General features: G+C 37.8%; 3 protein-coding genes and 1 long non-coding RNA gene across 18 annotated transcripts in view; 2 read left to right on the forward strand and 2 right to left on the reverse strand.

Moving 5' to 3' along the window:
- The window catches only part of LOC135767353 (NLR family CARD domain-containing protein 3-like), a 205,292-nt gene extending 190,631 nt beyond the window's left edge, over positions 1-14,661 (forward strand). For all 15 annotated transcript variants that reach the window (XM_065276999.1, XM_065277003.1, XM_065277000.1 and 12 more), the window contains one exon: positions 14,398-14,661. In XM_065276999.1, coding sequence (XP_065133071.1) covers positions 14,398-14,410 — 13 coding nt within the window. In that variant the 3' untranslated portion in view covers positions 14,411-14,661. The remainder of the gene's footprint in view (positions 1-14,397) is intronic.
- LOC135767512 (uncharacterized) lies at positions 3,612-5,369 on the reverse strand. The gene is made up of 2 exons (XR_010542054.2): positions 5,123-5,369; positions 3,612-4,660 (listed from the first exon to the last, which is right to left on the reverse strand). It is a non-coding gene; the product is annotated as an uncharacterized lncRNA (long non-coding RNA).
- Positions 14,662-33,125: 18,464 nt separating the features above from the next.
- map1sb (microtubule-associated protein 1Sb) lies at positions 33,126-42,416 on the reverse strand. The gene is made up of 7 exons (XM_065276994.2): positions 42,160-42,416; positions 40,803-40,904; positions 39,717-39,799; positions 38,384-38,524; positions 34,498-37,570; positions 34,172-34,371; positions 33,126-33,964 (listed from the first exon to the last, which is right to left on the reverse strand). Exons 1-7 carry the CDS (start codon positions 42,305-42,307, stop codon positions 33,806-33,808), a joined length of 3,906 nt encoding a protein of 1,301 aa, XP_065133066.1. The 5' UTR covers positions 42,308-42,416; the 3' UTR covers positions 33,126-33,805.
- Positions 42,417-54,016: 11,600 nt separating this feature from the next.
- On the forward strand, positions 54,017-55,523 carry gadd45bb (growth arrest and DNA-damage-inducible, beta b). Its single transcript, XM_065277203.1, has 4 exons — positions 54,017-54,228; positions 54,358-54,459; positions 54,552-54,777; positions 54,875-55,523. The coding sequence occupies exons 1-4, from the start codon at positions 54,185-54,187 to the stop codon at positions 54,977-54,979; spliced, it is 477 nt and encodes a 158-aa protein (XP_065133275.1). The 5' UTR covers positions 54,017-54,184; the 3' UTR covers positions 54,980-55,523.
- The last annotated feature ends 10,874 nt before the right edge of the window (positions 55,524-66,397 follow it).

Raw genomic sequence — 66,397 nt, forward strand, 5'->3', positions numbered from 1 at the left:
ACAATGGTAAAGTTTTTAATGCTAGGGTGTGCAGAATGTTCTGATAACAAAGCATAATAACGTTTGCAATGCTACCGTTTTAAGAATGTTACATTACATACAAAATGGTAATGTTTTCAATGTTACAGTTTTAAGAACGTTACATTACATACACAATGGTAACGTTTTTAATGCTAGGGTGTGCAGAATTTTCCACTAACAATACAATAAAATCTTTTCTAACGCTAACGTTTTAAGGACGTTTATTAATTGCAGATAACGTTAGGGAAACGTTCTACTAATGTTATTGCAAGAAAGTTTTTGGATAACTTTGGTAGAACCTTAACAGAACGTTTGCCAAAGTTATAAGAACGTTCCCTGTTAGCTGGGTATTAAGTATTCATTGTATTTTCATTTAACAGAGCAGCTATGGTTGCGCGTTTCACACACCTCTCCAAACCACGTTGTTAACACTATGCTTGTTCGATTTCATGCGGCGCCGCAAGAACCGACAGCCGGATGACGTCAGAGTACCGCGAGAATGATTCAAGACATCATATTTCGCCTCGCTCTCGCGATACTGTGACGTCTTCCGGCTGTCGATTCTCGGGGCGCCGCATGAAGTCGAACAAGCCTATTGACAGCAGCAAAAGCTACGCATGCGCTTTTAACTTGTAAACTCAAAGGTTTATGGGTAATGTAGTCTCTGCTCTCGGTGGGACGAATTAGGTAGCTTGCATTGTGAAGGGCGCTTTGAAAAGCGGCAGCGCAGCCAAATGATTAAATTAAGCCTCTGATTTAAACAGATGTGCAAATGAGCGTTCTGGTACGCTAGAAGTACGTTCTGGGCGCAGGGAGAGGTGGTGGTATGCAAGAGCTATATTTGGAAGTGGCGGTACTGAGTACTGGCGCCTACCGGCCCACATTAAAGCACTGGCGGTAGCAAAGGTAGACGGCCCTTTGAAAAGCAAAAGAAAGCTGATAAAAATGAGAAACCTACACTGAAATAAATTGGAGTATTAGGCTACTTAACAAAATCTAAACATTTTTCACTCAGAAAAGGCTAGTAAATATAAACAAAATTATCAGCAGCTTTAACTTTATTACTTTTTTAATTTTAATTCACTCTTTGTTTCAGCGATGTTTATAAATATACTATATTTTTGCATTTTGATTACAAACTGTTCTACACTGAAAAGAAACTAATGTAATCTTCATGATTTAATCACGTAAAACACAAGTCTAAACACAAGCACCACTTTTCTGAATGATGATAATCACATACATCCCAGAGTTTGTAAACCAATTGTTTGTAAACATATTTAATGCTAACTACTTAAAAATTCAGAAAATATTTTTTACAGTGTATAAATAAAAAGACATGAATGAAGTTAATTCCAAAATGTAATTAATTGTACATGGTTTAGCTGCTTGTTTTAGCAGCTACCAGTGACACAGAGTCAAGAAATTAAAAACCACCCACCCCTAGGTCTGCCAATTCTTTGCCAACCCCCAATGCTAATCGATCACCTCATCATCAGGGAATCAAAAGAAAACCGGTTTATCCAGTTTTCACCAGCGTGTTGGGTTTTAATTTCAACCCTTGCAGTTTCTTTGTTAAAATGCAATTTAAGCAAATAGGCCTAATACATACGCTGTATGTTATTTTAAATGAATGTTTATAACTTATAAAATTAAGTGGATATCAGGTAACTTAATTTGACATATGTTGATATAACCTAGGCTCTCAAGTCCCACGCATTCACCATGAGACAGACGCATTTCTGTCAGTTCACACGCTCACACACCAAACCTTGTAAGCTATTTATCACGCTGAGAAGTAAAATAGAACTTTTCCTGCTATACAATTAATAAAGGAGGTGCTGGTATACAGAGCATTTCTGTCGAGTTTAGCAGTACATTTTTTAGGTGTGGTCAACTTTACGCAGCGCCACAAGAACCGACAAGCAGATGACATCAGAGTACCACGAGAAATAAAGCGGAGGAGGTTGGTTTTAAATCGCCCTCGCGGTACTCTGATGTCATCCACTCATGTTTGAGTCTGTATCAGATGAAAATACAGATTTTGAGGAACAACTTATTGTTTGGAGATTGTCAATGGACGTTTCTGAGTGGTATGTTTGTTTTTTCAGTGTGGACCTGCAAAACGCCAAATGCATAAAAATTAATTAATATGGTAATGTCTTAGCATGATATGTTTTCTAAAATGTTTAAAAATGAACAAATCAGTTGTGCGAAACTACACAGAATTTTTTTTTTGTTATGAAACATGTTCAATGGTTACAGTGCCTCATGGTGGGGTTGAACCCCTGGTTCAGTTTACCCCATCTGGTTCACTTTGCCCCACAGCCACCGTTTTGGGAAACTGCCTAGCTAAGTAATTCAGGCTAATCTTTAGCTAAATCATTCACATGGTTTTATACATTAGCCTATCACCAATATTTATGGTATGAATATTTAGACCTGGATAAATCTACTTTAACATAACAGCCTTTATACCTGGTATGTATACATTTTACTTTGATAGGATAAAAACTGTTTTTTTTTTGTTGTTAAAAAAATCATACTTTAATCATAACTCTTTAATTTGTCCTTCTCTTTAACATAGCCAAATATAAATTATGGTTGCTACCTGTATTTGTGGTCACACGGCTACAAATCTGTATGGTTGCCTAGATAAAGGGGGTGGGTCAACTTACCCACTGGCTCACTTTGCCCCACTCTCCCCTACTTGGTATTGAGAAACGGGCATTGTTGATCGAAGCCGGAGCGCGAGCTACAAACTACAGAGCGAGTGCGCGGGTGCACAATGGTGAAAGAGCAACACACGATGTAAATAAATACCAGTGCTCGCAGTACAGACACTTTATATTTTAGCGTACTGCGTACCTTCACTTTCTTTTGCGTGCCACCACTTCTCATGTTGCTGGAACTTTGCCTTAAAGAGTCAAAGGGCGTTTGTGGCGCTGCGCAGACAGTTCGGCAACGAAGACATCACAGTACCGCGAGAGCAAGTCGAAATGTTACAAATGGTCCGACTTTACCTTTGCTCTCGCGGTATCTGATGTCATACGCCGACCAGTCAGCGCCGCACCATTTAAAGTCGAACACAAAGCGTCAAGGCAGGGCCGCTGGAAGTCATTTTGAACAGGGGGTGCTGTGAATTTTTTAACCAAAAAACCTATGAGCCTATTCACCTTATTCCGCCACGCCCCTTTTTAATTCTTCGCTCTTCCGCATTTTGTCAACCGACTTCCGCTGCTAATATGGCACAGTGCATTCGGTGGTTAGTTTGGTGGTTAGAAGATTGTTTGTAGTTCACTACAACTTTAGTGAAATGACAAATATCGCTACTGCTATAAATGTTTTAAATTAAGAGCACGGTTAAAACTTCATACGACGATTGGATAGTCTTATATTGTCCCATCAATCGTCTCGTGGTTAGACGATATGAAGCAGCCGCGGCAAGTAACCTATTGGACATATTTTATTAACTGTTACCTCGTCCTGTCAGGAGTTGATGGAGCAGCATTGAAAATTATTAAAAGTATGTCTACCAATATTTACACAGTGATTTCGTCTTTTTTATAGCAAATGTGCACCTTAGCCAGTCCAATAACTATTTCGTTTTTATGTGGTACCATGATAGAATTCATTTGCAAACTTGCCAACACTTATTCCTTCAAATCAGGAGACTTAAATCCTTTTAAGTGGAATCTACAAAGCTCACATATGGTTTAAGAAATTCCTTACAGATAATAACTGATCACACTGTAAAGGTTTATATAACTGCATGGCAGGTTACATCTGATCACATAGTAAATGTTTAATATAACTGCATGACAGGTAACAGCTGATCACATTGTAAAGATTTAATATAAATGCACAACATCTGATCACATTGTAAAGGTTTAATATAAATGCACAACATCTGATCACATTGTAAAGGTTTAATATAAATGCACAACATCTGATCACACTGTAAATGTTTAATATCACTGCATGACATCTGATCACATATGAAGGTTTAATGTAACTTTACAACAGGTAAAGCAAGACCACCCTGCAATAAATTAAGACACAGCTTTATCGGATTCATCAGGAGCTGATCCCAAGCGTATATCTGGAAGCTGTTGGTGTATGTACTGGTAAAGTGCTTGGCGACTGTGTAATGGATGCAATATCAACCCTGTGTAAAGCTGAACCAAAGATGGTTGTTTCTCAGTAGAGTTATGTACATTTGTGCCAGCTCAACACATTGAAGCAGTTTCTCGGACAGGGTTTACAGGACTAGGCCTTAATTATATTAGGACATTTTAGTTTTTACAAACAAATCCTACAAAAAAACAAGACTGGTGCGCATCTTGTGACAAAACAATGGCACTCATATATGTTGAGGTATGTCAGTAAAAGGTGTTTTTAAATTATTGTAGCTCAAATATGCATTTTAGCCTGGGACCAGGATAAGCCCTGTCCGGGAAACCGCACCATTGTTTTCCCATATCAGATGTATGTTGCTTCAGGTTGAGTTGTGATTTTAAAGTGTAGTTGTGTTCAGAGACGGATAGATGCTCCCATTGTGTTTCTGCATCACAGTTTAGGAACATGTTGATTGTATCATCCTCACAGTTGTCCACTGCATCCCTACACATCAATGCATCTGTGAAAATAATATAACCATAAACAGTTTTATGTTAGTATTTAAAATAAACTTGCATCATGAGAATTAATATATAAATGGCACCCATACTTAAACAGAACAGTGTGTAAGAGAGAGATGCATTAAAAAGAGACAGAAACATTATACACACAACCTTTAACTTCAGTGTTAAATAATACGTTGTTTAAAAGGTCATTATCAATATCTGAATGAGAAATGAACTGACATTCTAGCATCTGAAATCTCAGTAACTTGTAGGAATCACGTGGGCTACTGTAAGAATGCAATGACTATAATATACTGTTGTACTATCGTAAATATAAAAATATAGGTGGACAATTAAAACCATTCAAATAGTTGCATTTTATAAACTAACGTTACTGATCTTAAGTGTATTTGTAGAACGGACATCACAAATCTAATTTTAGGCGAACGAGCACAAAGTTAGCTAAGATAGCTTACCTGAAACTGGCCACCTTTCCAACACCAGGCGTGGTTTAAAGTTACCGGAACATCGTAGTCGAACCATTACTTGGGATAAGGGTGTTCCTCAGTTGGCTTAAAATTGGTAAGAAAGAAACATAAAGGCGCTCGAGTGGGCTTTTTAAGCTTAACACGTCGCCTTCAGTCACTGCCTCAGCTGCTCATCGTCTATGCGGCCGGAAGAACGTTGACAAAATGAGCGCAATGGCGCCGCCCTTGTTGTCGTGAAAAATAAGGTGAATAGGCCTATTTAAAATACAATAATAAAAATAAATACATTGAGATTTACTACTTTATTGTCATATACACTTCAGGGCACACAGCCAGGGTCTGAAACACACAGACATCATCAGTTCTCAGATGAATATGCGCTATTAATCAGAAGCAAAAATACTTATCCCAGGGGGAATTACTTTCGTTACAATTTACATACAACATATAATATTATAACAACATATAATATTAATTAAACTTCACAGTTTTCAATGTCCATGCGGACGAACATATTTTACTTTCGTTTTTAAGTTAAGATCACACGTCGATTAACAGATGTAAAATATTCTCACATTAACATACCTAGTATATTTTTATATAGATCTTTTTTTACTAAATAGTACTATTACTGTCTTTTTTAAACATATAAATAATTCATAATTTGAACAAAAATAATAATGGGTTTAGTTCTGATATTGTATACTTTTATAAAGAAAAACATGGTGTATAATTACATTTTTAGAATAGGCTTTATTTAAGGTTTGTACTGTAAAAATACTTTATTTGCTACAAACAAAAGATAAAGAATTTACAAACGTGTGGAGAGCCATTTCAGCACTTGGACAGCGAAATGTTTTTTTTAAAAGCATTACTTAAAATGTTTTCTCATCTCACCATATCTACAGGTGCAGAGTCATTATATACAATAAATCTGTTGGGTAGCATTTAAAAAAAAAAAACATTTAAAAGTAGATGCATTTGTTTAAAGCAAAGCATTTATTTACTTAGCTACAGATGAAGCAGCTCTTTGCGCCTTCTAACGTCTCATAATTGGTCATCATTTATGTCCAAGAGACTCAATAATAATCTGTTACATTTTAATCCTTTAATTTTTCATATTAAAAAGCGTTTTTGTGCTGCTGCGCATTCATGTAATAAACAAACCCGCGTTGTCATTCCGTTAATACGCATATTATCAACGCGCTCTTTACTCGAGCAGAAAAAACTCGCCTCGCGAATTGCGCCGGTTGTATAATAGAGATTCCAAAGTCTCTCATGAGCTAGAGGACGAATGTCCAGGGAGTTCAGTATTTCTGTGTGGGCATGCATCAGGGAAAGGTGTGTGAGTCTTTTCTGGGTCATGGTGCTGCATACCAATGTCTTCAAAAGATGCACGGCGGAGAAAGTGCGCTCGGATGAGGCCACGGATAGGCACAGTAATGAAATTAAAATCCAAAATACACGTAATAACCTACGTGTGTCAAAAATAATTTCATAAAATATTCATAAGTAATATATCAATTGTGCAAAATATTTTAACTTAAAAAAAATATATTTCTCGCCTTCTCGCGACCATGCGTCAAGGTCTGGAGGAAAATGATACCTGCCCGGATCCCACACAGCAAAATCCCCAGTGTTAAATTAACACTGCTTGGTGTTTATATAATCCACACCAAGATTGGTGTTAAAAAAACACTAAATCAGTGTTAAAGTTAATAAGATAATGAAGTGATTGAGTCATTAATAGTGAACACCTGCTGGTCATTCCGTGTCAAATCAACTCAATTTTGGAATTGTTCCAATCACCATAGTTAAATGAACACTATCATCATCTCTGTTTGAAAACTACAATTACAACTTGCTTGCAGAGATACATGGATGATAGGTTTAACTTCTAAAGAACTGCTGTAAATCTGGTTAATAAAGTAAGTCACCATTGCTCCGATTAGTGTTTCCTTTAGTTGGGTACTTGGGTCTTGAAGTTTAGTGTTAGTTTTCTTCTGCTCATTGTGATAGTATGTTTACAAAACACATCTGTTCAAGCAGAGGAAGATGAGAGAAATGAAGTCTATTACTGTTACTATGTTAACCCTTGTTCCAATTCACTACCCTTTCGTGTTGTTAGCGGCCAAAAAAGGCCACTAAATTAAACGGCTGTAAAAATGTATCAGATTAATATTTTTTTCAAATTTTTTTGCATAAATCTGTTAATCAACCTCAGAACTGATCAAAACTACCAAATGTTTCCAAAAATTTCATGATTTTAACTCTTTAATTGCCAAGCTCATAAGTGATGCCACTGATTTGAGAAAAAAAAAACACAAAATCACTGATTTTCAATATAAAAAGTGATTGTGGACTGAATTTTTTTTCACCCTTTTCACAGTCTTGGGCATGCCAAAAATTGGTAAAAACATTGGCTTTGATGCATTTTTAGTTTTTGTGCAGCATCAGATTAAATTTTTTTCTCCCTCATTTATTGTTTGTGGCCATTTTTTCCCCATTGACTTCCATTATAACAACATTTTTTGATTGCAGAGCCATGACACCTTATTGCCATGCATTTTTGATTCTTTGTGGTTTTAGTTTTTGCAAAGAGGTAAAATTTGTCATTTTTACTGTTGATCACCATGTGGCACAATTAACCCTTTAGTAGCCTGTGCAAAAAAAAGAGCTTGAATTCTGGATTGTACATTGAGTTATATGGACTATAACAGCATATTAGAGAGAGAGAGAGAGAGAGAGAGAGAGAGAGAGAGAGAGAGAGAGAGAGAGAGAGAGTGTGTGTGTGTGTGTGTGTGTGTGTGTGTGTGTGTGTGTGTGTGTGTGTGTGTGTGTGTGTGTGTGTGTGTGTGTGTGTGTGTGCGCGTGCGTGCGTGCGTGCGTGCGTGCTTGCATGTGTGTGCGTCTGTGTGGAAAAATCTGTAAAAAATCTTCTCTTCATCAGATTTATTAACAACATTTATTATGAACCAAAATGCAATAACAACTTCAAATAAACTGAACAATGAAGCAAGAGTAGAGGATGGATGGAGAACTAAACAATCAAACTAATTTTTTGGTGTGTATATGTGTACGTGTGTGTGTTCAGTCTTTTTAGCAGGACTTGCAGCATATTACTTGGTGCTCTCTGCAAGTGTGTCTACCACAACGGATACAAATGCTGACTGTTCTTTTTTTGGTTCTGTACACCACTTGCATGTTCCCCTCTTCACTCCTGAGCTGCTGGTGCCTGCTGGTGTCTGTGGAATTGTGTCTAGAGGGACAGCTACAGGAGACTAAATCCCTCTCACCAGTGCAGCACTAACTGGTGCGCGAGGGAGGTGCTCTCTCCTCAATACTAACACTAACCCTACACACACACACACACACACACACACACACACACACACACACACACACTCGTACACACACACACTCGTACACACACAATGGTTTTATAGTCCATATAACTCAATGTACAGACCAGAATTTATGCTCTGTTTTTTTGCACAGGCTACTAAAGGGTTAATGGTGCCACATGGTGATCAACAGTAAAAATGACAAATTTTACCTCTTTGCAAAAGGAAAAGGCACAAAGAATCAAGAATGCATGGTAATAAGGTGTCATGGCTCAGCAATCAAAAAATGTTGTTATAATGGAAGTCAATGGGGAAAAAATGGCCACAAACAATAAATGAGGGAGAAAAAAATTTAATCTGATGCTGCACAAAAACTAAAAATGCATCAAAGCCAATGTTTTTACCAATCTTTGGCATGCCCAAGACTGTAAAAAAGGTAAAAGAAAATCCAGTCCACAGTCACGTTTTATATTGAAAATCTGTCATTTTGTGTGTTTTTTTTCCCCAAATCAGTGACACTACTTATAAACTTGGCAATGAAAGAGTTAAAATCATGGAATTTTTGCAAACATTTGGTAGTTTTGATCAGTACTGAGGTTGATTAACAGATTTATGCAAAAAAAATGTGAAAAAAATTTCATCCGATAAATTTTTACAGCAGTTTAATTTAGTGGCCTTTTTTGGCCGCTAACAACACGTAAGGGTAGTAAATTTGCCCACGGTATATTGTTAAGTTTTTGAAAAATTTCAAAGCATTTTCTTAAAATATGTGTAAATATAAGATTTGTCACCAAAAATCATTCCATTTGCTGAAACACAGAGAAAGTTGTGGCCAAATTAAGACAAAAAAATTGCAAAAATGGCCAAAAATGGCCCCAACAACACATAAGGGTTAATTATTATGAAAGTATAAGTCTTGGGATTCAATGATATCATAAAAAATGTCATCACTGAATGTAAGTGTTTAACTAATGTTCCGCCAAACCCGTGTGGCTCCCATGAAATCCAACAGTGCTGTAAAGTCCACATACCCTGAAGAGTTAAAGGGGACATATTATGAGATTTTTTTAAAGATGAAAACTAAGTCTAAAATAGGTCTGAGCAAAAGTGTGCCGTTTTGGGTGTGTCATTTAAAATGCAAATGAGCGGATGAAGTGCAACCACTGATCACAATGATGGTGGTTTGTTGCAATTGAAACTCAATTGTGCTGTGAAATATTTTATCTCTCTCTTTCTCTCCATACTAAATGGTTGTGCTGTGGTTGGATAGTGCAGATAAAGAGGGCGGTATTACCTTATTCTGACATCACAATAAGGGCCAAATTACAATGACCTATTTTTCACATGCTTGCAGAAAATGGTTTACCAAAACTAAGTTATTGGGTTGATCTTTTTAACATTTTCTAGGTTGATAGAAGCACTGGGGACACAATTATAGCACTTAAACATGGAAAAAGTCAGATTTTCATAATATGTCCCCTTTAAATATTGTTTACCCAAATCTAATCTGTGGTGTTAGTCAGACACACTGAGACATCAACAATAAGCCTATAAAACACAATCATGGTGACAATCAACAACAAAGCTTCATGCTGCAATGCATGCTGGGTAACAGGATTGTAGAAAACTCATTCATAAATCCCATCATGCATTGCAACATGACAAAAATTTAGCAACTTTCTTACCATTAACTGTCACCGTTGTTGAGATTTGTATCAGAAATCATGAAGTCTCTCTTAAGCAAAAATAGCAACAACAAAACACTGAAGCATGACGGCAGTCTTCTTCAATACAATGTCATTTGCATAGAGCTTTTTTATATGCCTGTTTCTTCGTAATTAATTTGTGATCAAATGTTTCAATGACTTGTAGAGTAGAATATAATAAAAATAAACTGAGAATGTATAGAAGGTTTTTCCTCTACATAAAGCAATGAACAAGTGGTCTTACTAAAACATTGTTACTATTACTAAAAGAAGAGAGTTAGATAATTGAAGGTCAAGGGACAAATGCCTAACTAAAGGAAACACTAAACACAGTAATGGTGACTTCAAATGAACTCATAACAAACACAAACTAAAGATTTAATGTGCTACATTTTGTGATAAATGTCTATTTGACTTGTGAGACATCACATCAGAAAGAAGATTTGTCTACTAAATCACGCGTGTGGATACTGGAATAGTTGAGCACTTGTATTTTGTTCTGACAGCTGTTTAGAAGTTAAACTTATCCATTTAGAAAATAACTCTGCAAGTTATCATTTTATTTTTTTAAACAGAGATGCTGATAGAGAGGCAAACGTGAAAGATTGCAGCTTTTGGAGGCATACACCCAACAGTATTCATCTATTGCATTTAATAATTTGTCTTTCTTTATTATTTTAGTATTTTCTCCAGAAAACGAGTCATCAAAATAAAAATTTAGAGACAGGAAAATGTCCAAAATCTAATTGATTTGAATGACCAGCAGGTGTTCACCATTAATGTCTTAATCATCACTTCATTATCTCATTAACTTTAACACTGATTCAGAGTTATATTTTTAACACCAGTCTTTTTTAACACCGATCTTGGTGTGGATTATATAAACACCAAATAGTGTTGATTTAACACTGGTAGAGTTAATTTAACACTGGGGATTTTCCTGTGCACGCACGCATCTGCAGTTATATACATTTTACAAAACCAGTATTCATTAGATTTTAAGAACTTTTTTGCCACTTTTAAAACTGTAAAACTAAATAAAAAAGATATCATATGCCGAATAAGCATGTAAGCATATGTTTTCTTGTTCGCTCCACGCAACACGGGTTTAAACGCCGTTTTTTTTCTAAAGAATAATGTTTAAACTTTATTGGTGGTGGTTGAGAATAATTTATATTGCTTGCAGAATAATGTATATTGCATTTTAGCGCAATATAAATGTATCATATTGTTATTCTTAAATAAAAGAATACTAATATATTTTTTACAACATTTTTAACTTTAAAACATACATATAAAGATGCTTTGTACAATAGCTTTGCTTCTGACAACAATTTTCTGTAATAAATCAGTAAATGTATCACAAAATGTGTTGAAAGTGGCGAATAAAATGCTTGTCAATTCAAACAAAGGTGTATAAAACCGCTTTAATTAACAATAACTAAACTGTGCTCTTTTGCATACCTCTACTTTTCTCATGTCTTTCTTTATACCACCTTTATATTTTTAAAATCTTGCCACTTTTAGAAATAATTTGTTTGTATTTTTTGTATACTGCACACTTTATTTGCATCAACTATACCCATAATAACATTTTCTACGTTTTTCTTTCAATAAAAATAAACATATTTATTATTGTCTTAACTTAAAACTTTGTTTTTTAATTTATAAATTAGATTTTATATAAAAAAGTTTTAAAAGTGTTGACTGCGAACGTCTGAGATAAGATATCTGGAAGGACAATAATAACAAGGATAATATACGCCTATAATATATGTACATTTTTAATTAAAATGTCTGTTCTATTTCTAGCCATTTATTTTGTTTTGACCAACTAAAAAATACATAAGTGACATTAAGAGATTTTATAAAGTTACTTTAATCCATTATTTTAGTAATATATTTACAAAGCCACTGAAAAATATTTTTATTGTTATGAATAACGGCTGAAAGGATAAAAAAATCATAACACTGACTGCCTATATGCGCAAGAAAGGTATTATTAAAGTTTTAAATATGTAAAACTAAATAAAGATATCATATGCCCACTGTACAGTATGTAAGCATAGGTCCATGTTTTCTTGTTCGCTCTGCGTGGGTTTAAACGCTATTTTTCTAAAGAATATTTTTTTTAACTTTATTGGTGGTGGTTGAGAAGAATTCCTCTTTCCATATGTATAGCATTTTAGCGCAATATACATGTGTCATATTATTGTTCTTAATATATTAAGAACAATAATACTAATATATTTTTACAACATTTTTAACTTTAAAACATGTATTTTTATACCACATGAATCTCTTTAAAATATTAATACTTTTAGAAAAACGGACATAATTATTAATATTATGAACAAACAATGAAACGGTGTCAAAATTCGACAACACAAATAATTAAGATATTCATTGTAAATTGCAACACAGTCTCACACCCATGGCGTCAATATTTGACGACACTTGACCATGCGTCAATATGTTGACGCGGAGGGTATACCTTTCGCGTCACTTTTTGACGAACTGGGGACTTCAATACTATTAGGTACGCGAAATTAAACAGTTGTCAACTGACATTGGGGTTAGGGATAGGTTTGGGTAGGGATGTCATTATGTAAATCTAACCCTAAACCGACGCGAAAATGGTAGAAAATGGTAAGAAAATAGGAAAGAGAATTTCGCGTACCTGATAGTATTGAAGTCCCCAGTTCGTCAAAAAGTGACGCGAAAGGTATACCCTCCGCGTCAACATATTGACGCATGGTCAAGTGTCGTCAAATATTGACGCCATGGGGTGAGACTGGGTTGTAAATAGAGTTAAGTGTATTAGGCTCACACTAATTCTTTGTTGCACTTAGTATAAATGCCCATTGCACGTACAGTCATCTTAATATATGTATGCGCTGTTATGCTGGCAAGAAGGGGTTGACGTCACTTTGCTGTTTTAATAGAAATATTAAATATTCAGCAATGCCCTTATTAACTTCTGGAAACAACCGCAATGACAACGCATATAAAAATGTAGTTTTTTATGCGCCACCTGGTGGATTTTCTGTGAAGCGAAACACATTAAGGGAAAAGGGAAAGTAGCCCCCCCGAAAACACTTGCAGAATTCTGCGTGACTCCGCGAGACGATTTGGCGAATGCCGCGGGAGAAAACGCGCGTTTTTAAAGGCCACATCTGTATAAAAAAAAATTATATAGTACTGATAAGACCAAAGTCTAATGTGCTCGTATCGTGTTAAGATTAAATGGGAAAGCAATAGTAACGTTATATAAATATAGTTTTATTAACTTTTACCTCACGCCAAAACAATAACAACACAAAATACAAGAATAAGAAAACAAGTAATAGTTTCATGACACCAAATACTTCTGATTTGATCTCATTTTTGACCATCAAACACAGACTGGGCCAACATCAGAGCCAGGGAATCCCTGTCAGAGATGTAGCCCAGATAGGGCAGTGGTCAGCGGGGCGAGTGAACACTGACGTCCGCTCAGTGCTCTGGTTCTCTCACGTACCGAATCTTTCTAAGCAAACGTTCAAACAGGCGCTATCTTTACTAATCGACTGCAGATGTGAATATTATATATATTCTCGACTGAACTAATCTTAAAACTATACTTTGTGACCAAGAAACGGTTAAATTAAGAAACGGCTATTCTGTCCATTGAGTTATGAGATTCAAAACAGCCGAAAGTTTTATCTGTCATTCTGGCCGCCCTCAAATCCATGGTGGAAGAAAGTAGTTCCTAAACAAAGAGGCTTTTTAAAAAACTCTGTTGTTGTTTTCTAGTTTTCTTTTTTCAAACATGTGCCGTCGAACTGTTGTATAAAAGCAATATCACTCTCGGAGTCGTGTGATTTAGCTCTATATCATCATGGTTATGATTGCCTATGGCCTCGTGCCTCTGGCCTAATCACAGCCGTGATGATATAGAGCTATATCTCACTCCTACTCGAGTGATATTGCTTAAACAGACTATTGAAGCAAACTGCTAATTTTCATTTAGCTTAAAAAATTATGTTATAAAATGTAAATAAATCATGTGAAAGACTGGCACTCTTTTCTTTTGAGAAAATATTACTTTGTATGAAGTCACTGATATTGTTCAAACTGTAAAGATGAAAAGTTTGTATTTTCTGTATTGGTTTCTTTTGCTTTTGTTTTATTGTGATATTTGGTACTGATTTTTGTCTTTTATGTTTTACAGAATTGAGCCTTAAAGGTAACAAACACATACAAAAGCTGCAAATGACAAACCAAACAACTGCCTTCTGTCATGAAGTAAAGGAGCTGCTTACTGCCCACTACAGGACAAACAGCAGAAATGACCCAGCAGAGCTCAACATGAGGGACACAAAAACACAAATGTGTATAAATAACTGCATTGTATGTGTTTTAATATCGTAAAGTGTACATAGATTTTTTTAGATATTTAAAATATTTGGTGTATAAAATAAATATTGTATAAATATCTCTGTATGACAATTTGTTAGTGTTGATAGTGTTTTAACACCAGACAAACACATATGATATGTTCATTTACACAACAAACTAGGTGCATGATGTTTAAAAGTCACAACACTTCTGATTGTATAACTGAAGAGTTACAAACCTCCACTGACTTCATTATCAGCACTTATTACACGGCTCTCTGGAATGCTTGATTCTGATTGGTCAGTTGAGACATTTGCAGGTTCGTTCTTTTCAAATAATAACCGCTCCAAAGTAATAACGCATAGCCGCTACTACTTGTATGTTTAAAATCCCTCCGCGCCAACAAAGATTACTGTTTGGCGCCATCTTGTGACAAACACTGGACAACCACAATTAAGAATGGAAAATGTTGACATTAATTTTAACATGTACGGAAAAAACAAAACATTTAAACAGTGGATAGAAGAACGAACAACGACAAGACACAGAGAGCTTACTGAGACTGAACTTGACAAAATAGAGCATGACAGCTACGAAGCAACACCAAAAAAAATTTAAAAATACAGAATGGGCATTAAACTTCTCAAAGACTGGCTAAAAGAGAAAAAAATGGAGACAGTCAAGTATGAAGCAGAGGATCTTAATAAGGTATTACGATCATTTTATGCATCTGTGCACAGTTTCGCGGAAGGATAAAAATGTTAATTTAAAACAAATATGCCAATAAAATGTTTCAAATTCATATTCATGTCCAGTTTTTTTTCTTATGTGGCAAGTAGCCGTGTAATAAGCGGGATAATGTAGAGGCAGCCTGTAGTTATCTCGAAATAAGCCCCTTCAATGTGATACAAGACCCTCCACTTCACGTCGGGTCCTGATCACACTGTCAGGGCTTATTTCCCGATAACTACAGGCTGCTTTGCAGCAGGAACATTTCACTGGACCGTACAGAGCCCTGACTTTAACCACAACACAGCAAAACGGTTGTTGGTGTTTTAAAGGGGTCATATTATGAGATTTTTTAAAGATGTAAAATAATTTTTTGTCCCCGAGTGTGTGTGAAGTTTTAACTCAAAATACTCCACATATAATTTATTATAGCATGTTAAAATTGCAAATGTGTAGACCTGAGCAGAAGTGTGCCGTTTTTGGGTGTGTCCTTTAAAATGCAAATTAGCCGATGAAATGCAAACACTGTTGTAATTGAAACTCAATTTTGCTGTCAAGTGTTTTTTTCTGTTATTCTTTCTCTCTTCACTAAATGGCAGTGCTGGGGTTGGATAGTGTAGATAAAGGGGGCGGTATTATTGTAATTCGCCTTGCTACCTACCTCACAAAACAGGCAAAATCCGAACGACCACATGCTTGCAGAAAATGGCTTACCCTAACTAAGTTATTGGGTTGATCTTTATCACATTTTCAAGGTTGATAGAAGCACTGGGGACCCAATTAAAGCACTTAAACATGGAAAAAGTCTGATTTTCACGCTATGACCCCTTTAAGCCCTCAACAAAGGCTTCAAGGCAGCACTGCCTGAATATGGTAAGATAGGAATGTGACTCTTTTTTAATTCAGTTTAAAATGTTTCGAGCATTTAAGTGACGTGTTTACGCGTTTTCACATGTCTGTGGCACGACTGTCTTTTTCGTGCCAGTTTCACGTATTGGTTGCTAAATTTTTTCCTTTTTCCAAACCATTGTCGATTGGGATTGGGGTTAGATTTGTGGTTTTCGTCTGATTTTTAAACTGTCTTTGCGCGAGGATAAAGTTGGGTTTGGCATAAATGCGGATGTCATTTTAAGCATTGGTTTATATGTTGTTCATATGTTTGTCAGAAATTTAAACTGTTTAGGGTTGGGGTTAGAGTTGGGTTAGGGTGAGGATGTAATTTTATGTAACAAAGTTGTTCTAACCCCAATCCCAAGCGACAATAGCTAAGTTTCCATCCACTTGTCAATCGAATTATCTGAAGTTCGGTAAAAAAACTTATGCGAATAAAGCGGGTGAAAGTGCTTTTCCATCCAACGGCTTTAAAGCGAATAAAAACCTGTGCGTAATGACGTCACATGCTGTTTTGCGATCAAATTGGTATATCGAATTGATTTGAGACATTTGAAGGTGTTTCCATTCATTTTCACACTGAATCGCACAATGTTCAAGCAAACATTTGCGAACAAAGTTTTGCTAGACAAAATGGATTGCGCCATACAAGTTATAAGTGCTTATGTCCCAGCTGAGCTGATAGCGACATATCAAGCTATAATAATAAGAAAATTACGTTAACATCAAATTGCTATGATGATGCAGATGCATGTAAATGCCAGACGTGAATGATAGTCCGGATCAATGCTTACCGTAAATGAGAACGAAAAATATCTTTCCTGAGCTGTTAATATTGGAAGCCAGTGGGTTCTTTGGCCGAGGATCCATCTCATCAAGGTCGAATTTGTTTTTATTTTCCCTCCGGCACCGTTGCGAGATAACTCTCTTTTTTGAAACACGTATCGCTGTTTGAGCACCTTACATTTACTCCGGAGGACGTCCCACGTCTTGTCATAACCATTGTTGGACATTTCCTTCGCGAGTTCCTAGTAAATTATGGCATTTCTTAGATTTTTGCTATCTAAAATAGAGCTGTAATCGTGCCTTAAAAGTTAGGCCTGAAATAACCGGAGCCCGACAGAACCGGAGCCCGACAGAATGCAGCCCGAACCAGAAAGCACATTTAGATTGACAGCTTTTTAAAAGCCCGAACCCGTTTACAGCCAGATATTATTTCAATGTGCGCACGCAAACAGCTTTTATCAAGAATGAGTAATTTACACATGTTTTAACATTATTTATATATTAATGACTAACTGGGCTACACGTCACTTGGAAGTTGAAACAGAAAAAAAATAAGTCATCTGTATTCTGTAACATTGTAACATCTCGTTCTAAATAGGCATATGCAAGAAATTATAAATAGGCCAACATGCCAATAAAAAGAATAATTTCTTAACGAATTAAATTAAGATAATACATTCTGAATAAGATGGTTATTTGAGAATAACGAAATTAAGATAAAGGTACCGTGGGATTTGCTTCGGCATGCCAACATTAGTCTATATCCTCTGTCTAAATTATGTATTTAGTTATACATTAAAAAACCTTTACTCACCAAGATAAGGCTACATTTTTGTTGAGGAAATTATTAAATCCACTGTAAATGGCTTCAGCGTGGTCCTGCTGATAGGGCATCCAGCAGCATTGAACTTGACCGCTCATTTACCGTGCAAAGGCGGAGCACGAGCCCGTTGAAAATGTTAGAAATGAAGCCCGAATCGGACCGAACCCGTCGGGTTCTGGCAAAGATCTTCAGCTCTAAAATAGCCGTTATTTTCTCTGGTAAATTAAATTTAAAATGAATCTCGTCTCGTCGTTTGTCCAGTTACATCTGACTTTGTTGACACACGCCATGTGTGCCACCAGAGCGAACCTAAAACTTTTTCTTCTTTGTTTTGTGTGTGGGTTGCAACCATAAAATGACCTAAACCTTAATCGCAAATCATTACACTGTAAAAAAATTCCGTAGAAATTGCAGCTGAGTTGCCGGTAATTTACCGTAGATTTACATTTATGTTTTTTACTGGCAACATTTTGTTCAAAGTTAAATGAAAATTAAACATTTACAAGTCTTTGTCTTTACAGAGTAAAACTAAAAAACAGCATCAAGCAAAACTTTCTGGGAAACAAAATCTGAAGCAAAAAACAGAAAAAGGTTGATGATGATTTCTGGTTCCCAGAATGCTTTGCATGAGGCTGTTATTGTATAGTTTTATTCTGTAAAGATAAAAACTTGTTAATATTTGAAATTTATTTAACTTTGAACAAACTCTTGCCAGTAAATAACATAAACTGTAAATCTACGGTAAATTACCGGCAACTCAGCTGCAATAACATTGAAATTTCTACGGAATTTTTTTACAGTGTATTTATTCGGCAAATAACGTTTCCATCAGCGTTTATTGCATAAGCCATATATCGATCAAGATAAAATCCGATGAGATCGAGCGTATTCATGAAATTCAATCGAATTTTACTGTTTCCATAAGGCATTTTTCATTCGATATCACTTAATTCGGATAAAAACATGTGGATGGAAACATGGCTACAGGTAAGAAAAAAAGGAAAAACAATTGAGTAACCAATACATGAAACTGATATCTAGCACCAGTGCTGTGATTGGCTGAAACGCTCGGGGCACGGAGAGGGCCTTCCAGGCAGCGCTGCCTTGAAGGCTTCGTTGAGGGCTTAAACACCAACGAGCCTGTAAAACATTTCCAGGTTTATACAAAATTTAACTGTGCTTTCTACACTGAAAACCCTAATGAGTTGACTGAACAAAATTTATTGAGTAAACTCGTTGCCTTAATTTAATTGAGTAATGGTGTCTCCCAAAACTTATATTTAAGTTTATGTAACTTAAATTGTTCAGTTCACCAAACTTGGCCGATCAGGTTTTTGCCCTCGAGTGCGAGTCATTTGATTTGATTTTGAGTAATACAGAGTCCTGATCCGATACTTCTATAATACATTAAAAAAAGAATAAAGACAGGGCGAAAAAACAGATCCAGGATGTTCCATATATTTTTTTAAAACACCTTATTTTAACATTCAACAACTCTGTGAACAAACAGAGCACTTCTGTAGCATTTCTGCAACAAAGTGATGTCATGCCGCATGCGTTGCTGTTTCTGTGTGGAATCAAAAGAGTCTTACTGTGTGCCAGTGCAAGATGTGTTAAAAAATAATGAGTATATATGTAGTATACACATATGTACAGGGGTTACATTGGTATTTGTTTTGAGGGGAGGCTCTGTTGGGAGAGGGGTTTGAGGGGTAACATGTTTAATACTGATCACAGCAAAGCCATTGGTGTGTTTCAATGACATTTTGGACCTCTGATAGGATTTTATAAGTTTCAGCTTTAAAGCTGTGCCACAAGTTGACCCAAACTTTAAAACCTGAATTTTAAATTATGCAAATCTATGAGTCTGACACCCTATATGCATTTGTTGCACATGCATGTCATTATGCACAATTGATCAAACTTTGAAGGAAGTTATAAGAATCAATCTCATTGACTAATTCTAGGCATAAGTAAAAGACTCAATTAAGAAGAACAACAACATACTGAATCACAAATATGTCTTATAAATTAGCCATAGAGATTCCCTAAGCTGGTCAGCAGTTAGTAAAACAATCACTATAGTTAGGTCGTAATTGATTTGTATAATCAAAATACATTATTTTATTAAACTATACAATAAGTTCAGTGTTATCTAGTTAACATATTGTAATGAGATAAGTGACATACATACTTTAATACTTAGTTTCTAGACTTTTATTACGTTTTTTTTGACGTGGTCACCATCCTTACCTCTCCCCAGCTAACAGAGAAAAGTTCTAAGAACATTCCCTGAAAGTTCCCAACGTTCCCAAAAACGTTCTGCCCAGAATGTGTATGAGATATCCAGCACTTTCACAGCAGTTTGTCATTGACGGAACATTCTTAGAACTTTTCTCTGTTGGGTATTTTAAACAAAAAGATTTTCACAAACACGTCGTAATGACCGCATTACAGTTTCATATCACAAGACAAGTTTACCTGAAATAACAGATTTATTTAATTTTAACAAAAAAAAAATATATATATATACAAAAAATTATTGAATTAAAATTGTAAAAAAATTAATTAAATAAAAAGGTTTAATAAAATAATTTTAGGCCTAGTCCACATGGACACGGGTATATTTATAACCGGAGTTGTCCCTAAAAAAAAATCCCGTCCACACATGCTCAGTTTAAATTAAATATCCATCCACACGATAAAGCAAAAGCACGCTATCAAGCGCTGTCAAGAGCATGCCACACCAGCAGGCGGGGATATAACCCAAATCGTGTTCCGCAATATAGTGAGATAACTGAGCATCTATCTGTATACATGTTAGAAGCCCTGTTAGCACAGTTATTATTCGCAAAATACGTCCACCATTGCACAAAATCATTAACAAAGCAGTCCGTGGCGAACAATCTTGACGTCAAACACAGTGGATAACAAACTCCCGGTTTTACTCTCTACACGACACCACTGTAACAGGGGTTTCTTAAAAAGCTCACCCTGGCCGGGGTTTTCAAATATGCTCGGTTTCAGTGCCCTGATACTGCGGTTTCGTGTGGACGAATGGCCGAACCACATGAAAAAACTCAAGGTTATAAAAATACCCGTGTCCGTGTGGACTAGGCCTTAAAGAGAAGAAAATTAGTACAGTAAATAAACACTGACACTAATATATAACTAAAACAAATTATACATAAATACTGAAGAAAAAATCATATAGAAATATTGATAGCCCAACTTGTTCACATTGTTCCTATTACTGCAAACATTGAAGCTTTAGAGGAGATGCGTAGGAAAGAAGTCCTACTCATAATAGCATTTTTTGGACAAAAACTGTCAAATGTTCTAAAGGGGGATCAAATTTCATGCATTCTGACTTATTAATACAGTTTATGAGTTTGTTTCCTCATGCTAAACAGTGTTAAAAAAGTGTCAAAAAAGTGTTGGACTTGTTACCGAGTATTTCTGTTCCGAATGCACTTCGCCAGGGTTCGTACAAGTTTCTGAAAGTTATTTTTTCGAATACGGGCCAGCTAACCAGAGGTGTAAAATCCATGAACCATGAGTAAAAGTCCTCTCCAGTATTTTTTTCACCTGGATTAGCTAATTAGCACAGTTTTTCAGCAGGAGGTGACCTCCTGGCTCGTCTGTGTTTTAAGCCCTCAACGAAGCCTTTAAGGCAGCACTGCCTGGAAGGTACTCCCGGTGCCTAGAGTGTTGTCCGTGGCACAACTTTCTTTTTTGTGCCAGTTTCACGTATTGGTTACTCAATTGTTTTTCCTATTTGCTCACCATTGTCGCTTGGGATTGGGATTAGAACCACTCTGTTACATAAAACAACATCCTCACCCTAACCCAACTCTAACCCCAAGCGAAAACAATTTAAAATTCTGATAAATAAACATATAAACCAATGCTTAAAATGACGTCCACATTTATGCCAAACCCGCGCGAAAACAGTTTAAAAATCAGACAAAATCCACAAATCTAACCCCAATCCCAAGTGACAATGGTTTGAAAAAAGGGAAAAAAATTTGAGTAACCAATACTGAAACTGGCAAGAAAAAGAAATTTTGCTATAACAGTGCATGCTGAATTCATGCTTGTTAGACATGGGTTGAACAAGGTTTGAACATTGAGACATATGCAACTGAAGCTGTCCATCAATAAAACTCTGTTCTATTTTATCATCTAAACAAGGGGTGCCCAACCCCGTTCCTGGAGGGCTACCATCCTGCAGATTTTAGATTCTAAACCAGTCCAGCTTCGACCAACTTCAGTTCCAACTCAGCTCCAACACACCTGTCTCTAATTATCAAGCAACCCTGAACACCTTGATTGGCTGCTTCAGCTGTTTTTGTTTGGGGTTGGAGCTAAAATCTGCAGGGCGGTAGCTCACGAGGAGCAGGGTTGGAGACTCCTGTTATATGCACTGTTGATTCCTTGCAAATGCTTCTGCTGCAGGTGGATCTTCTTTCCTCAGTTTAGTGCAGAGGGGAATTTCCCTGTATTCTTTTTTTTGTAAGGTTTGTTTGTAAAAACTACTTATAGTTTTTTACAGACGCTAGGACACATTTCTTAATACTTGGGTCACTTTTGCAAAACTCTTCACACAGATCTTCTAACAAACTTTCAGCTTGGCAAAGCAGTGCATTTCACATTTAAAATGCACTACAATTACCAAAACACTTTATTCAGGTCTCAAAACAACTCATTCTTCCAGAACATCAACAAAGGTTAACAGCTGACAAACACACTTTGTCACCCACACAACACAATAACCTAAAAAACACGAACAACATGTAGCATTATACAATGTTTTCTCTGTTTATAATTCACTGTAATATATGTTACTGGAATGAATCAGACATGATGCAGAATTCTTCAATATTTATGTAGTTTATTTTTAGTCTTTTGCACTTCAAGTAATTCCAAACTACAAAAATTTGTATAAACACCATCCACTGATACAGATACAATAGTAATGCTAATCTACTCTGTCTTTTCCATTTGGCCAATTGTTTTGATAGCATTTATTTTTAAGATTTAAAATATATTTCATTAAAATATTACTGTAGAAATGTAGCAAATTGCTGTCTTATTCAGTTGTGTATTATGTTATTGTTTTGAACATATGTTTAACAGTTTTTAAAACAGTGTAACCATGTGCCTGTATGTATAAATAGTTTTGGCAGTTGTTGTGTCTGAGTGAGAAAAGAATTCATGAAATTTGAGAGATGTAGTAATTGAATGCATTTTGTGCCAAAGCAATGATAATTGATCCTCAGTTTAGACCACATAGACTTCTGTTGTGCTCACTGTGTGAAGAGTTTTGCAAAAGTTACCCAAGTATTGAGAAATGTTTCCTAGCGTCTGTAAAAAACTGTAAATGTCTTAATATAACTATACGGCCTAGTCCTGGATAATTCTACACCCTGTCCGGGAAACCACCCCATAGAGTTTGCATTTATGGTTGCAGGGTCCCACCCAATTTTTTTAATTTGTCAAACAGGAATTAACAGAGTGTGATGACACAGGGTGCAAGACTTCCAGCAGCAGCCTGATATGCAGAGATGTTTCATCCATATCTCTTATCAACTAACCTGGAAGATAATACATAGACACAGAATAGCAGAGAAAAATCCTCACTGGTAATAAAAGACATTTGATTTTAAAGTTTCAAATGTACCAAAGAATACATTGAAACAATATATTAAATAGTTCTCTGACCACTACATAGAAGGTGTGTTGTTTTATTAAGTGCCAAAATTATTCAGAAATGGTTTTACATGTCCAATAACAACCCTAGGATTTGCCTTTAGAATGAAATGGTCTGTTATTACCTTATTTGAAAGGGTCATGAATAATAATGTTGAGCTCTGCTCTGATTCCCTGATCACAGACCAGTATGTTGCATAAAAGTTAACCAAGCCACGGAAAATATCGGATTATCTGAGCATCATGTCCACGCAAATGCAGCTCAAATGTGGCACATAATTTTACGCAGTCTATCACACAGATTTTGAAACAGCAAACAGGTAAAACAATAAAACTCCCGACTTACAGTAGCATACAGCTAATGTCAGCCAACTCCGTTTGCCATAAGTGCTGGAAAAGCACACAGTGTAAACTCGGTCCAAGCTCCTTAAACCTTTATTTATTATTCAACTGAATGCCTTGTAATGATTTTGTAAGGATAAAATTATATTTTGTTTCATCTCAAGATATTTTACTTGCTTTCACTAATCAGTACTGTATCTAGCAGTTACATGGCAATCTGCAATGCGGTTATGAGACTCAGAGAACGATCCAATCATATGAGTTCAAAGACATAAAAAACTATATTAATTCGCTTACTACGTGGACGGATCTGAAACTATCCAATTAGAGCTCAGCCTCAAGTCATGCTTTAATCACATTTACTGACCTACATACACGTTTGGGTGACACCCCAGACACACACACAACAAACTCAGTTTTGATTTTTTTAAATAAATGGTGACATGACTAACAGTAAAATAGTACAACTAAATTATTTTATTTTGTATTAATTTGCGTTATGTATTTAACTTTTTGATAACATGTTAAAGTAGCTTTCTTCTCTGACCAACTTGTGGGCGGCACCCCCTATTGACCAGCCGCCAACGGTTTGGACGTACATCCTGACTGTAAGGTCACAGTTGGTGTAGTGTTGAGATTGGCCTGTCATACAGCTGTCTTTTGCATGCACAAGGTTTACATAAGGTTTACACACGTATGGTCGGGTTGCGATGTTTTTGGCGTCTTCTCCTGGTCCTGTAAATGGTATACAATATAGACCCGTTTGCCACTGAACCTGCATTAACGACGACAGTGGGGCTTTAGGCCTTAGTCAAACGGGTCGTCAGGTTTCATTTTCTCTTAAAGATCGGAAGGTGACCCTTATTTACCATATATACCCTCGCATTGGGCCCCCAATTTGCTAAATCCTCAACTGTGGATAACATAATTATGCCGCAATATTTAGTCTGTCTGGAACTAAGCTGAGTTAAACCACATCACTGTGTGACACTTCAATACATATGAACGGCTGCTACGCTAATACGATTTTGTTTTTCTCTCCCTGTCTCGTCCTCGACCCGAGGACGAGACAAACAGACCCAGTCCCGGTAGATGTGAAAGTCGGCACACCTCTGATCTACTGGCCGTCCTTCAACGTTATGCCCAGCTGATACCTGACCAACGATCACCGGCAGAACCGCTTAATCTCCGCTAAATCTCCATTTCCGTTCTCCCAAGGGTTTTTCCCTCCTAGGACTTATTTTTCCTCGGATAAAAGCCCGGGGTTTTTTTTTCTCCTAGGGGGTTTTTCACCCCGGGGAGGCAGCCTTTTTGGGCTTTACCTAGCTTCCTCTTCTATACGTTGCTTTAGTAATACGTGCAATTATAATATTGAGTCATAGCCGCAGCAAATTTAACTGCTCATGCTATCATGTATTCTGTTGTGCTATCTGTCGTTTTCTGTGCTTTTCACTGCTTCTATTTATGTAAAGCTGCTTTGAAACAATTGACTTTTGTGAAAAGCGCTATATAAATAAAATTGAATTGAATTGAATTGAATAAGGAGGAAACAAGCGCGTTTGAGGCTCACAATATGTCATTACCATGAACAGAACGCTTAGGTTACTCACGTAACCCCGGTTCCCTGAAATAACGGGAACGAAGCATTGCGTCAGTTAGCTGACGCTATGGGGGAAACTCCTGTTTACTCCGTGACTGAAGCCTATTGGTTAACGTCTGTACAAAGTACAGACCAATGACGTTTGAACCCGCGCGCGGGAGGAACGCGTCCCTATATAAGCGCGGTTCAATCGTCAGGAGCTCATTATTATTCGACTGAAGCGCGCAGCCGAATGACACTCGCTGCGTAGACGTTTGTAGCACGGCAAGAGACGCAATGCTTCGTTCCCGTTATTTCAGGGAACCGGGGTTACGTGAGTAACCTAAGCGTTCCCTTTCAATACGGTTCACTTCGCATTGCGTCAGTTAGCTGACGCTATGGGGGAACGTAATCCCATCACGCCGTGCATACACAACGTACTGAAGTGCCTTACCGGAGAGACACTGCGTGTGGCCCTATACCCGGCATATTCACAGCTTTAAAAGCAAATGTGTAAGCACCATATAAATTGTTGACGCGCACACGGTGGGGTTTTAAACGCACCGGGGGCACATAACATAGCACAAGACGGCGAGGTACGCGCCGCGGCTGTGCGAGATAAGTAAATTCAGAGTCACGTTGGTGAGCTCGCTGAGCGCACCGTGGTGTACACATAAAACGCATGAGCGTGCATGATTGAGCCGAGAGAACCTGCGCTCGTAGGGCAGGGACGTCTAAGCTGTACAATCTGACAACGTAGACGGCGAAGACCAGCCGGCCGCGTAGCAGATATTAAATATAGATATAGATACCCCTGTAGACCAAGTTCATGAAGAAGCCAAACTCGCACAGAGTGGGCTCTATATAGGACATAGCTCATAGAGGGGCGTGAGCCAGTGCGATGGTTTCAACGATCCATCTAAATAACCACTGTTAGCAACAGACATACGTAGTGAGTGATCTGCGAAGCTCACGAACGGCCGATCTGACTATAATATGCGGCAGAACGGTTCGTAGCGTGGGATTATACAGATACCACAATAGTGTGAACCCCGGTGCACCCTCGAGCGCATCGGGATGCATATAGGTAGTATTATAGTGCACAGATCGGTGAGCTTTCCAAGCGCGCCGTAAATGTGTATTGACTATAAATTGCACGGGCACAGGTGAACACTTGAATACATCGTGAATGCATATAGATGAATCAGAGTGTTATAATGCACAGGCCGGCAAGATTCTCGAGCGCGCCGTCATGTGTTCTGATAATAAATTGTGCGCACACGGGTGAACTCTTCAGTGCACCGTGAATGCGTATAGATAAATCAGTGCACACAACGCGCCGTGAATGTGTACAGATATGATTGATGAACGTAACGGTGGGCACCCAACGCACCGTGAACGTACACAGATGAACAACAATGTATGTGTCACAAAGCATAACACAGCTGTGTATACAGATGAGCTTTCCCAAGCGCATCTTATTGTATACCAAAATGTTATAGCGTGTACATGTGAGCTTCTCTAAGCGCACGGTGGACGCATATAATTAAAACCCATATCGTGCATACAGGTGAGCTAATGGGCGCACCTTTAATGCAACAAACCTCAGTAGTGCGCGAAGCAGGGATGTCGAAGCTGTAAACTGACAACCTGGACGGCGGGGACCAGCCGGCCGTGTCACAATTGTCAAATGAGAAACCTCTAAGACCATGCCCATGCTCTAAGACAAGTGAGCATAATTGTCACGGGAGGTGATAACGTCAACGATCCATAAATAGCCTGTATTGACAGGTGCTCTAGTGAGTGATCTGTGACGCAGATAAACAGCTGATCGTCTGATGTACGTCAGACGTATGTGTCATACAGGACCTTGGACAGTTCCAGAGCGCTGTGCCTCGGGCACCGTCCGCATCTGAGAAATGACAGGCTTATGAATAAAGTGAATGGCCAGCCGTAAAAGCATGGTTCGCTGTTACCGCCGCCGTCCGCATCTGAGAGATGACAGGCTTGTGAATTAAATGAATGGTCGGTCGTAAAAGCGTGGTTCGCTGTTATCACGGCCACATAGATATAGGTAGGGGAGAGAGCCGCCGTGCCTCTGTAGTGAGGAGAAAAGTGTTCCACCGGCGATTCGCGGGGGGTTATGACTTTCAAATGTCACTAGACAGAATGGATCAGACTTTGCATAAGGACGCCTCGTGAAAGGGGTCCTAGCAGCTTGTGTCAATGTGTCATAAGGCACGTAATGTAGGTCGTGTCCCACGGATGCCATCTCCGCACGCCCATCGTAATGGGTTAATATTGGTAGTTTAAGCATGAGATGCGTATCACTCTGATTGAACATAGCTTATAAAGCGATGCAATGAGTTTATAAAGGAGATGACTCGTCAGCTTGTTCAGGGGGCGAGATCTCAGTCTGGTTCGGTAAATAATGAAACCACCGTAGATTGCCCGACCGCATTATCACAATAACACGGTCGAGAGTGCTGCAGTGCTAAATCATCCTCATAATGTACCGTATTCACAGTACAAGGTGATTTATATGAGACAAAAGGCGTTCCACGCGCCGAAGGCTGATTGCCGTCGTAAAGCGTGTTCAACCCACAGCAAATGCTGGGCTAGCTCGTAATGACAGCACTTTATGCAGCCGTGTGTAACTTAAGCAAGCTTCCCGGCCGTCAGCTCGGGGCGGGACCTTTGCTTAGTCAAACTGAAGTGGACTTATGAACAGAATGCCACGATATTCAGCTTTCTGAGGCTCGTTAGAGGGGTACGTGTGCCCGTCTTAAACGAGATGCCGCGCGCGTCTGACTGTGCGCGCGCTTTAAGCTTTGAAACTTATTGTGGCGGGTAGCAAGCTCACTTGAGGTTGATATTACCCTTAATATCTCCGAGTATTGGAGCGGAGGTGTGAGCGTCTTCGGATCCGCTAATATAAATCAGCTATATGGCCGAAAAACGTCATAAACCGCTTGGCTGTAAGCCTTTGAGTGGCCGTCCGGAGAGGGCGCGATTCAAACGCTTGGAGGCATGCAAAAGTCTGAGGCTGTCCTTCCTCTAGGAAGAGAGAATAACAGCCGTAAGACCGTGCTCGTTTGCGCCATCAGCATCGTAGCGGAGAAACTGAGGTGGGCTGCGAGCGAATTTGGCAGAAAGGTGTTAGAGACACCGTACAGTCGTGGGGTGTCAATACACAGTATATGGCCAAACCGGGGTCTTTTCGGCTAGCGTCGATAGAATTATGGACAGCGGACCGTGTGTGCGTATTACTGATTGCTTGTCAGTAAGGCGATAAAGTGTTTAGAGACACCGTACAACCGTGGGTGTCAATACACAGTATAGTAAGCACGGAAATTACTCTTTTTAGAGGAATTAAATACCGTTCGCCACTATAGTGAGGTCGCATAGCCGACAGTATTACACAGTATGTTTGGATAAACAGCACACAGAAAACATTACAGGGCAGTCCAGCCGAGGCGCGACATAACCCCTTTTCTCCCAGACAGTTTCGTTCTCTGTTGATGCAGCTGTGCTGCGGAGACCAGAGCTCAGCCGTTCAGGTGCACAAGCCTCAGTAGTGACGGTGACCGAACGGCTCACGGAGCAGAGCAGTATGTCTAGGTTGTTTAATGTCAGACTGAACCCATCGCAGAGAGGAAGTCTGCCGTGAGGCCCGCGGTTTTGCCGTTTATTAAAAGGGCAGAAAAACCGGGTATATATATATAAGAATGTACCAATATTCAGCGCACTGATATAGGACGGGACTGAATAAAGGGAGGTATTCGGGCCTCAGTATATTATAAACAAATTCGTTCTGCCTCTGATTCCGTCTAAACCAGAGAGAAATTACCAGGCAGACGAAAAATTAGCTATCTGAAGTGAGATCGGCTCAGGCCAGTAAAGCTCTATAATAAGTGTTTTAGCGCTCCAATAGAGGCGTGTCCGCCTTATCGAGCAGACGAATGAGATCGTGCCGCTCCAGGAGGGGAGGGGCATGAAGCTCTCTTATAATGAGTGTTCTTGGTGCTCCAATAGCGGCGAATCGGCCCTATCGAGCAGACGAATGAGATCGCGCCGCTCCAGAGGGGAGGGGCATGAAGCTCTGTAATCGTTGAACACTGGACAGCTGCATTTAGAGGCAGCATGCCGTAATACCGCGTGCTAGCTAAGCCGTTAAGAGACCTCACCACTGTGGGGAAAGGAGCGAGGGACTCCGCGAGCGTGGAGCACGAGTGGCTGTGCTATGACAGAGACAGGGGCAGACCGCCCGTGTTTGCTTGTCGTATGCATCTATCCAGGTCTACGGTTCCCCGCTTGTTCATCTCAACAAGAGAGGAACGGCAGAGGGGAGCAGCAACACAGACAGAACAGCCATGCGTCGTGACGGTATCACCCGATGCACTCGGGGGATTAATATATGTGCCAGAGATCTCGCCACTGAATTTGAGAGGAGCGAAGGGACTCTGTAAGCATGAACGGTTGCGGTGTGACAGAACACAGGGGGGGTTAGTCCGTGTGTGCTTGTCTATGCATCCATCTAGTCTCATGGCTCGCCGTGTGTTCATCCCGGCGAGAGAGGAACAGCAGGGGGAGCACGAAACATGGATAAGACAACCAAAGCATAAGCGCGGTCCCGGCGTGGGAGGTGCCAGACCGGTAACGCGCTCGGAGGAAATTCATAGCAGAGAGGCTCACCGAGCCGCTGTGCTGGACGCTATTACAACAGCGCCTGCTCTTTTAGCTTATAGCTTTATATTAAAAATATTGATCTTACCGGGCGGCCGCAGGGGAGACCTCGTCAGGCGTGTCCGCTGCACAGGGCTCGTACCACGGCAAGCGAAGGCTATCTTCGGTTCTCGGCCGGAAAGCGGCAGGGGAAGACGCTAGACCTGGACTCTGCTATCTTCGGTTCTCAGCCGGAAAACGGCAGGGGAAGACGCTAGGCCTGGACTCCGCTGCAGGGCTTTTGTCAACGGCGAGGTAAGGCTTCTTCTTTTCTTCGGAGCAGCGAGAGGTTCGCGCTGAAGGAGAAAAATAATGAGCTCCTGACGATTGAACCGCGCTTATATAGGGACGCGTTCCTCCCGCGCGCGGGTTCAAACGTCATTGGTCTGTACTTTGTACAGACGTTAACCAATAGGCTTCAGTCACGGAGTAAACAGGAGTTTCCCCCATAGCGTCAGCTAACTGACGCAATGCGAAGTGAACCGTATTGAAAGGGAACTCGTATTATTCATCTATGCCTAGGTACATAGTTCATTTACCTTTAAGCATTGCCATATGCACAGAACTGTGCTGCTGTGTCTTACACTTTAAAAGTAAATGTATACAATGTAATACCAAAATACTTTACAACTGTGATTTTGTTGTCTGGAATCAGGGTCACATGATCTTCTGTTGACCAATCAGTCCATCACACTACTCAGAAACAAAACAGCTAAAAACCATATTTTGTGGCATATTTTCTTTATTTTGTGAACACTGATGAATGTACATTCTTTTATATTATTTATATTAATTCTAGTCACTATATTTGTTAATGTTAATAAATTGAATACATTTATGTTATGTTAATACATTTAATTTATGATAAAATATGACTGATCTGCACTCAACGATTCTGTGCATCACCCTTAGCGATGTAAAAATGTAAAACTTTCTGTTACCGTTCAGTCCATATGTATAACTACAGGTAGATACGTCATTAGCAGCTGTTTGTATGGTCCATTCAAGGGGCAACCTTCCGATCTCTCCGGCTGCATCTGAAACCCAAGGCAGCTGACTTGTTCCCTCGCTGCCTCATGAGGCCATGACTTCGGCGGCATGAAGGCAGCTCTTGGAAACGCATTCGGACAGGTTGTATGGTAAATAATCACAAAGGGGTGGAATTGATACCTACCCTAATTGATAGGTGTAAGGCAAGTTGGAGCTAAACTCTGCAGGACACTGGACCTCCAGGACCGAGTCTGAGCACCCCTGCTCTTGAGAGTCTCAACAAGACCTCACCATTACTGTATTGTCTTTCCACTGGCATCATGCACTTTAGCAGTGATTTACTCTGAAACAGCGACAGTCATCAGATATGATATCAGCCAGACAAAGATGGTGTAGATACACTAAAACATATGTAGCAGCAGTACGAGCATCTAAGCGATCTTCCTTTGCTGAACAGTATTGCATTTTTATAGTTTATTTTTTAGCACAAGTAGATATTTGCTTGCTTTTGTGTCTTTTGTTGCCGTGGAATCTGTCTATCACTGCTCTGGGAGGGTTTGTGTGTGTTTACGACTTGCACTCTTCACTGGATGGGTTAAAGAGGTCACATTCCAAGTATGGGTTACTGTACATTGGCCATTACTTCACTTTCACTATCAGCCAAAAGTCCTGCTAATGTAGAGACTATGCACACCTAGAAAAAGTAACTTCTGAGTTAAAATGTTCAACTACAGTACTTGTTTTTAGTAAGAAAGAAAACTGTTGCTGCGTAATGATGTATTGAACACCCATATAAGTCTTTGTTCTTGTGTGCTGTTAATATCATATCAATACATTAATAATCAAAGAATCAACAAATTATTTACAATGGCATTTTAATATTTTAATTCATTAAAATGAGAATACATATATTTTATCATATTGCACACCTTACTTTATGTGTAGTGACACGTGAATTGAAAAATCTTTTGTACTTCACAAACCTAGACATTCTTATACAGTAGTATTAAACTAAAGAGATATGTCTAAAAAGATAATAAGGGCTAGTATGCACTACAGCAGTTTACTGTATACTTCACAGTAGGCACAGATATTAGAGGATGTGCAGTTAATGTTTCCTTATTGTCCCACAGTTGGCACTTCAAACCCTTATCATGTCAAACAGTCAACTGAAATTGTCATTTACATGCAGTTATGTTTCTACCGATTTCTTACCAGTAATACAGTAGGTGACCGTTTATTAGTGCAGTACATTCATAGTAAATTTCTGTGGGTTAGTGTAAAGCTACTGGTCCCTAAACAGTCAAAGGGACTGGTGTTAATACTACATTTTAAAAACTAAGTAAAATAAAAAGTCAAGTAAATCTAAAAGTATAAAAATATGGCTCTATATTATAATGATGAATTGTGTAGATAACTGATAGAGAGTGATCTGTGGCTTTTTTAATCTAACTTCCAGTGGTAACTCTCATTTGTTTAAGTCTTTCAGTTTTGTTTAAATGATTATTTGCAATATTCTTCATGCATATGCAGAATTTTAAACAAATCAATTATATTTAGGCACATTTTCCCCTTTCTATCCAAAATCGGGCTATGTTAATGCGTTTTTTAATTTTCAAAGAGTTGTGTAACAGTATGCCTGCTCCAAAGAAAGATTTGAGCTGTGGGTTATGTTAAAGTTTTAACATATACTTTTTGTGAATCTTGTGTCATTCAAAAACGTTATATTCAGCCATAATAAACCAGTTACAAAGTGCAGCTGTGTAATTAAATGCAACTATGGGTGTTGATTTAGTTTTTGTGAGTTTACTGTGTTCACCTTTACTACCTGCTAAGCAATCTGTCACACAAACAACACAGAACCTGTCCTCATCCAAAAAATTAACCCATAGGTTATTTGTGCAAGCAGCTTATGACAACCTAAAGTTATGTGTTTAAAGCTAAGCGCCCTCTAGTGTCAGTTCCAATCGTGTGAACTTTCTACATGGCCCCTAACTCACCATTTCTCCAATATCCAATTTGCAAAATTCACATTTACGCAACTGACAGATGATTCGGTTTATCCAAAACTTACAGTGCATTCAGCGTATATGTTTCAAACCTACAATCAATGCTCTACCAACTGAGCTATTCGAGTTTATCATGCATCCTACACTTCAAAATGCATCAAGGCAGGGGTGGGCATTCCTGGTCCTGGAGGACCACTGTCATGCCAAGTTTAGCTCCAACCCTAATCAAATACACCTAAAAAATATAATCAAAGGCTGCAGGATGACTTGGAAATTACTTTCAGGTGTATTTGATCAGGGTTGAAGCTAAACTTTGCAGGACAGTGGCCCTTCAGGACCAAGATTGCCCACCCCTGCATTAAGGTGAAAGTTTATGTGGAATTGCCAGCTGCTGATGGGGTGCTAATTTTTTTTTTTAAACACTACTATGGGTCGTATTTGAGGGAAGTGACAAACAACTGTATAGATTTCAAGAAATGTTCATAATATACTGTATGTTGTTTGACAAGAAAACATTTTCTTTAGAACATAACTGTACATAACAATCATTGGTGCTTAAAGTGTGCGAGAGTAGGTCTCATTGTGACTTTAAATGAACATAGCGTTCACAAACAATGATACTCAGTACTAGAACAGGTACAACATCACTGTCCATCTACCAGAACTCAACTTTACAAGCAGGAAACGTCTCCTCTTGCATTGCCACAGTGCTGTTGCTGCCCAGGACGCTAATTCCCAGTTGCTTTTGTTTTTCTTGAGTTTCCCGGTACCATTCGTGCATCATGGGTGATTCAAACGTAGGAATGAGGGTCACCTGGAAGTTAACACAGAGGTAGGACAGTACATAATAAGATTACTGTAATTAATGTAATCGATACAGTCAAACATTAGTTCATGCTAAACTTGATGTGTTCTACTTACAGGTACAGTTTACCTACCAATTCTGTAGGCATGCATTATATCACTTAAAACATCAGAATTATATAACTTGTACTACATAAATATGCAATAAAGTACCAACCGGCACTTCTTCTGACCATCCAGATTTTCCCTCCAATAACGCATCCAGAATTGACCTCATTAAGCCTTCTTTGTACGAATCATCCCCACTTATTATATAACAGGATGATCGCAGGCAGCAGAAAAACTCAACATCAACTGTGGAAGCTGCTGTGCTTGAGGGAAGATAAGCCAGATCCAAGTATACCGAAGTCTTGCTACCTGTTAATTGGTCAAGACACCAGTCAGTAGGTGAGTATTTAATTGCACACCAATGTCAACAATGCCTTCCTGTAAACCAGTTCTTGACATTATGAAATAATTGGCAAAATATTACAAAAATCACACCTGATGTGCTGGATCTTTTTGGAGCAGAGGTTGTGCCAGCTAAACTGCTTCTTGAGCCACTAACAGAAGAACCTTGACTTCCACTCCTGGTTTTGGTGCCTTGTGTCAAACTGGTGGAGGATGTTAACCTCTGTGTAACTGCCGTTGATTTTCTGACCTTTGTTGTACCAGCCTTCACATTGTTAACTGGGTCAGGCATACAGGCACCGGGTTGAGGTGGAAGGGGAGGTAAGTCCTTTACAGGTGCAGGTGGGGGATCCTGGATAAGAAGATGATTACCTCGATAAGAATTAAATCCTTCATTTATGTTATGGGATGGCAGGTTGGCACCAGATTCTTCATCAGAGTCTATAAGTCCATCTGCTGTAATAGATGGGCAATCTTCTATCCCAGGATGAACATCTGAATCTGTGGCTGTGGGGAAACAGTCACTGGCAGAAGTGAGAGGAGATTTTTGAGCTGGATGATTGGCCTTGTTAACTGAACATGCTGGTTGAAGGGGCTTAGCTGAATCTTGGGAGTGATCACTATCATCTGAAATATTAAGCGGGCTGGGGTTACTAATTCCAGGTAACAGTGGATCTTCTTGATTGCCAACTGGTTTGAAATGTTTGAATTCACATGGGGAGACCAAGCAAAGGTCAACATCATGTGTAGTATCAAGCAGAAAACCCTGTGGCTCTGAGCCATCGTGAAGGGCCCTGTGAGTGTGAGGTTTCTTTAAGGACAAAGACATCCCTACTTTGAAATCGGATTTGGAATGTTGTCCATTGGAGTAGGAAGTTTCATCTTCGTTGGTAGACTCGCTGACTGTAGGCAGCACTTGCTCAAAAGACATTGAGAGGGATTCATCAACCTCAGTGGATTGTGGTGAACTTACTTCAGCTGGCATTGAGTGAGTGGTGGTGACACTTGGAGATATATCAGGCATTATATCTTTAAAGGAACTGAGAGACAGGAAACTGGAATGCTTTTCTCTGGAGGAAGTGGAGACGCTCTCCTGGTTACTTTTAGGGCATCCGGACTCTGAAAACTTGGACAATCCTGTTTGTTGGCTATCTGAACCAAGACACATCTTAACTCCGAAGCTACTGTGATCCCTGGAGGCCCAGGTTTCCTCGGGTGACAGGTGATAAGGAGTATGACCAGCACTATTTGGGCCTGACCTGGGAGAAGTTAACTCCAAGGTCTTTTCTTCAGGACTGACACAAACCTCCTCATTTCCATCTTTTGAAATATTGTCTTTTAAAGCCCCATCAAGCAAAGTATACTCAGTAGGAGTGAGGTCGAGATTTACACATTGCTCATTTTTTGTTTTGACAAAAGGTCTGGCAGACACTGTGGCCTGGCTAGTGTTTACCATAGAATTACATTGCACATTCCCAGAGTCAGCATGTTGACTTTTCTCCAGAATTTTACCCTGTTCTCTGTCCATTTCCAGAAATTCTGCTGTCATATCTTCAGGCGAAGACATTACAGAGCAATTAAGATCTTCTGTTGAAAGCTTTTGGTTCTGTTGTTCCTTGTTAGATTTGAAGTTTTTGGATTTGTCCTCTGCCTGTTTAATTAATTTTGCTCCATTTTTTACATTGCCAGGTTTATTTGAGTTTTGTAATGTTGCTGAGGTTTTCTTGATATCTTTCCCAAGAGGCTTTGCTTTTTTCTCCTCTATTTTTACACTAGTTTTGCTATCTGTCTTTGGTTTGCTTATTAAAGAATCCTTGCTACCTGATGTTCTTCTCTGTCCATTTTCTTGTTTCTTTAAGTCTGATGTTTTCGCTTTTTCGTTGCTTTTCTCCTTAAAAGATTCCTTCCTTGTAACAAGTTTAGAAGGTTTAAGTCTGACATTGCTTTCTGCAGATTTCAGCTTTACTTCACTCTTTGGATCATTTCCATTCACACCTTTGGTTTTGTCTTTTAGTTCCAGATCTCCACGAGCAGATCGTTCCTTTGAAGCACCATTACTTGGTGTTGGCTCATTTTTTCCAGCTTTGGAACTGTCCTGGTTCTCTGTGAGTTTCTGATTGTTATCTGATTTTGTAGTTTCAAAGTCTTTGGAGCACACCACAGGCCTCTTCAGAAAATCAAGATGCTTCAGCCTCTCCAGACCATCCATTATCTTACTTTGTGGTGTACAGCCAGGAAAAAGGACTCTGATAATCTTCTCAACTGGACTGGCAGGATGCCACACAAGTAAAGCACATATAGAGACCAGAGAGGGCAGGGGAACATCTGAGCTCTTGGATTTCAAGCTGTTTTCGGGCCAGTTCTGCATGAAAGATTCTACTTCTTTACTACGCTTGACTGGATTTAGGACATAAAGTTCAAGACACCCCACTCCCATTTTCTGAAAGAGAATAACTGGTTCAATTGGGCCACTTGAGTTGCGTAGAAGTGGCTCGGGTGGGATTTTTAGCTTTTCCAGATGCTGTAAAGTAAGGGAAGCTAGATCACTGCTTCGCAGTACATTAGGGTCACCTTGAAGCTTTTTAAGTCTGTTTGAAGCATTGAAGAAAACCACACCAAGCTCGGGAGAGATTAGATTTTTCTGCCATTGTTCTTTATCCTGGCAGTGAGCTGTACTTTGCTCAAGCTCTGCAACCTTCCTCTCCAACAAGCTGTTAACTCCGGGCAGATTATCTGTTCCCAAATGCGTAAGCAGCACAGAGTCGACACGGTCCAAGTGCCTGACCAGCTTCCAGAAGCAAGAGCGCGAATCTGCTCCACCATTGACCAATACATTAAATCCATTAACTGCAAAAAAAGCACAGTCACCTCTGCCTCCTGGAAAAACATAACAACATGGGCGACATAGTTTGAGAAATCCCACACTGCCAGGAGGCTCCAAGAGGTCAAACGGAGACTGCGGCTCTAAAGACTCAGAAAGGTGGTCAGTGAACTCCTGAAGGCCTCCCATTTTAGGTAGAACCATTAGAGGATTTACTTTAAAGTCAATGATTTCATGTATCTTGTGTTTCCCTAGAACAGAAGTTTTCCATTTTCCAGTTTTTGGGCAGCTTAAGGTGAGGTTTGCCTTGCCATGTGTCCTCACAGTGTTAGACAGTGCTTCAATCTGTTGAAAATGTAGGAAAGCAGGAATTATATCAAATTATAAAATTGTTAGTTCCAGTCCTTGATTCTGACTGCTCAATAGCTGTGTTTTATTTGCGATAAAATACATCTATGGCCACTGTAACCAATGATTCTGTCTATCACTATGCAGAACCCTTTAGCAACCACCCTAAAAAAGACAAAAACATATGTGTAACATTCTATTATTGTGCAGACCCATTCAGGGACTGCATTCGAAACCACCTATTCCCATACAATATAGTAGGCGAAAAGCAGTAGGCAAGGCGAGTAGTATGTCCGAATTTATAGTATTCCAAAACCAAGGCGAAAAAAATACCCGGATGACCTACTTTCTGACAAGATCCCGAAGTGACATTTAATTTGTCCAATGAAGAAGGAGAGGCGTTGTTTTATTCAAAAATGTCCAAAAGCTGTATTAACATGGCGGATGTAGTACGTCTGAATTCATTCATACTATCAATATTCCTACAGGTACTATATAGTACCTGTTTTAACGGTTGATGAGTAGGTACTATTTCTGCCAGTGTAAATGTTATAATTTAACTGTGTAAGCAGCAATGAAGTCCTCGATGCTAGTGCTGTATCGTGAATAAGTCACGGCTAAAGGAGTTGCATTGACTCTGCTTCATGTCGTGCCTAACAACGCTCTTAAGCCGTAACTTATTTACGAAAGAGCACAGTCTCTCATACTTTATTGCTTACACAGAATAAATGTAAGAATATACACAGTTTTTCAAATCTTTTGCTCATGGGAATGAAACCGTTTGGAATTCACATTTACATTCAGACCAACCTCTTCATCTGAAAAGATCTGGATTAAGTCATTTGGTGTAAACTGTCCAGTGAGCAGGACAAGGTCGCCGGTTTCTTCAAGAGATTGTCCTGTGAGAACCAGCAACTTGTGTCGAGATATGCCTGATATTAAGCTGAGGACCTGAATTACACAAATATTTATAAGTTATATAAATACCGTAAAACTTCAAATAATAGCCCGGGCTTTTATTTTCCCAAACCTATCATCACACCAGGCGTCTAAAAGAGACAGGCGTCTATAAGAGACAGGCTTTTAATTTAATTGTTCCAGCATGACAGCAGGAGGTTACCACATATTACGTTTTATTTTTAATTTGAATGTGTTTAACAAATTAGTTCGTGTAATAACAACAGTCTTAAATTATTGGCAGTATAAATAAAGCAAACAAGGATATGTTTTTTTATTGGTTGTTGTGTGAAATCTTACACGGATACAACAGTGCTATTTTCTGATTGGCTATTGTGTAGCCTCTTTCTCTTTTTTTTGTATTGGCTCGCTCGACTAGAACTCTAGGGAAGGCGGGCTTGATAGAGAGAGAGAGCAGTGCGGCCAGATACATTTTGGGCGCTGCAGCATATTAAATATGATAAATAGTGTTTCCGCGCGAGAAATACAATGTGTGGCGGCGGGAGTGCATGCATGACAAAAGACTGAAAGCCCGGCTATTATCAGCGGCCTCAAAACACTACCGGCCCACCGGCAAAAGTCCCGTCTCTCCCGATTGCTACTTCGCTACTGTCATCATCACTTCAATCCTTGCGACGAAGCTTGTTGTGTTGTCATAGTGATGAGTAATGGAACGACTGCGTCTGTCACGTGACATCTACCGGTAAGCAAAAAAAAACTTTAGCGTGTTCAATCTGCACCATAAAACTGTCTTAAACAGACTATCTGACGGGTTTTAGAAGATTAAATACAACCCGAAACTAAAAAACAGACCAGGCCTTTATTTGAGACAGGCGTTTATTTACCCAAACCTGTCGTCACACCAGGCGTCTAAAAGAGACAGGCGTCTATTTGGGACTCGGCTATTATTTGAAGTTTTACGGTAACAAGTTTTCACTGTAAAATGTTCATCTACAAAGGGCTAAAATATAGAGACTGGATGCTTGCATACAGCAAATATTTTATGCAACATAAGGTTTTTCAGTGTTGTTTTCAATTTTTTGTTATAAAATAGTGTAAAAATCACAAAAAACACATTTAATTGTTTATTTTTGCCTTAGCATCTGGAATGCAACCTTCACTTTTGCATTTCTCTTCCATTTGACTGTTGTGCAATACAAATCAATATCATTTAAGCATGCAATACCTCTGAATAGAGAAACCCTTCGGATGGATTGACTATAACGTTTATTTCCAAAACTTCTGTACTGTATTTAAATGTCCTTTGTCCTGAAAGGGAATGCAAAATAGAGACAAAACATGTTAAATAAAAAATAGATTGTGCACATAATTTCCCTGCATTATCATAAATTCACATTATTTTCAGTGTGAAAAGGTAACATTTGGAAAAGCAAGCATTACACAAGCAAATGCATTTGTCAATAAAAAATGGATCATCATATAAGAAAACTAAATCAAAGTTACACGTTTTTAACAATTTCTTTATCTTTCTATGCCTCCTGGATTCTCTATTAGGCACTACAATATGACTACTTCATTCCCACAACTTTACAATGACAGGGTACATCCTGTTTAAAATGTCAAAGGATAAGAAAGTCAAAATTCACAATCTCTCAGTACTGCCAGTGTGATCCCGAACAAAATAATAACGCATTGAAAAACAATAGGGTGCTGCACCTCTTTGCTCGGGCCCTAACCAGAGAAATAAATTGAAATCTGAGTATTTCAGATTCATACAGCTGCAACCTTTTACCTGCTGTTTACTTGTTAGTCAGCAATATAATTTTCTAAACTATTGCAAAAATGTTCCTTTGCTGTTTTTCACCAGAAGTCTGAACAATTGGTAGAATGCACTTCCTTCCTGCCTTTCTGCTGCTTGTACTGACATAGCAAATTATAACTATGAATCCACCCAAGCACAACACTGAATACAGAACACAGTTTAGAATGTCCTGATTATGCAGTGCAGATATGGAATATTTTAATAAATAATTATTTTCTTATTCAAGGTATTTATTTCTTTATTTCTACACTGCATATAAAGTAGGCAAAGTTTCAGACTAGTCATACAAATCCATATATGAGGCTGGGCTGGGGCTGAGTACAGTTGCTTCTTTGTTCATTCAAAAATATTCATCCCACACTAAATCATGTGTTCCAAAGATTCCCAGCGGCATCACTAAATATACTGAAGACACCACGTGCACCACATTACAGCCTTTGCATTGGTAAAGACGCTACAATGCAAAAATGAGAGGGTGATTATGCTTACCTTTAACTTCTTTGGATTGACAAGACGAATGTTGAGAAACAAACAATCTGAGCTGCTCATCCAAGTTACAGACCGTCAGGTCCACATCCCATGCACGAATGCCTTTGTAAGCAGATGAGAGCAGATGAACATTTCAAAGCATTATAAACACTAAAAGATGTATTGTGCTTATTGACATTTGATGCCTATAACTAAAATAGACACTCATTCATATGAGAACAAACTGACTGAAATCCCCAAGAGCAAAAACACTGAAGTCAGCATGAAATTATAAACGTCATGTGATACACAGTGAGACATTCAAGAGATTGTTGGCAGGCCGGCACTAAAAAACCTAAGTTCTGTAGCACTGCTCTACTTTTTATTTCTTGTGAAATATAAAAGCCTGTGTACAGAGTCAGACATAATCTCTTAACCATCAAAATAAGTTTATTTATTAAAACTAGCAAACATAAGAGACAACAGTTAAACTAAGACTAGCATTAAAGTCACGTTAACTAACAGATATTGTTAGATGAAAGGATAGGTGCATTTACAATAAATGTAATGGAGTGTAAATATATTGTACTACACCTTTTATATTGTAATGTTTACTTTTTGTAAACCGAATTTCTTAAACTTTATTGAAAGGAAATATAAAAAATCTAATAAAATGTTTAAATGAGTGGTTAATCAAATACTTGGCATACAAATTTGTATTTTTATCACAACCATGCATTGTGACAAACCCTTACAGTTTTATTGAACTCTTAAGGCTTAATAATAATCGCTAGAGCCGTTCGATTAACATTAAATCGTAACAACATTTTAACGAAAATGATAGCCGGGTGGGTGTGGCCATTGACTTTATAAGGACAAGACCATGACGTTAAAACATTTTAATGTCACTTTTATATAATTACAGCATACAAATTAATATGTGAAGCAAAGCATGATATAAGCATGTGCAGGCTAAAGAAGAAAGGCTATGATGTTTCTCACTGATGCTACAATATAACACTGCAGTGCAGGCTGGCTAACAGCACGAGGCTCGCACCGGAATAAATATTGTATTATTCGTTCAAAGACTGTTTTTTGGTGAAAAATACATATGCAAAGCATTTATACGGAATTGCTCAAAAGCGGAACAAACGAGAGCAGTCACGTAACACGTTGAATGACTGTGTGTCAGTTTTAATTCATCAGACGTCACTGTTTATTAAAATCAAAGAATAAAATATCCAAATCGTTTTTGCAAGAAGCAAACACTAAAATGCATGTATTAGGCTAACCCCTAGTCTAATATTACAAATACACGTGATTAGGCAACATAAATATTACTAAATCCTTTTCTAAATTAAAAAATGTCAAAATATACCTCGTTCGATTTCCACCACTATATGGTCCAGTATACGCGGTGGATAAAGAGCACCGATGACCATCAGTATTGAGTATTTGTCATTGCTGAATCCAGGATGGGCTGTCAGGTCCTCTGCTCTCATTGCTGCCGTTACACCCGACGCCATGTTGGAAATATGCTTATGATGTCATACACAAACAATCAAGCATTACTGAAAACGAGCGCATCATCTGAATGAAACTGAAGTTCTCCAACCAAAGTCCGCACCGGTTCATCCATCAATCTTCGTCATTGGCTATTGGTAAGAAACACACTAAACTAAACCGCCCGTTTCTGTGGTTTTCTTTATTCATAACAAATTCAAAACAAGTCTTTGAACTCTGCCTCGCCCAGTTTCTCTCTGATATGCAGTAATTTTATAGGCAGATAGTTCTACAAAGACTAGAATAAATAAGGAAGTAAATAAATCATTCACTCGTATATGATTTTATTTTAAAGTCCATGATATACTATAAAACAGAAATGTGAAATGACTGAGCTGTAAAATAAAAACTTTTCCAAGGACTATTTTTTATAGCAGACCTCTTTATTTCATCAGACCCATTCAAACAAAAAACTGCACGATAATCCTTGTGGGTACCGCATAACTTCCCAACTCTTGCACCTGTACACACTGCTCACCTGCATCACGTGTTAAAAAGAAAGATAAAAAAACATCTGAGTGTATTCACATTTCACAATCTCAGTGCAATAACATGGACCATTTAAAATGATATACCGTATATATATAACATTTAAATGGTCTGGACTTGGCTGGTCAGGCTGGAAGACCAGATTTGACAGGCTGGCAGGACCAGCTTAAACCCCCTACTGCCATCTTAAACCAGCTAAAACCAGCTGCCAGTTTATGCTGATCTTAGCTGGATTTTTCATTAGGGTTTTCATTTAAATGCCGAAGTAGCTTAAAATGATGTAAATAGTAACTGTGTGAAATACATTATCGAGGAAGTGAAGTAAACCTTTTTCCGGTGTGTGGCAGTTGTTTATTTTTGTAACTTTTCAACAACTGTTCACAGTGCCTCTATCTGTTAAAAAAGTTATAATTATAGAACAAAAAAATAACTGACATATTATTGAATATCACCCTGTCAATTTCACTTTAACATCCCATCATACATCCTGGCCAATATTTAAAAAATATGTAACTCACCAAATGGTTCTCCTGTGTTTATGGCACTCTCCAAAGCGCCCGTGTTCATCGAGTCATCACAACTCAAGATAAATGACAAAGGAAAGGTCGCAGCTATGATTATCCTTAAGCTAACCATGATGCTGAAACTGATTTCCTTGGTTACCACAGCCTGGGAATGTCAGTGATCTCATAGCTGTCCTAACATGATCATCAACTCCTACATGATTCACGATGACAACAACTCTTAATAATTAAGGCTAATAAGCTCATGTAAGACCTTATAACAATCTACTCATATAAATTCATACAGTATATAATCATTACAAAATAAAATTAGCATGCTATACATTCATACAGTGTTCGAATTATGTCAATAGTTGATAATTCCAGCAGAAAGAGTTTAATTGCGTCCAACAAACATAATAAGATACAACTATAATGTAATTATTTTACATGGAAATTTGCCACGTAATTAATTACATTCATCTGATGTGGTGTTTGATTTTACAATAAGGTAAAATCACTGTTCATATAATTTTACATGGAAATTTGGCAGGCAATTAAAATATGTTCAACTGATAAGGCATTTTTCTGAGTGTTACTTCGTTCTGCTGAACACAAATGAAGATATTTTAAAGGAGGCATAGTGTGAAAATCTGAACTTTTTCCATGTTTAAGTGCTATTATTGGGACCCCAGTGCTTCTATCAACCCAGAAGACGTGAAAAAGATTAACCCAGTAACTTTGTTTTGGTAAGCCATTCTTTGCAAACATGTGAAAAATTAGTTTGCTCGGATTTGGCCTGTTTTGTAAGGTAGGTAGCAAGGCCAGATACAATAATACCACCCCTTAATCTGCACTATCCAACCACGGCACTGTCATTTAGTCCAGAGAGAAAGATAGAGAAAAAATACTTGACAGCACAATTGAGATTCAATTGCAACAAACCACCATCATTGTGATCAGTGTTTGCATTTCATCCGCTCATTTGCATTTTAAAGGACACAAACGGCACACTTTTGCTCAGGCCTAAAGTGGCAATTTAAACATGCTATAATTAATTATCTGTGGAGTGTTTTGAGCTAAAACTTCACATACACACTCTGGGGACACCAAAAATTAATTTGACATCTTAAAAAAATATCATAACATGACCCCTTTAAAGAATGTCTGATCTGGGGCACCATTGACTTATAGTTAGAAAAAATAATGCAATGGAATTTAATATTAATTCGCGGTTATCTAAAATACTTGACTCTGATTGGTCAGACATGACATTTCGAGGTCTGTTGTAAGTCATAATTTTACAAATGAGTTAACATTTCACATTTCATATCAATATTTTTGTTTTGATATTTATTTTAATGTGGCAAGTGGCCATGTTATAAGCAGGATAATGTAGGCTACTTACATGTAATTTCGTATGTTCTAGATACACTACACTACACTATTGTCCAGCAGAAGGATGTTTTATGGATGTTTTACACTGTATATTATATCTGCTCTTTGTGATTTGGCCTACTAACATTATTTCTCTGCAATACCTATATAGACCAACAGAGGTCGTTAAATCCATATAATGTGTGTAGGTCAAGTCATCTCAAGAAGTTTTTATTGTCATTGCTGTATAGTGAAATAAGAAAATGTTTCACCAAGACCATGTTGCTACTGACACTGAAAAACATAAAACAACACAGCGCTATAATTTTTATAGTATTTTTTCTATGCACATAATAAAATGCATGTGTGCATCCTAGTGCAAACAGTGCCACAAAAAAGACAGTGCAAGTGCAAGACAGAAGACAGTGCAACAGCAATACTACACAATACATACAAGATGTATGCAAAAAATCTAAGTTTGTGCACTATATGGCTAATATCCCATGTAAACATGATAAAACTAAATGTAGATGTTACCAGTGGTTAAAAATTCTTAAATAGTCTACTTAAAATGGGAATTTGTTAAGATAAGTGACATACACACTGCTATAAAAAAATAATAGTTTATGTCAAGCCTAATATTGTCATTGATCTGGCCATGGGGAATAGCTTACTAAGGTTTTGTATGGAGGGTAAGACGGGTTAGTGACCTTGTTTCGTTTACTAATTCATTTGCTTGTTGAACAGAGACCTCCAGACAATGGAAAATTGTATTTTTCAGATATTAATACATAGCCTAACCAAAGTGAGGAAAGAATGATTTCCCCTGCTTGCTACCATGAACATTTAAAGGGAATTAATTGTGTACTCCCAAAGCTATTTCTAATTTCTTACAACAAATTGTTTTATGCACTGATTTTCACACTGTTCAGTGAATGAGGCCCAGAAGACCACATTGTGAATAACGTCCTTGAGAAATGTTTAAATATTTCAAATTGAATGGTTCATCAACTTAAAAACAAATTTTTTTCAAGTTTCATGTATTTTTTCTTCTTTACTTATATCTGTATAAATAAGAGAACCTTAAAGTGTAAACTTATTCTCTAACTCCAGAAACCCATAAAATCTGATACAGTATGTGATCACTGTCTGGTTTATTAAAATTGAACGCATATGCTGATCTGTTGTAGGACATATTGATGCTTTTCTACAGTGTTAAATTTCATATTAAAAAGTATTTAAAAAATGATAATGCATATTAAAGCTTTTACAAAAAAATTGTTATGTGTTAAATTTAAGCTTTTAGGTCAGATGTGCCAAATATGAAACTGTTGAAATGGTTGAAAATTTGAGCATTTAAAACAAACCTAGTAAAATATAGGCTAACTAATATAAGAATAGATTAAAGTGTGGGTTTATCTCTCATTCTAATGGCTTACACCCTATTTACATTACAAACCTATCAAATCTGATGTGAAAGTCAATCGTGAAAAGATTTGCTTACAGCTACAAGATCTCAAACTAAGGATTGACAATGTCACAATTTGAATAACAAAGGGTCACACGAAACTCTGTGTTACCTGGTCAAAGTTTGGCATTGGATTTCTATGCTCAAGCTTGGCAGTTTACTTCAGATTTAGCAAATTATTGTATAGACCCTTTTACTGTTTGTACACAATGATGACGTGGCAGCGTATGCGCGCGCATTTAGGCAACGGAAGTATCGTAAGAATCAACAGTGAAGCAACACAAACAGTAAGATATTTAAAAAAAATTGACTTTAATAACATTTTCAATACAGCTACCAGATCCGTGTACTATAGTGGAGTGGATAAAAGACGTTAGCAGATGGCCAAAAATAAAGTTGCCAGATACATATATACTAGTATATTATATTAGTGCAACCAAACGCAACAACTGGACATTTTGATGTTGAGAAACCGTTTTAATAAACTTTCTGAGTTGCTACCACGTTAGAACCAATGGGGAATAACACCACTTCTGTTGCCCAAATGCGCGCGCAGGCTATTTGATCACGTGAGCTGTAAAAGGGTCTATAAAATTAAATATAAGCAGATTATACACTGTCAGAAAAAAAGGTACAAAATTACCTTTTTTGTCGCTGGGGTGGTACCCCAAGGTACCGTTTTGTACCTTTACAGATATATAAACATAATACAATGTTGTACCTTTTGAGGAACATTACTGTTCCTTAAGGATCTATTGTGTACCTTTAAAGGTACAGTTAACTGTTTTGTACCCCTAAAATTGAACTGGTAAAAATTGTTCCTTAAGGTACACAATTGGTCCTTAGGGTATACTATTGTACCCCATAAGGTACAACATTTTAATGTGTTGTATACCCATAAAGGTACAAAAAGGTACCTTTTAGGGTACCGCCACAGAAAAAGGAACAACTTTGTACCGTTTTTTCTGACAGTGTAGGCATATCCCTGCTGAAAAAACCAGCTAAAACCAGCTTAAGCTGGTCAAGCTGGTTTTAGCTGGTCTCCCAGCCTGGATGTTTCATGCTGGTTTAAGAGGGGTTTTGGCGACTTTTTTTAGCTGGTCAGGCTGGTTTTAGCTGGTCAGGCTGGTCTTAGCTGGTCAGGATGGCTGGTCTTGGTCAGGCTGGTTTTAGCTGGCCAGGCTGGTTTAAGCTGGTCTTAGCTGGTTTTAGCTGGTTGGGTGGCTGGTCTTAGCTGGTCATGCTGGTTTTAGCTGGTCAGGCTGGTTTTAGCTGGTTTAAGCTGGTTTTAGCTGGTCGGGTGGCTGGTCTTTGCTGGTCAGGCTGGTTTAAGCTGGTCAGGCTGGTTTAAGATGGACAGGCTGGTTTAAGCTGGACAGGCTGGTTTAAGCTGGTCAGGCTGGTCTTAGCTGGCCAGGCTGGTTTAAGCTGGTCTTAGTTGGCCAGGCTGGTTTTAGCTGGTTTAAGCTGGTCTTAGCTGGCCAGGCTGGTTTTAGCTGGTTTAGGCTGGTCCTAGCTTCTCAGCCGGCATTTCAACATTGAATCAACGTCAGGGACCAACGTTGCATCAATGTTGAATTACCTTTTGGTTTTGCAAAGTGAATCAAAGTTGACTTCACAACGTTGTTTCAATGTTGATTTCACAACATTTCAATGTTGTTTCAACATCACACTTTCAACAAAGGTGAATCAAGGTTGATATCGCGACACAGTTTTAACACACTTTTTACCCCTAAATATAGATTTTTACTTTACATTTCAATACTCACCAAATGATTTGTTGTACATATCATGTTTTTAGTGTAATTATTACAAGAATGCAATTTGCTGCTCATTACCTACAGTACAACCCCATCCATAAAACTAAACACCTAAAGTAGGTAAAGTTTGTGAATGATGGCATGTGCCTACCCTTTCTAAATAAACATAAAAGCAGCTGTTAAAATTTATCTTTTATAGATAAAAACAAATTCTTTCAAACAGTTAGGTTTCCAGTTAGTAGTGCAGAAGTGGAATATTCCAAATACAGAATAAAAACATAAAATATGAAAACAAAATAATATTTTAAAGTCATTTTATTCATCTGAATAGAAAAAAATATTCTAGGAAAACTGCAAATATGAATTTTGTTGTAGGTTTAGCTCACAGTCTTCTTATGGCCACCAACACCCTTCCATTCTGGCTCATACTGTACTTAAAACCTGATGACAGCATCTAAAGAGGAAACAAAAGTCATTTTCAAAAAATGATGCATTTTTAGCCCATGTATAAAAAAAATCTTGTTATTGCACATCAGGGTGTGTGTGTTTTCTTTAATAGTCTGTCTAGAAACATTGCATAGCCATCTGATGAAGGAAGAAAGCTTTTGTGTTTACAAAGGTGACAATAAGCCTCAATCAAGATCACCTACAGTGCATTCAGAAACTATTCAGGGTAGACCCCTTTCACATTTAAATTTTAAGGTGGTTGCATGATACTGTAATTGTTTAGATATTTTCCTCATAAATCTACAATACATACCCCATGACAAAGTAAAAACTGAATTTTAGAAAGTTCTGCAAATGAAAAAAGAAAACTGCAATATTATATTTACATTATACATATTCAGATCATTTGCATCAATATCTGCAATTTAGCTCAGCTGCCTCCAATTTCTCTTGATGGTTGCTGATGGGTTCGCATAAAGACATGAAGATATTTTAAGGAATGTCTGTAACCAAACTGACCGGAAAGCACCATTGACTTCCATAATAGGCTAAAAGAATAGTATAGAAGTGAATGGTGCTTCTGATCGCTTTGGTTACAAATGAATCCAGGAGTTGCAAAGATTGCTACTTCAAAAGGTGCTTCAACTAAGTACTGAGTAAAGGGTCGGAATACTTGGGTCATATCAATATTAACCCCCCCCCAAAGAGATGCTGAACAGAGCAAACATTGACTGGTTGCTTTACGTGTGGGTCAAACAGCCTTTTGTGCAGTCACTTACCAATAAAAGCTAAGATGGACTCCAGACCTTCTGGACTGTCTGTGAGAGACTTCAAACTCGCCCAGACCAACAAGGCAGACATCCCGACCTGATAAAAAAAAATTAATTTAGGAGATGTTCTGGTCCTATTTTTAATATATGTTTTACAAACAAATGTTGTTAGCAGACATCCCGACCTGATAAAAAAAAATTAATTTAGGAGATGTTCTGGTCCAATTTTTAATATATGTTTTACAAACTTACCACAGGTGATCTGGCAAAGCAAAGACTTCCCAAATCTCCTCTTCAGGCTCATCTTAGCTATCATTGCATTTGATAAAGTTCAGAAAAAGAAAAATATATTTAATTAGTATACAATCATAAATGTAATGTTTTGGTTAGAAATACAAAAAACTGTGGCCCAAGTACAACTTTGAAAGAAATAAAGAATGTTTAAATTTTTTGTCATGGTACACTGTCACTTCATTACTTTTTGAGTGGTACAGATTTGGGCATCTGGAAAGACAAATGACTTCACCTCTGTGTATTTTATCACACTTCTTCAAATTGCATGGTAATCTGCCTCCAATATAAAACACATAATAAAATAAAAAACAAGTCATGGCCCCTTTTCAAAAGAAAATATAAATTGTGAAATACAAAACACTGCATCTTAGTTATTATGATTAGTAGAATTTGATCTGAATACAAAACAAATACTAAATGCATTGTAATGTTGTAGGGGAGATGCTTCAAAAATAAATAGTAAATTATTGATTTCTATTACAAAATGCTAGCTTGGTGGTGCTTTACAATGGTGGGTGGTAGCTCATGGACATAGCCATCATTTAAAAAATTATGATTAAAACCATAATACATAAAGATGCTGTTATGTACACCACCACAAAGACCAATTTTATATGTCAATATGAAGCCTCTCTAAAACCTGCATCAACATCCACTCTGAACTATGAATTAACTTGTGTCTTTGTCTATTGAAAACAAAGGGTTTGAAATATGTAAGCCTACATACTGTAGAAGGAATAGTGACATACAAAAGAAATGAATTGCTGTGCTGAACAATAATTGTTGTATCCTAAATTATTTTCTTATATTTTCCTAATGACAATGATAAACCAGATATGCACTTTTTGAGCACTTATGTTTTGGATGCAAATATAAACACAAAGTAATACTTACTCTTCAGCCAATGGAAAACATCAAAACACAATAAGAAAATGACCTGTAAAGAAAAGTGAACATAAATATACAATAGTTATTAACTTAATCCAGAATTGATGGCTTCTGTTTAAATTCTTAACCGTTTTAACAGGCTACTGTAAACTGTGTGCCCGTACTGTAAGTTAAATAACCTTACATTTACCCGTCAAACCCTACATTGAAATAACTTGCGTTATAATTATCTAAACAATGTCAAATAAATTTGAAGAACGAGGATAACACATTTTTATAGAAGGTAAAGACAAATAAAAGATCTGCATACATTAGCTCAGATGCGTCACGAGCTCAGTCAAACCACTGCATCAACAGTCAACATTAAAGTTCAGAATATTTTAGTCATATCGAATTAACTGTTACTAAAAACAAAATAAACATAACTGTGAACTGATTTTAATGACTTAACCAGGAATTAATAAAAACTTACCTTAGAATTTGCCATAGAAATGAAAACTGTCGTCGGAGGTAAACGGTTAAAATCCACTTTGAACTCACGAGGACGGAGGCGCGCGCCCGCAAATACGTGTGCTCGACTTCTTGCTGCGCTGACAGGTTGATAACGTCAATGTACCGCGAGAGTGTAATTTCTTGACTCGCTCTCGCGATACATTGACGTCATCAACGTATGATGTCTGTTCTCGCAGCGCTGCATGAAGTCGAACATGACTAATAACCATAGCTAATAATAACACATAACAAAAGACAACATGTTAAAAAAACAATAAAGATGGTAAAAAAAAGATGTCCCACGTCCAGACTGAACTGAAAATTAGAACTTGTTTTACAATAAATATTTCGTGTATTAAAATAAACAGAAATATTGTGCTTTTAAAACATAGCTTTTTAGATCTTCACCCGGGGGTGGGTTCAATTATTTCATAAGCATGCCTGCACATTTTGTTCTAAATGGACAGAGCTTTATAAAAAAATAAAAATAAAAATATGGTTTTATTATAATAAAAGTGTAGTAACTAGTTTTTGATTTAACAACAAACATCAAAAGAAAATTATCTGCTAAGATAATAACAACCAATGATAATTTGGGGGCCCATTTGGGATGTGGTGTGAGTTTGCCCTGCCCACACTGTCCCACAGTATACCCCACAGTGGGCCCGCATGGGCATGTTTTGCTTACAAAAGGCTGAGGGACCTGTCTGTGGCACCGTAAAGAAAGCCGATAAAAGGTTGGATGTTATTATATTATTAATGGTATTCTTAAAATGTATATTTGAAACGTTATATTTTAGACATTGTGATGAAAATTTAATAAAAATAAAACAACCATAATAATACTTACAAAAAAATTATCCAGCCTAATCCATCTCCTGAATTCATATGGAAATCACATGCCCCACCAGTGTTAAAATCAATCAAATAGTATACATAAAATGTAAGTATTTTCATTAAATGAGTTTTTAAATTTTTATCTAAAGGATTCACAAATTAAAATATCATAATACATTCGTTTACCATTCACCGTACTGGCATCATTTTAACCAAATTTCAAAGTTGATTTTTTAAGCATTGTATTAACCTTTTGCAATCGTTTACCATTCACCGTTGTTTCAACATTGTCTCAATGTTGAAAAAACAACTGAGGTTATTTCAACCAAATTTCAACGTTGGAGATTGGTCATGCCTGCTTGGTGGTCCGGCTGGCTTGTCTTAGCTGGTTTAAGCTGGCCAGGCTAGGAGACCAGCTTGACCAGCCAGGCTGGGAGACCAGCTTGACCAGCCTGCCCAGATGGGAGACCAGCTTGACCAGCCTGGCCAGCCTGGGAGACCAGCTTGAACAGCCATAATACCAGCCTGGCCAGGCTGGGAGACCAGCTTGACCAGCCTGGCCAGCCTGGGGAACCACCTTGACCAGGCTGGGAGACCAGCTTGACCAGCCATAATACCAGCCTGGCCAGGCTGGGAGACCTGCTTGACCAGCCTGGCCAGCCTGGGGGACCACCTTGACCAGGCTGGGAGACCAGCTTGACCAGCCATAATACCAGCCTGGCCAGGCTGGGAGACCTGCTTGACCAGCCTGGGAGACCAGCTTGACCATCCTGGCCAGCCTGGGAGACCAGCTTGACCAGCCTGGCCAGCCTGGGAGACCACCTTGACCAGGCTGGGAGACCAGCTAAAACCAGCTATTTCCATCTTAAACCAGCTAAAACCAGCCAACCAGCTTAGGCTGGTTTAAGCTGGTTTTTTCAGCAGGGATGTTACCCAAATCGTTGTTTTATTAAAGGGATAGTTCACCTTAAAATGAAAATTCTGTCATTATTTACTCATCCTCATGTTGTTTTAAACCTGTATGAATTTCTTTTTTCTGATGAACACAAAATAAGATATTTTGATAAATGATGGTAAACACACAACAGATAGTGACCATTGACTTCCATAGTAGGGAAAAATATTTTGGAAGTATTGTGATAAATGATGAAGAAAATATTTTAATAAATGATGGTAAGCACACAGTTGACTGTACCAATTAAATTCCATATTTTTTTTATTCCTACTATGGAAGCCAATGGTCACTACCTGCTCTGTGTTTACCATCATTTCTCAAAATATCTTCTTTTGTGTTCATCAGAAAAAAGAAAGTCATACAGGTTTAGAACAACTTAAGGATGAGTAAATGATGACAGAATTTTCATTTTAAAGTGAACTATCCATTTAATGGCGTAAATATATATATACTTTTGATGCTGAATTATTTTTCTACAAAACCTTTGCAAACTTTAATTGTATTTCACTTGACGTAATCACCACTTGCCTTGATTGATGCATTATTATGCAAAACGATATCATGTAATCCTCTGCTCCGCGTTACAATTCACAGCTCATTTTTATTTTGTCTTAAAACAAATTATCACCATCTAGAATTGCAGTAAAGGAAGACATTTTGTTCCTGTGATATATCCCACCATAATCACCGAAACCAGTGAGATCGTATGATTTTCAAATCTTATTATATTAGTTTTGATGTAATCACAGATCGTCTTAATCTCTGTCTGAGTTACTTGCCCGCACATGTCCCTCTTTTGTGAATTTTGCCTCATGGTGAGAAATACAGTTTACACCACAAGATGGCATGCTGGACAAAGCTAAGACCAAACTCCTATGACTGTTGTACACACAAGCTCTTCAAAATAAAATAGATGTGATAAATACTTTGCAATGCATGCAAAAAAATGCATATATTTTTTTTAATTCCTAAATTTAAAAGTGCAATCCACAAAGACTAACAGATTTAAAGAATGCAAAATATTTCATGGCCCACATTCATTGATATCCAATAAAATACTATTAATATATATTTTAAACAAAAACACGCATGCAAAATTATGTTTAGTGTCTAATGCATTGCAAGATGGTTTATTATTTTGCAATATTGTAACAGTGATGAAGTAGCCCTACGCTAACCTATTCATCAGTAACCAGCTTATTCATGACAATGTTCGTGTTAACAAATTAGTTTCATTTCATTACACTGGATGGCGCCTTGATCGTTTCTTAAACAAAGTCAACTGCGTTTGACACAATATAGGAGACTCCACAGAAACCTGCACGAGGTTTCGACTTGCAGTTTCAACCACGCCCACTTACTACGCTTTGCTATAAAAGCCTCGCGCCTCACTGCTCAAGTCAAACACGAGCTGAAAGAGTATCTTGACAAGGAGTATCTGAGAAACCACTCACTTTCGCTGTGGATTACTTTTTGTCATCACAGATCAAAACACTCGCTGGGATTTTATTATTTGGAGTAATTACGGCTTCTGGATTATAACACATTTCAAAGACAACGATGACTCTGGAAGAAGTTGTTGGATGCAATAGCACTGACAGAAAGTAAGTAACCTAACTTACACATTTCAAACTAGCAAGGGGCATAATAACTTTCCTATTGTATTTTCTATTCAGATCTTTGTAACTATTGCATTGTAAATTAAAATTAACAATCGTTTATCTTTCTTCAAGAATGGAAACAGTGAGTGAAGCTCTCGAGGAGCTGCTCGTAGCCGCGCAGCGTCAGAACTGTCTGACAGTTGGAGTCTACGAGTCTGCACAACTTATGAACGCGTAAGTATATCCCTCTTACATTCAGTATTAAGAATTATGAGAGCAAATCGAAAAACCGAACAGCATTGTAAACGAAATTTGTTGTTTCACAGTGATCCAGACAGCGTAGTCTTGTGCGTCCTGGCCACGGATGAGGAGGACGAGAATGACGTCGCGCTTCAAATCCACTTCACGCTCATTCAAGCTTTTTGCTGCGACATCGACATCAACATCGTGCGCGTCTCCGGCATGCGGCGCTTGGCGCAAGTCCTGGGCGAGCCTCTGTCCACCGACACCAACGCAAATGAACCCAGAGACCTCCACTGCATCCTTGTAACTGTAAGTTTTTGCGCATTTCTAATGCATAATAACAAAAAAGCATCAAACGATACAAAAAGTTGTTCAGAACTCATTATATCTTTTTTTGTCCACTCAGAACCCACAAGCCGAACTTCTGAAGCTAAGCGAGGTGGGAAGTTATTGCAAGGAGAGCCGCTGCAGGAACCAGTGGGTGCCCTCCATCGCCCTGCACGAGCGCTAAGAGTGCGCGCGCTCGGGAAGAGTTTGAGAGGAATATTGATGTCGTCCTTCAACAGTTACAAGGACTTACTCATCAGTGCAACAGGGAGGTCAAAGAAGCTCCCAAATCCATGTTTATGGGATTATAGGCGTCGGAGGATGCTCGAGACATTGGTCTGCGCTCCTCCTGCTTCATGATCGGCGTGTTTGGCCTTTGGAGGGTCCGAAGGAGCGCCAGGGTGGTCGTGTCGCCTATCTGAAGGGACGCAACACGGATGCTAGGGGATATTTTTAGACTGAAACGGCGTCTGGCCGCACTTTGTTCCCACGGGGGTGGGGGAGGCTGTTGAACACATGACTCAGACCTGACAATAATGTCATGGATCAACAGAAGAGTACATGTTTTGGCTTCATAAAGAGACTTAACTATTTAATGACTGAATCTTGCTTGGGTGATTTTATTTATGCATAATATTGATGCCATTTAAAACAAGTAATATATTTGGTTATTTATGATTTTGCAAATGTTTTCTCATGAAATAAATGTTATGCTTAATATTTCAAAATTAGTTTCTGGTGTGTTTTCTATATACATTTGTTTTAAAAAGGAGTTTATTGGAGAGTAGTGCAGTTGGCTGTAGGCCAAAGTGACCAACTCCCTCACAAAGCATCCATACAGTTGATGTGATCTTTGTTCAATTTGACATGATTACCAGATATATATCATTTGCAAAGTTATTTCAAGTGCACATGAAGGAAATGAGGGCTCCTATTGGTTCTGTAGGACTGCATTATGTGTTGCTGTTGTCAGCAATGCACTCTAGACCCAGCAATATGCACAATACTATGTGGGTACTGTTTCTGAAAGGCGGGCTTGTTTAAACCGTGCAAAAATATCCATGAGGACACAGCTGTTTGAGACTGTTTGACATACTCCTGCAGACAGGCACTTGCTTTTTTAAATATAAGTGCATTCTGAGAGGTATAATGTAAGGAATGTAAGCCAGGCAAAATCACATATGATCCGTAATTGATCATAAACTGCATACATATATGCACACATACAAGTATTTTAAACAGTTTGCTGGCCACCAGAAACAATAACAGAACCAAAAAAGTGGCATACAGTCATAGTAATATATCTTTTGGAAAAACATTTTATAACTGATAGTTTCAGTCCTTGCTGATTGGCCATAGCCATGGTTTATTTACAATAAATCACAGCTATGACCAAACTACTATTAAAATCACTGCACAGTTTGTTGCATAACAATGTTTTGTTACACTTCACATGGCAACATGTGAACTATAACAACAAAACCACAGCATTTAACAAAATCACTCAGTTTAAAAAGTAAACATTTGCATCCTTAATATTTTACTATGTAGTATCTGTTTCATAAAAACAATAGGACCCTTAAGGTTGTGTTTTCCTGCCTAACAAGCAGTGCCGGCTCGTGACTGCTCTTCCGAGGGGCGCAAATTAAAAATTTGTGTTCGGAGTGTCGTGTGTGTTGCTTGTGTTTTCAAAATATGTGTTTTTGCGTCATGTGAACCATGTGCATCACGTGTTTTTGTCAAAATAAGTGCCTGCTGCACATGCGTCAAAACCGTTCATGATAAAATAGACGCTCACGTTCACAAAATAAACGCAAGAGACTCCCTTAACAGTAAACTCTGATTACGCATGAGATTATGTGAGTATCTGGCAAATGCAAGCGTCTCTTTTATCATAAACCCTTTAGACGCGTCTGCAGAAGGCACTTATTTTGACAAGACACGTGATGAACATAGGATCACTCGAACACATATTTTGAAATTACGAACCACACAAATGACGGCCTACATACATGTTGTGATGAACTTCGCATTGAGTCACTGGGCACCGGCACCACTGCTAACAAGGCCCTTAAAGGGACACTCCACTTTTTTGGAAAATATGCTCATTTTCCAGCTCCCCTCGAGAAAGATTTGATTTTTCCGTTTTGGAATCCATTCAGTTGATCACCGGGTCTGGGGCTAGCACTTTTAGCATAGCTTAGCACAATCCATTAAATCTGCATGTGCAGAAAGCGAACGTAGAAGCGAGCACGTACGACGGTTATACGTCAACATACCATCAGAATGATTGACATCTGGGATGACCAATAACAGTGGTGATCCACCTGGAAAACGAAAATCTTCCGCTATACCTTTAAGCTTTGCTAAAAGGGGTAGCACCAGACACAGAGATCAGATGAATGGATTACAAAACTGTAAAAATCAGTTATTTAATTTTAGGGGAGCTGGAAAATGAGAATATTTTCTTATGTCCCTTTAAGCCTTGACTATATTAACACTATAGCAGGCTTCTTATACGTTATTGCAAATAAATGTTATATAGATTTGACACGTAAACATTCACCAGTATCCTTTTGGTCACACATACCCACACAACAACCGCAACAAGGGCAAAAATTTGGCCCGTAGATAGAACTCTCTGACTTCGCTGACCTTTCATTGGTCACATTGAAAGGTCAGACTGACTCGAGGCCACAGTAAACATGTAGGAGGGGTCTGCTGAGATCATATAACCTGCGATTGTCCCATTAACTTTTCAGTCAGTCAAACAGACTGGATGAAAGTGTCTGTCTTCACTGCACATCACGACGTAAGCACCATGACCTCAGTGTCCTCTTTATATCCTCTTTATAGGCCTGATGAAGTTTCTGTAGAAAATCTTTAACTTTAGTACGCCAGTGAATAATGCAAGACATATGACTCAGAGTCCGAGAAGTCCGCCTGAATCAACAACTGCTCAGAATCGATCTTTCCTTGACAACAAACTTTACCGTACACAGATGGGTGGAAAGGCGTGCCTGTATTTCCACACAGAAAGAATACAGGGACTGTTCATACATGTGGCAGTGTTTACCATTTCCTTGTGCCAAAAAAACGCTTGGCTCTGAAGGAGCACTCGAAAGGTAAAAAACAATGCTGCGATTCAGGGCATGTGATGAGATGAAAGTTAGCGAGCATAAATCACCCGCTTTATAAAGTCATAAAGAGAGGCCATTGTTTTGGGGGTATGGATCAGTTAGTGACAGACAGACAGATATATATTTGTATCTTCATTGTAAGAGTTATTGAGAAAACAATGTTTTCTGCCCTAAGGGCTCTCTTCCATGCACAAAGCCAACTTTGATAGGGTATTCTGCAGACAGACGTGACTAAAGTATGGCGTGTACCCTCGGTGACTGCTGTGCTGAGCTGCGCACTTCAGGGCTGCGCTGACGTCAAGCCAAAGTGAGAAAATAGAAGAAAAACAGGAACAGAAGGCCGTTTTCCATGGCAGCAATAGCCCGGCCCTTTTACAATGATGCTGGCTATATACAGAGGTAACAGCCCCAGCTATGAATAGTCTGACTGCACGCTCTATTATTAGACTAGGAGCTATAATTGTTCATAGTGACTCAAATATTCACTGAGACGTGGAGCAAATTAGACATAAACACTCATATTCTGGGTCACCACACATCAGATTCAGGATATTTGCAGCATGCATATTCAGGGAAAGCCCATTTTAAGACATTTTACAATGTAGGATTTATAAAAAACAACAGGTTAAATCTCTTTTTCTATGGTACTTTCAGTAAATACGGAGAGGCTTAGATGGTTTCTTAAAGGGACACTCCACTTTTTTTGAAAACATGCTCATTTTTCAACTCCTCTAGAGTTAAGGGCCGTTCACATTATAACAATAACGATAATATAGTTTCGAAAATCGATTTTTATATAAAAAGACAAAATCGGAGCCCACACCATAACGATAAAGATATAGCGAACGATATCGTTGGGATCACTTTCTGAGGGTGTTTTTATTTTTCACCTGATGAACAATAAACCATTGACAGCCAATCAAATCTATTTGAACTTCAAGTGCATGCACACTTGAAATGACAGTGGGAAAACTCAATGCGGGCATCTATAAAATAAAATTACCTCAGGTATCCAGCGCTGATGCTGTTGCTATGAAATTCACTACGTAATGCTTTTTTCTACCACACTGACTACGCCAAAAGGTAAGATATTAACTTAGATTACACAAACTAGATTCACTGTTTAGACTTACACAAAGCGCAGCGTGTTGAGGACTGCTGGTTGCCCGCTGTGTAAATGCAACAAGAACAGCATATTTACATATTCAGTGACATGTAAACAATTGCAAAAGTTTTTATTACAAGAAATATCCAATAAAAGTTAATGTCATTAAAGGCAAGTATTTGCGTGAGTGCCCCGCGCGTAAGTGAATTGGCATAAAGTTATCGTTATAAAGTGGACGCTAATATAGTTATTGTTATAGTTCATGTTATATTTATCATAATAATGTGCGCGGCCCTTTAAACATTTGATTGTTACCATTTTGATATCCATACAGCTGATCTACGGGTCTGGCTGTATCAGTTTTAGCATAGCTTAGCATAATCTATTGAATCTGATTAGACCATTAGCATCGTGCTAAAAAATAACAAAAGAGTTTCGATATTTTTCCTATTTAAAACTTGACTCTTCTGCTAGTTACATCGTGTACTAAGACCGACAGAAAATCAAAGTTGCGATATGGTACTATACTTTTATTCCAACGTAATAATCAAACACAATGATATTACACAGCGCCTGAAAATAGTCCCCTTGATAACTTTCAAAGCTGGAAAATGAGCATATTTTCAAAAAAAGTTTAGTGTCCCTTTAACATTAACCTCAAAAGCTATTTTTATGTTTTTAGGTCAAGATAAATGAAATTGTATCTTGAATCCATGACTGGGGTCAACCATAGCGTGAAGTTGGTATAGAGTCACATGCAGGCTGACACATTAATGGTCTCGTGTTCGACCGAGCAAAAGTCAGGGGTCAAAAAATAAAGACCATCACATCAAAGCGTCCATTATGAAGACCACTTTAATGAAACAAAAACAGATCAGTCACATGATACAGAGAAATGAAATGTTTTTGAGTAGTTTGAAGTACTTTATCTCTGAAGCGGTTCATATAATTGAGATATACATAAAGCCTCAAGCACGAATTTATAGCTTTTGTGTTGATATCTAAATTTAGAAGCACAGCCAGCATAGACTATGCATTGTTTTGTCAAATGTGAACTCAATAAACCCACTGATAATGTTAAACAATAAACAATTTTATGTTAAAGCAATACAAATAAACAATCATAAAAATTAGACCAAGGGGATTATTTGTCTCTTTAGTGGTGAGGATGCATTGTCACAGGTTTGTTGATGCCAGATTATGAAACTTTTGATCTACAGTACACATAGGGGTCAGAGAAGACAAGTATAAAACCTATGAGAGATATTGTTGATGGACAGCTGTTGAGTTCTTATCATTAACCGCATCTCTATGTTTACAAACCCCCAAAAAATCCTTAATCTGCCCCCACCCACCCTTCTCCTTGACGCAATGGGACCCTGTTTTTATACCTTGAGCCAGACCTATGGCACAGACACTTATAAGCATTTCAAACGCTCCTTTTACAGACCACATTTCCTGTTGTCACCACGTCACATTTCCTTTTACGACACTGGAGATTAATGGTAGACAAATACGGAAGAACAGAATACAGTAATAGCCGCAAGCCACACTTTAGAAACAGCACCTTTAGAAGACAGAAGCAGACAGATTAAAATACATACAAGCCACGCTCTTTACTCCACAAAGCAGAGAGCTATTTTTTATAGAAATGACGTCTTGGTTATACCTTGTCGGTTACAGCATCAATAAAAGCTTTTCTAATCTATGTTGTTCCATCATATTGGAGATGTTGCCACCGTTTTTATCTCAGACCTCAGACAAAACAGACCTCAGGTAGATTATTAATGGAAAAGTATTTGGAAAATACATTTTTACAGCGACATACTAAAATATATAAATATACAACACTTTACAAATGCATTAAGATGAACTAACATTCTTTGTTACGTTAACAAGTCTTTGTTAATGTAATGTCAATACAATTGTTCATGTTAGTTCATTGCACATTAACAAATGTTAAAAGTTAAAAAAAATTATTTAAAAAAGGAATTAGTAAATCAACTAAGATTAATAAATGCTGTAAAAGTATTGTTCATTGCTAGTTAATTTTAACAAAAACAACCTTATTGTAAAGTGTTGCAAACAATGAATGACACAATAAAAAAAATACATTACAAAATATTCTTAAAATCCTTTTATGAAGCATTTAATGTGCTCAATACATTTCCTCACATAGTTATATTATCATGCACTCTTTTAGAAAAAAGATACAAATGTTGTCACTGGGACGGTACCTTTTAAAAGGTGCTAATATGTACCATTTCTGTACAGATACCTCTGAGGAACCAGTCCTGAGTTTGGTGGTGGAGGTTAATAATTGTCTGTATTGTGTTTATATAACCAGAATGGTTATCATACAGTGGCGCTTTATTTTATGACTGTGATTTCTCTGTTAGTGCAAGTCATACCCTGATAACAGCACTCAGAGGTTCCTCTACTTCCTCTTCTATAAATGTAGGTTTTTGACTAGGGAAACACCATATCTGTCTGGTAATGCAGATTCATTCATCTATGCCTTTAAACTGAAGCTTTAGAGGAAAAGGGGAACACGTGGACTCTCTGTGACTGATGGATTAGCAGAAGTGTCTGAAGGAGCCAGTGGGAAGTCATACACGCGTCCGACAGCTCCGAGCATGTAATCTGACGCTGAGATAAAGCCACACACATGAACACGTGCAGTAATAAATCAGATGATGTGGCCTATAAAGGTGGGGAAAGGAGAACATAAAGGAAACGTACATAATAACATCATTAGCAATGAGAATGTTTATAGGTTGGAGTGAATATGTTTCGCATGTTGTTAATCTTCATTTTTTTTAATTAAACAAATCTTGTCATAGTGCGTTGGAGCTTGACTTGATCAGAGCAACTCATTCTTTTTATTTTCACTGCCACTAATAAGCAGATCTGACTTCAGTGTTGTCTGAAATAAATCATTCAGCTGAACACTTCTCTGTACTCATATGTGAAAGCAATTATTAGTCTCCTGTTTCCTCTACAGGAATCAATCAGTCTGAGGCAATCAGCAGAGGCGGCAACTAATGCCAAACTGAATATTTCTACAGGGGTTAAGGTCATAAACACTGCGTGAGAGAGAAATGCAGTCAGGTTTAACTCTATGGGGTAATTTCCCAGACAGGACTTATACTAGTCTCAGACCAAAATGCATGTTGAGCTGCCTTAATTTCAAAACTTGTATTGACATATCTTAACATATGTAAGTGCCTATGTTTTGTCTCAGTATGCACACCAGTATTGTTTTGTGTAAGGTTTGTAAAATCTACTTAAATGTCCTAATATAACTAAGGTCTAGTCCTGGATTAATCTAAATCCTGTCTGGGAAACCCCCCTACAATCCTGCTGCACTGGAAAAAGTTAAAGTTGGATTAACTTAATTGGTAACACCTAAAAATAAATATTTCAACTAAAATTTTCCCACTTTAAGCAAAAAATGAAGACGAAAAGCTTACATTTTTTAGGTGTTACCAATTAAAGTATTTTTAAAAAAATTAGTCACCTTTTATTTACTAACTTAAAATGAAAAAAAAAATGTTTTGTCAATTTTTATTTGATCTGACTTTCACTTTTTATAGTGTGTGTAAACAGATTCTGAAAAAAAAATGTATTACAGATTTTACCCTGATACCTTTTTTCTGACTTTTATATACTTTTGGATCATGCAATAGAGTTTGAAAACGTTTTGCGCAAATATTCAAGAGTAAACTCCGGCTAACAGTTTGAGCAATAAACTGATAACACCATTGATTTATCCCTGTGCAGATTATGAAGTGAAACCACTTATAAAGGGTATACTAAAATATACTAAAAATATAAAGTATATACTAAAAAAAAAATATATATACTAAAATATAAAGGGTATAGCTGAATACAAAATGAGGCTCAACCCTCTATTTTTTTAAACAATGCGAGACTCATTATGTATGCTTATTAAAAGAAAGGACACTTGTAATATTATTTTGTTTTGCACACTGCTCACTCAGGTTACATTTTTTAAGAATATATGTGTGTATAAACGTGCTTTCTAGGGATTTTTATTGTAACAAAAAATTATTGTAAAATATATGTGTGATTATATAATTGCATGTATATTTGGTCTTCAAAGTCATTATTTTTTTGGCTTTCTTCAATGGTTATATTTTGATTATTTTATAATTGGACAAACTGACATTGAGCAATTCAAATAACAGGATATTATGACTTTCAGCTATATATTAAAATGTAAAATATTACATTGTTATGACGTTTTGTGATCTGTGATAATGAATACCAAATAATTAAAATATTAAAAATATAAAAATTAAAAAAGCTAAAAAAATAACAATTATAGAAATTATATCATCACCCATGTACAACGGATAAAGGATATCCTGCTGGTTTATTTTTCTCATAGTTTTAACATTTTGTTTACTGAGGTTTTGTTTGCATTATATATTTTTTTATCTGGTTTAATTTTAGGTTACAAAATGTCCAGACACAATGCACAAAATTTTTTTCACTGTTAGCAAACCTTTTTTTGTTCTGCTTATCTTCCTTAAGCACTAAGGATCAAAGGTCATCTGATCACCTCGGGTCATCGCGTTCACTGACTCTGAGTGTGCGGGTCATTTTAACTGAGGGCAGACAAAACAAGAGGTCGGCTTAACTTTCGTTTCCTGCTGTTGAGTTTTTCTGGAAGTGTACGGGTCAGCATTTAAACAGATAAAACCACAGACATAATGAAATACAAACGCGGAATAGGCAAAAACAAAATACTACAAATATGGTAAACAAACTTCCTCATCTAGGTTACATCGGACGCACGCGCGTTGCCGCGGTAACGAACTGAACTTCCGGTCTGTATTATTTATCTAAAGGCTAAACTAATCTCTGAAACAAATACCTTGTCGAAAATAAAATGTTTGGATAATAATCGGATGCACGCGCCTTGTCGTTGTATTGATACCAGATTGCATGGGATTACTTTCACAAGTAAGATTGAACAATTATTTAGGTTATTTTACCTTTTATGATATTATCTCATCATAACTAACATTACTTATGTGTAACCAAACATGTAAAAATTCAGGGAGTTGTGATTATTGTAGTTGGGGATACACCTTCCTCAGTAGAAATAAATGCAGGGGGGCGCATTGGGGACCCATCCTTGTTATTTTTTTCACTTACAAAAATAGTTATAAAAAAACTACTCTAAAATGTCTGTTATTAATTCTTTGTTTACCGGAAGTTACGTTTGTTTATATTGTTGCTGCTGAAACCATCTATAGTAGTAGGCTGGGTTAAATTGTAGAATGGTTAAATCTGATGACTCAGTCTTGTACTATTTCATCAGTGTTATTTAAAGGCAGGGTAGAGTCATATTTAGTTTTTTTTTAAATAGTTTAATACAGGTATAAACATGCTGTTTCTGGATAGATGATACTAAATCAGCTTCTAACAAAGTATTTTATCTGCAAAAGCCAGATACTGAAATAAAGTTATTCAGAAGTTGTACTCGAGTCTTAAGTATCTTGGCAAATCTCTGGTATGTTGGCAAACATGAGCCCAGTTTGAGACGTTATGTTGAAACTCTAGAGGTGAGATTGCTGGGGTCTCTTTGCAGGAGAAAAGTGAGATGTAGTAAATTTAAGCAAAAGTACCACTTTGCTTTTCATTAAATATCATTGATGTCTATGAGGAAAAAATTAATAATAAAGATACACTGTCAAAAGTAAAAGTTGAAATTCTAAAAAATGATTTTCGTTTTTTTTAAGTAGAGTAGCTTTCACTTTTTACAATAAGTAGATCTAATTTCCATTACATTTACATCTAATTTGTGATTTTTCAATCAATTACACTGTTGCTATGCAAAAATTGTAGTCACCATGCTAACAATGTGTCAAAAATGAATAGGGTTCACAGAAGGTTGTGTGAAGCTCTTTGACTGACTGGATCACAGCCAGGCGTTTGTGTATACGGGTGTCCAGGAGACAGCATGATCCTCAACACTTACACATCTAATCATTTAGTCATCTCTATGGCTTAGCAAACCTTCAGCGGCCCTCATGCACCTAACTGTCTGTGTCTGGCAGACTGCTGCTAACTGTCTGGGTATGCAGGTGCATGGGTTTTTGCACTCGTGAGACAAATTGGATAATAACAATGGAAGTGTGTCTGTCTTGTGTATGTACAAGTACAGACACTGAGATATATTTTTGCTAATACATCAGCTCAACTGTGAAACAACACAAACTGTTCTCTTACAATATGCCTGGAGATAATATGAAAAACTATGAATAATATCTTGTACATCTAAAGTACTGAGTGCTACATTATTTGACTGTGAACATGTTGTTCCCTGCAGAGAATGGAAAGTGTTTTGAACCTCAAATCTCGCTTCCAGCTGGGTCCTTTCATGATTCCTGTAACAAGCAGAAAAGCGGATTACAGGTACGGATACAGACACATTACACAATTGTTTACTCTTTTTATATGCGCTGTGAAGTCATTATGTTGTGCATATTGTAGAGAGAATAATCAATCTAATAAGTAGACACTCCTTGGATTATCATCATTGCAGATTTTTGCATTCACACCTCAGTTATTATTGTAGGCTTTGTTTTTTTCTGTGTGTCTGGTACATCGTGCACATGCATGTGTTATTATAATGTTGTTATCAGTTTTATACACAGTACATCTTACCTTATTGCTCCTGTATCGTTTATGGTCGAGCATTGTATTAGTAGCACAAAAGGTCATGGGTTCAAACACATACTGATAAAATAATGTATACCTTGTAATGCTGAAAGTCACCTTGGATAAAAGCGTGCCAGATGCATAAATGTAATGATTATAACTTGTCACTGTTCCTTTAAAAAAATACTCAATATTGCAACTCATATGCTGGTCCAGGATTCTCCAACGGTACAAAACCTTATTCCAGTAAATGTCACCAATATTTCGTCACAAATACGTTTGTACGCTAACAGGAAGTGGGCTTTGTGTGCTGAGTGGACAGGCTTCCAGATAAACTGTGACAGTGCACAGAAAAAGGGAAGTTACAATACTTGAGGTTAATCCTGCACTGAGAATACAGATGGGAAAGAAACCAACACAGCATGGGGCATATAGGGGCTGCAAGCATACACTCGAGTCTTAAAAATAAAGGTGCCTTGCTGCCCTTTCAAAAGTACACATATCAGTACCAAATGTATACATATTTGTACCTTAAAATACCTGGTACATAGTAGGAGCTTTTCTTAAAGGGTACTGCCCCAGTGACATATATCCAAAACCATGATCTTAAATCAGACTTCACAAGAATGGAGAACATGCACTGCTGTGTTAAATCGACTCT

The sequence above is a fragment of the Paramisgurnus dabryanus genome, chromosome 6 (assembly GCF_030506205.2).
Source record: "Paramisgurnus dabryanus chromosome 6, PD_genome_1.1, whole genome shotgun sequence".
Lineage (NCBI taxonomy): Eukaryota > Metazoa > Chordata > Actinopteri > Cypriniformes > Cobitidae > Paramisgurnus > Paramisgurnus dabryanus.

Excerpts from the sequence above, each read along its gene's own strand:
- map1sb (XM_065276994.2), bottom strand. The coding sequence starts at position 42,307 with ATGGCGTCGGGTGTAACGGCAGCAATGAGAGCAGAGGACCTGACAGCC. Across the intron at positions 40,905-42,159 it reads AGTGGTGGAAATCGAACGAG|GCATTCGTGCATGGGATGTG; the intron begins GTATATTTTGAC and ends CTGCTTACAAAG. Across the intron at positions 38,525-39,716 it reads AAGGGTTTCTCTATTCAGAG|GTCCTCAGCTTAATATCAGG; the intron begins GTATTGCATGCT and ends TGTGTAATTCAG.
- gadd45bb (XM_065277203.1), top strand. The coding sequence starts at position 54,185 with ATGACTCTGGAAGAAGTTGTTGGATGCAATAGCACTGACAGAAA. Across the intron at positions 54,229-54,357 it reads TGCAATAGCACTGACAGAAA|AATGGAAACAGTGAGTGAAG; the intron begins GTAAGTAACCTA and ends TCTTTCTTCAAG. Across the intron at positions 54,778-54,874 it reads TCCACTGCATCCTTGTAACT|AACCCACAAGCCGAACTTCT; the intron begins GTAAGTTTTTGC and ends TTGTCCACTCAG.